Below are 72,089 nucleotides of genomic sequence, written 5' to 3' on the forward strand. Positions count from 1 at the left end.
CTACAATGTTTGAGTACCTTCGGCTTTTTTATAATAAATGCTTGTCACCGAAGCAGCCCGCCCCCACTGGTCAGCTGCTACAAACTAATTGTTCCACTTTGGAAAGCCCATTAGAGGAAACAACCCGCCTTGGCCAAAAAGTCATGATTGTGCTCTCCCAACTCGAAGAGCCCGCACAAGCACTTTCAACAATTCGAGCAACAACAACGACCAGACCGCTGAGCAGCCAAGACGTGTACGACACTGAATGACTAATGGGCTTGGCTTGGCAGTAGTACCATGCATGGCGGCAAATCGACCAGAAAGTCTATACACGCGGTCTCGATATGACTCAACCCCACCCCCATTACCCCTCCCCAAAACCAGCTTGCACAGGTGGAGTAGGAGAAGGGGTAGCAGTTCAAAAACGTGAGCTTTCGAGCAATTCTACAGGTGGAACTGCGTCCGTTTACACGTGATTGCTGCCACTGTGTATTGGTATTGATTTCTTTTTAATTCTTAAAGCTATACACACACATTGTTCTATTTGTTCTTCTGTGAGTTATCTTTCCAGCACCATACGAGTGAAAAAAAAAAAGACGAAGTGAAGCCGCAGGTAAGTTTGGAGTGTGAAGCACCTGCTCCACACAAAACTAGGGCCAAGGGCGACTGGACGGCCCTCACGGCCACGACAACATCGCAATATGACAAGGAGAAAAAAAAAAAAAAAAAAACAATTCTTTTTTCTCGAAAGCTATACACGCACAAAAAAAAAGATCTCTTTAGGATGGCACTAGGTGCGGGAATACCCCTGCGGCAGAATATCTGTGATAAACGCGAAATAAGAATACAAATTTGGATATATAAAGCTAGCTGTGACGAGAATTCTTTTTGAAATTTGGGGGAACTAGCATGACACGACACACACAAACCCACACACACACATGCAAAAGCTGAGTGGCACAAGAGAAACCTTGCGGGCATCTGAAAGATCACATTGAGTGTGCACCCCTGGCCTTTCCCCGGCCCCAACGTGGCTGCGTGCGCCGCTAGTTTAAAAACTGTGCCAGGAAGGCGACGGCCTCTCGACCACAGGAAAAGGGGACAATGGAGGTCGGCAGTAATGGATCAACTTAAAAACGGATAAAACATCTCAACCCGTGCAGAGAGACATCGGAGGCAATGTGTCGTCATTGGAACCGCTTGGGAAGTACGAACAAGACCGTCGCCGATGGTCATACCGTTGTTCCCTCCCGTCTCTGCTGGCGGGAAAGGCGAACCACGCATGTGCTTTGCCCTGACCAACCCTGGCAGCAGAAGAACGGGCCTTGCATTTCCCCATGGAAACTTTTTTTTTTCCACCCACCACATTTAAGGCACAGAAAAAACAATTGTTGTCCTCGCGGCATTTCGGCAACTCAAATTCGGGCTTTGCAAACTGGAGAGACTAACGCCAGATTGCATATGCGCATGCATCCCCAGCTGTGTTCTATTCTGCAAGCACACGCACCCCCATTGCCGCCCCACTGCCCCTTGCTTGAACCTGCAACAGTGTGTCAACAATCACGCTGCCGTGCCTGCATCATTCCGTGCCCAACACAATGCTACGGACATGCGCAATGCAACGTCCCAAACCCTCACCCCCCCATTTACACAGGATCCCCAACCAGCCCCTCTTGGAGGAACACCTGACCTGTGCGGCTAGAAAATGGAATGCAATTCAGAGCGTCCCGGCATGGGAAGCACCAAGCTTTGGCATGGAGGAGATTTTCCCCAAACAACAAAGTAGTGTAGGAAGTGGACGCCCCTAACTATGTACAAGCACACTACACACACACAACCCCCTCCCCCACAGGCCGGCACAAGGGGGGAAACGAGCACCAGCACCCCCCTTAGCCTCCCCCCCCCACCACCACCACAATCAAAATCATCCCATATAATCTCATTTCATCGCACTCTCAAGGTTGAGAGCAAACCTCTCCAAGACGGTCGTGCCGCTGCTACTACTGAGACCAGTTTGGAAAACAACCGCCATTGTTGTAATGCTGCCTCCCCCACCAGAACACTCAATACTTGTACACACACCTGCAAATGCAAACCGCACCCCAGCCCACCCCACCAGAACCCCCTGCCCTAAAATGCCAGCACGCGTCTTGCCTGGAATCGATGCTAGCTGCCGCGAGACGACACTTGCGACGGTGCAACCCCCTTCCCTCCTTTTCCCCAGACAACTTTGTACACAACTGAGAAGGGCTTGCAAGAACCCGGAAACATCTTTGTCGAGGGGGGGGTGGCGAGCCTCCCTCGTACTTTGACTGCTCACTAGGCAGAAGTGACTAATCATTGCCCCCGTCCGAGAAACAATCCCTTGGCGGCTTCGCGGGTGGGGGCAAGCAAGGCTGGTCGGGCGAGACAGGGAACAATGCGACGGCGCACACCCTCCGCACCCGAGTGCCCGCCTATTTTCCTTTGAGCAGATCCCGCGCAGCTGTGCCGGTGGACTCTTACTTAATATATGTATATATATTTTCTTCATACACTAGAGTATTAGGTGCTTGTCTTCTTTAAGGTATTCTTCCGCTGCCCGTGTCCCGCATTGACAAGAGACTTGATAAGTGTTAACACTACACGCTCACACAAACGCACACGAGACAAGGTGGTGCCCATGAGCCTCCGCCACCAATCAAGGAAAAACCCCAAAAGCACCCGTGCACAACGCGATGCCGCAAGAGAGATTCCACCACTAATGCACTTGGCTCTGGAAAGCGATAGGTCCGCCCCCTGCTAAGGTTAGGTCTCCCACGATGTGGACCCCGCCCCCAAAAAACGAGTGAACAACTTGCACGAAGCGAGTGCACCTGTCTGAAGTCCATATAATATATATATATATATATATGTCGTTTCTCTCTCTTTTTTTTTGGTTCCGCACCTTGTTCGGTCAAGGCACGGCTTTTTTTTCTTTTTAGTTCTTTAGTCATTGCATTTTCTACAAAAAGCTCTCAGGACGGGGGGCAACACAGTCATCCGCGATGGCCCCCGAAAAAAAAAAAAAATGCACATGGCAACTCTGGCACCCATCCCTCCAAGTCTCACCCTGCAAAGAAAGCGCGACAACGGGCTGTTTTTTTTGTTTTTTTTTTCCTTTTTTTTCATCTCAACAGTAGTGCTGGGTGCACCTTCACGCCCCGCTCCCTAAACTGCGCGAAGGGAGGGAACGAGCAAGCTCCCCAAATCTCACTAAAAAGCGTAGCTTATCTATGTACACAAACACACAGAACATATATGTAACACACGCACAAACTGACAATCTGTACAGATGAACGAAAGCGAGGGAGAGAGAGAGCCGAACATTTTTGTAATGGAGGGACGAACAAGGGCTACAAGGAGGAGCGCCCTCATCTCTCCAGGCTTCGTCTACTTTGGCCCCAGGCTACGTTGCCAAACTACACCAACTGTCCCCTCACGTGTATTTTTTTTTAACTGCATCAGAACGTGCCAAGCACGCACGACATTGAGGCGACTGTGTTAGCGTTGAGAAGCAAGACAAAAAAATTATTAAGAACAAAAGAAGACAAACGTGATGTGCACTTCAGAAAGACAAGAAGCCCGAGTGACTCACCGAAACACTCGCAGCAAAGGAACAAGGAATAGCCGCGTGCGAGCAGAAAGATGTCCGAGGCCGATGCGAACACCAACTGCTACGTCAAGAGACAGCGCACAAGAAACAGAGATAACAAAACAAGAAGTCAACCTTTTTGATCGCTGGCTTCGGGGACGTTAAAAAACATCAAAAGACCACTTAGAGAGACAATGGTGCATGCAAGATTAGGAGACGTGGTAAGGTAAGAAACTGAAGTAACCACACTAGCTGGCCACAAGTTTACAAGCAGTCATCACTTTAAGTACACAGAAAGGGAGAGAAGCGGAGAAACACTTTAAGATGTCTCCTGGCATCAAGAGCTGCCCAATAACCAAGTCAGACGGAAAGGCTATGCACAGCCACTGTGACCCGAAAGAAATGAAAGCACCGAAAGAAACGACGGGGACTTGAAAACTGCACACGAAACATACTGCTGTCCTTTGCCTGTGACATAAAGCTGCTCTGCAATCTTCACAATGGACTCCTGGAACATCAGATTAATATGGTGCAACCATGAGCCGGCACACAGATTTAAGAGGACAGTCAAGAGTCGACACAAACTCAAGAAGGGCGAGGCATCGCAGGTGTAAAAAAGGTGGCCTCACCGCTGGCACGGACTGCAACGCGGAAATACCAGAACGCAGAGAGAGGAGGGAAAAAAACGTTGAGTGCAGGGATTGTGCTAGACTTCAGTATATATATTTTTTCCTCCTCACTTCTACAGCGTTAAGTTTTGCCAGCCCTGACATTGGGGGAAAAAAATAACACAGACCAGGTCAGAAGATGTATTGCACGTTTGCGCACAAGATGCATAGATTGCCACACCAGTGTGCCTGAGAAGAGGCATTGCGCTAGTATATATATATAGAGAGAGAGATGTTGGGCCTTGTGTGTGTTCTCCCCCCCCCTCCCCTCCACCCCAACGCTCCACACCCTGAAGCACTTTGAGGGAATCGGGAGAGATTAGGGAGGGGCGCAAGAGGGGGAGGGGGTACGAGTTGGAGCCCCTGCATTTGCGAAAAAGGGGGAGTCTATACCAATGGTGCCCCCTCCTTTCCCGGCCCCTCGAAGCCCCGCTGATGCGGGCAGGGCGAGTGGCTGGAAGAGGGCTTGAGCTACTGATGCGTCACGAGAAGGGAAGGCAACCCTCGGCAAGCGGAGTGGAGCCGACAATGTGCGCATTCTGGGGAACAGGGCCGCCCTCTCGGGTAGAGGCGGCAAAAGAATGAAAGGAAAAAAAAAGGGAAGAGGCCGCACTTACGAGAAGAGAGAAGTCGCCGACCAAAGGGAGAGTTTGCGACAGCGGCCAGACGAGGACGCTCGGGAGTGAGCCTCGCTTCCGAGAGTTGAGATATGTGAAGACCCTTCCAAGTTTCTTCCGTCTCTACATAAACGGGAGGTGGGAGCTCGTTGGCAGGGCAGCGGCGGCGTGCTGCAGTGCACCGCAGGTTGCACGGGAATTGCAATGAGTAACCGAAGGAAAAACGTGGAGAGGCCAACCTCTCGTAAAAACAACCATGCACCCGGGAACGACCTGTGAATACGAGAAAAAGCAGAGGACGGGATAGAAGAGAGGAACAACACTTCGCTATTGATAGCCCCCACCCCACGTTATTGCAAATGTCATGCATGACTGGGTGAACACGGCTGTGCCCTGCATGCTCGGATATGTTGGTGCGGTACACACACACACACACTGCCAGCTGCCGATGCAGCGACATGCCGGCCTGCCACAGCTCCACCTTGCACCTAGAGGACGAGATCGAGTAACCAGGCGACCCTTGCGAAGAAAAATACCAGAAGAAAAGAAAAAAGTCAACGGAGCCCTGTGTAGGATGGCTGATGGGGGGTGCAGCACCATGCCAACCCCTGAAGAACACTAGTCTCCCGACACATCGGGCGAGAGTTTGCACACACGGAGAGAGACAAAACGACAGCACGTCTTCTGAGCCCAGTAGGCACGGCCAGAGAGGCGCTCACGTTTGGTGTTTCTAAGGCTTCTTTTCAGCAATGCCTGCTGCCCTCTCAAACGTAAAATTTGTCCCAACGAGGAGCTACGGCAATAAATCTGGCACTTCATATCTTTGTGGTTTTTTTTGGTTTTCAACAGAGGCAAGCCCGCCCAGCCCAGACTTCTGCGCCTCGCATTGCAGTGGGACAAGGCAAAACATTGCAGCACCGCAGTTCGGTCACGGGGTTCCGGTGGCCAGGCATTACGGAGATCGCATTCATCTACAGAGGTCGCTTCTTGTTCTCCTCCGCCGATGGCGATGGTGCACCGTGCATGGCACCCCCTGGCGACCGACTGCAACAATGTTGTGGCAGAAATCGTTGATTCGGCACGTGGGCATCGAGCAATTGAGGGCGGGGCAAAAAATAAACAGAAACAAACAAGCGACCCACGAAGGAAAAAAAAAAAAAACATTAGCAGCAGTGGGAATGGTGACTACTACTGCAACACAGATAATAAAAACAATGTTCACACAAAAAATTCTGTCCATGAAGGTATCACACTTTGGCAGTCGTCGCACGCCGCTGACAGACACCCTCCCCCACTTGTGCATGCCAGAAGACAAACTTCGTCAACGGTAAGAAAAAACTGAATAGACACGTTGTGCAGAAGAGCAGTGTTCTCTTGTAGTTACCTCTCCGTTTCTTTTTTTTTTTGGATTTTTTCCCCCATTTTTTTTTTCTTACATTCTTAGTCACGTGTAAAAGGTGGTCAATATATATATATAATATATATGTGTAATATCAATATATATATATATATTTTTTATGTGTGTTTGTGTATATACTATTTTTTTCATCTTGATTGACTTTCCCACTCGCGACAGGCAAGCATAACACAATCACACATGCGCACACACATACACGCGACAAAACGAGACTGCAAAGAAAGAAAAAAAAAATGAAAACAATCATAAAGGCCGGTCTGTGTCGTTTTGGCATTCGGCGCGCAGCGGCGGCAGAGGGAATGGGGTTGTGGCAGGGGGGGGGCATGATAGTGGGGGGGGAGGGGACATGCACACGACGCTAGACCGATGAACGCACATGCACACACACACAGACCCAGGCGGCACGCGGCAGAAGCGGCACGCCGAGTCCCGCCGCTTGCGGGGCAAGGGCTCCGGCCCAGCACCCCCCACACAGAAGCGGTTATCACAAAAGGGGCCGGCAAGGCACCGGCTTACGCGCGCTGCTCATCCTCCTCCTTCGTCGTCACTGTAGTAGTTGCAGGTTTTTTTCGCTGCCGCGAGGAAAGGGGGGTCGTCACTCAGATGGACTCGCCGCTGAGCAGGTCACCAGGCAGGAAAGAGTTGAGCGAGGACTGGGGCACTCCGGGGCCTCCGTGGTCGTGGTCCATCTGGTTGGAGCCACCCACTCCGCCGGCCTGGCTTGTCTGAGGCGCAGCCCAGAGCCCGCTGCCGGACCCTGGGAAGGACCACAGGTGGCTGGCGTTGGACGATGAAACAGCCGCAGCCGACGACACTGGGGGCGGGGCCGTGGTGTTCCACGGCTCCGTGGGCTGCTTGCTGGGGCGACCAGGCGCGTACTGCAGGGGCGGGCGCTGCGGCGGCTGGTGGTAGGCGTTCGTGGGGGCACCCCAGGCCATCTGCTGCTGGTGCTGCTGCGGCTGCGACGAGGGGTGCTGCCCTTGGCTGCTGCCGAGCTGCAGGAACTGGGCCACCTCCGACTCGGACGGGATGTAGGCCATCATGGTGGTGTTGGAGAGGACGCAGTTGTGCAGTGCAGACTGGGCCTTGGCGGCCTCCTCGCGCGACGCGTACTGCACCAGGGCCAGCCCGTGCTTGAGGTACAGGTGGAAGAGCTGCAGAGGTCCGTGCTGCATGCACAGCGTCTTGAGCGTCGAGCCGTCTATCTGCTGGGTGAGGTTACGGAGCATGAGGAAGCTGGAGCCGGAGCCCGGCTGCTGGTCCCAGCCCGAGGAGAGGCCGGGTGGCGGGCCACGAGTCTTGGGCCCCACGTTCCACGGGTCCGTTGGCGCCTGATGCTCCGAGCTGCCGCCCCAGCTGCTCTTGGAAGCATTGCCTTTGGATGAGCCACCACCACTTCCATTTCCACTCCTGCACGTCGGAACACAAGCACGAACGTTACGAGAGAGTGGGATAAGTCCACAGATTGCGAAAGGACCAGTGGTTGCATCGCAGCCTTTACAAACATAAAATTAATATTGCCTGCTTGTACTAGTGAGAGAAAGAGCACACAGAACTAAAGGGCAGAAGTATAGGCCCACTCACCCGTGCATGGCTGGAGTGAATGCCCACGTGCTGGAGGTCAGCGAGGCCAGAGAGGCGACGAGCGAGCCCTCCCCTCCCGGCGGACTCTGCTTCCAGCTGCCACCAAACAGCTCCGAGTCCTTGATGGTGTTCACCGACAGGGGTGAGCGTACCACGCTCCCGGGTGTCAGATGTGGGTCATCCTCTGCACTCTTGAGGGCAGAAGCACCCTTCCACGGCTTGCCGGGCTCAAATTCAGCCACCAGGTCGCTCAGGCTGTAGCCACCGACGCCAGAGTCCTTGCCCTCGCCAGGAGAGGAGGTGCCGCCTGTGCAGCTGGTGGTGGGCGGTGCTTCGGGCCAGCCGTCCTGAGAACAGGCCCCCGAGGACCATGGTCCGTCGGCACCACCGAGGAATGACGAGAGGCTGCCGGCCTTGGAGGCAGGGCCTGGTGCCCTGCTGAAGTCACCGCCGCCGTTCTGCTGCGGGGCCTTGTTCTCTTCATCGAGGCTCGATGGCAGCTTCCACTGGTTGAGGCGCGACTGCTGCTGCTGCTGTTGGTGCTGCTGTTGCTGCGACACAGCGTCCTTGAGGTTCAGGTCACGGAAGTCGGAGTGCAGGCCCTCGGCACCACCGGGCTTGCCGGCTCCGAGGAAGTCCTGCGGTGTTGGCGGGCAGCCTAGTCCGGTGGGAGGCGGCGGAACATGAGGTGGGGCCTGCACCAATTAAAAGTCCCAGTCACACTCCGGTTGACAAAGGAACACAGCCGTCTCGACAATACAACGGCCACAAAGCACCCGGCACGACATGCTTGAAACTAGAGTTTCCGTTCTCTTCTGACCTAGCCGTGCTTTCACGGGTGCTATCTTAAAATGTCCAACTGGCCATCTTACAACAATTTATTACAAGTAATTGATCAACCAATGTCTCGTTGTAGCTGGGAAACGCATTTGATGCCACTTATTGCCAAATGCTGCCAAACAGTTGTCCAATGGCAAAAAAAAAAAAAAAAAGCTTGCAAGCTACCATATAAATCAAACTAGCGGTAGCGCCTCCAAAGGAACGAACAAATTATGGGCGTGCAAATATTCGAAAAGTTCAAATATTAAGACACGAATAATTGAGTCAAATAGTATATATTGCTGGCTGTGTGGGAGAAAACACAGCTCTTGGCATTTGTTTACATCTAATAAAGTTGGGGCGACTTTGTACTGAATTTTGCAATGGTTTCGCGCTGCTTGCAAAATTTTGCCTGTGAAGCCCACTTAACCATCAAGTGTCCAAACTGTGTGGGAAAGCCAATCTCTCAGTAGCAAGGGGCATGAATTTGTACGAGGTTTTTGTCTTTCTTTCCTTTTTTTTTTTCAGCGTTACCCTTAATTCTGAGCTTATTTTGCTTGACAGCAAGTGGGATGAGTGACAACTGGCACATTGTAAAATGCCTCCAATTTTATGAGCATTTCATGCGACATAATAAGGCAGAGGCTGGTGAGCACAGCTAGTGGAAATTACTAAATTTTCCAATATGAACCAGATACACAATGTTTTAGTATAATGGCTTACTATGTTTTTTTAACACTGACAATGTAATTGCAATGTTTTAAAATAACAAAGTAAGCCTACTTGCTAATAAATGCATGTGTATATCATTACTCGCTATTCAATTTGATATTCAAAGCTAGGTATTTGTATTTGATTTGTATTTGAAAATATTGATATTTGCAGACCTCTAGCACAAATGTAATTGGCCATTAACAAGACATTTAGGACAGAAGGTGATTATAACAAGGTGATACAGAGTAAGCAACGGATTATTCGGAGTCGGTGTAGATTACCTAAAATACCGAGCGCAGTAAAACCTTGTTAATACAGTCTATGCTGATTACAACGGACCCATAATTAACAGACTTTCGGAGATAATGGACCTTATTTGAACCGTAGTTTGCTGTACCTATATTCTTAATGCAACGAAGGTCGCTTTTAACGGACCGTGCTACAACGAACTATAGGCTACAGCGGACGAAATTAGTGGCGATTTTTTTTTTAAATCGGGCATATAAAATGGACTTTTGCCATGTCTACACGGACTGGCAATGGACTTGCGAGCGTCAGCCGACAATCGTGGCTCAACAATCGTGGCTCAACGCGAAGACAATTCGCTCACTAGTGTTGCCACACTTTCTCACTCCTACGTTTTGACAGCAACTTTCCTCGGTCATCGAGCAAGATGTGTTCATGTTTGCCTGTGCGCGCATGACACCGTGCCTGGTAATTTACTTAGTAAGTGAATGTTTACAACTTTATGCGGCCGATAAGGCTACTATCATTACTTCGCATAACTGTCTACTAATTTGCTATCACGATCGATGCTTTGCCCATCGGGTGTTACTGCACTTTTTTTTTTTGCTTTTTACTTTAGACATTCACTCATTCTTGGCAATAACTTTGCTACAGATCGTGAAGTGAGGTGTTTTGGATATTACAAACTTCATATAAAACGGACATCTTTTGTCGGATTATCAGGATCCATTACAACAAGAGTAGACCGTATGTAATTGGCAGAGACATGGGGAAAATACGTACCAACCAGCTATATGGCTTAACCGAAAACCATGAATTAGCCACGACTTTTCTTTGAAAAGTGAAGAAAAAGCACCGTATTTATTCGAATATAAGCAGATAGTTTTATTTTTAAATAATCATACACCAAACTCTAGGGTCGGCTTAGATTAGAGGGTTTTAAGAAACGCGCTAGTTTTTAATCGAAAGTGATATGGTACACAGCCAGCGCCGCCCAGAAAAGTCGATATCACAGCTACGTTCACAGCCATGCCAAGTAGCCAGCTGAAGCACACGAGCGACATGGCCATTTTGACCTGTGTTGTATCGGCATGCGGCCTGGCATTATCACTAGTGCAAGGCAGCCTATGGCAGCTGCAGTGTTGGGCAGGACAAAGGAACGAGTGGCTGACCTGCTGCGGGGGCTGCGGAGGTGGAGGCAGCTGCTGCTTGAGGAAGAGCGCCTGCTGAGCAGCAATCTGGTTCTGCAGGTTGAGGATGCGCTGCTTGGTCTGCGTCAGCTGCACGCTGACCTGCAGTGGGTTGTTGGGTGGGCCCTTGTGCACAATTTGGTTCTGCTGCTGCAGTGCGTGCAGAACCTTGATCTGCTGCAGCAGCTGGTACAGCAGCTGGAGGGTCTGCGGGGCCAGCGGCTGGTTCAGAATCTGCAAGAGGCGAAAAGGTGCAGCACTGTGAAAGAAGCCGGCATCAACTTGATGCAGGCAGGCGGCGGCACGCGCCTTGCTTTGCCAGGTGTGGGCTACATCAAAACTGTGGTGTTTAGCTCCGTAACACCACAGTGGCAACTGTGCAATAATGTGTCGACCTTCCCAACTTACCCTATTTACTCAAACCTAGGCCGATAGTTTCATATACCAAGCTCTAGGGTTGGCTTAGATTCGAGGATGTTAAAGAACGCACCAATTTGCAATTGAAAATGATAAATATGATGCATAGCTAGCGCCATCAGGAAAAGTCAGTATCGCAGCCATTACTAGCCACGCCAGCAGCCAACTGAAGTACACGAGCGACGTCGCCATTTCGACCTGTGTCGTATCGGCATGCGGCGTGGTGTTATCATAATGACACCAAAGAGGCAATGCCATTAACGAAAAGTTGTGCTAGCCGCACAGGCATCGCCAAAACGTTCAAGACGGGCAGGGCTTCAGCATCAATGAGAAAAATGTCCATCGTTGGAGGGCGCAAGGGGAGACGCTTTTTGCGTGTGCCGCAACAAGGAAATGACAGCGATGAAGAAGACAAGCAGGCGATAACAGAGAGGAGCTACTCACCAAGATCACGCTGCGTTTCGAGGCGTATGAGCCATGCCGAACTGTTTGTGCATGCGCGGGCACGCTGGCGCGAGCTTGCACGTGCCCAAAACCGTATGAGGCTAGCAGCGATAATGGTGTAGAATAAACTTGGCATGTTCATATTAAAAAAATGCCATTTTCATTTTGTGAACGCTGTCTTCACATTTTCGTTCGGCTTACATTTGAGGCAAGTTTTTCTTCCTTTCTTTTTTTTCCCTGGCTTCGGACATTCATGGGTCGGCTTAGGATCGGGGTCGGCCTAGACTCGAGTATCTACGGCAATACCCTCAAAGCCGCAAAATGCTAAAACTTGTTCTCCATGCAAGACGCACACTGGTTATTTATAAAGAAGTTCCGTTCTGCAGAACCTCATTCCGTAGGGATGCTTTGCAAAGCCACAAGCAAAAAAAGCACAGAGCAATCCCCGCAATGCAGAGGGGGGAAGCCCAACGAAACAGGGATGTCGTCGCCAGGGGCACCTCACCTGCGGGTTGAGGTGTCCGGCGTGCACCGCCATCTGTATCTGTTGCACCAGGAGACGTAGCTGCGTTGCAGACGGCACGTTTGGCTGGCCCAGGCGCGCCCCGATGCCGGCTGGACCGCCAGCATTTCCCTGTTCGGAGAGAGGCCAGCACTCAATGCCCCGCCAATCGGGCAAACAGCCTGAGTTGCCCTGTGCTAAAGCTCACTACCCCGACTCCCGGACAACAAACGGTGATCGCCATCATCACCACACTGAGACAGACACTCACGGGAAAGTGTTGCTGCTGTTGCTGCTGGAGAATCTTCTGCACGAGGGCTGGGCTGAGGCTGCTAATACTGTTTCCTACAGTGAGACTAGAGTTCTGCCCGCCCATCCCCGTGCTGTTAAGTAGACTAGCTGGAGTGTTGGACCCCTGGTTAGAGCCCTGCAAGAAGAGACCAACGGTGCCAGCCGTTACACCTCCAACCGATGCAAACAATTGTAAAGCCCAATAAGAAATGGTTAGATTGACAACTGAAGTCCTCAACACGCTAGTGTGGCTGGTACAGCAATCAACAACAAACGACCCTCTTGTAACTGGTTCTTACAACCACATGCAATGCAGAGTCTAGGCTACTTGGAACATTGAAGGTTGTTAGGTACAAAACCTTCCGAAAAGAAGCAAGCCGTTTCGAGGCAGTCTGCACTCCTTGTTGATTCATTTACAGTTGAGTTAATGTGCGAGCAATTAATAAAGCTATTTTGTTGGTTGCACCACTTTTGAAAACAATGCCTTGCATTTTTTGTGGTCTTCGCAGTTTCATTTCTTTTTTTCAGCCAATGCACAATCTTCTGGCAAGGCTTTCTCAGCTTACACAAGTGCAATTTTTATTATTCTTCTTTCATGTGGAACCTTAGTGTTTGGCAAGACTAACAAATAAGGCTAACAAATAATGAAATATAAAGGTACGAGACCCCACAAAATTAAAGCAAATAACAATTTTGATCTACGTTATTATGCATGCATTGCAAACATAAACTTTAAATGCTAACAACTTTTGCCCTGGACAAGCTAAAACGACAAAACTAGTCTTATGGCAATCCTTGGTTAGTGTAGGTTTTAAGGGGAGAGGCTCCTCGAAACAATTTTTTTTATTATTTGTTCCAGAGACTTCAAAATTCAGCCAATTAGAGAGTTTTTTATGCAGATTTCAAATATGCAATTAGTTTTTGTGTAGCTGCTATAGTTCTCGAGTTATACTATACTGAATGACAAATTATAGCGATCTTTACGGGCACTTTTTTATGAACTAAACTTTTACGAAAAGTATTGTGCTATAGCTCATTTAGCTCTTCATAGATCACAGAGTGCAGATATCTAGTCAAAAAACGTGTTCAGTTATTGGAAGTGGGACAAAAAAATTTTGACACTTCAACCATTGTTTCTTTCAGTTCCCTGAAACATAATTTCGTACTGTTGTAATTACTGACGACTGATATTGAAATTTCAAGTAGATATCGGCATTCTACATACTTTCAAGAGTATGTATGCCAAATTTCGTTAGTATACACCAATTCTAAGTGTACAAAAGGCTTTACAGAAGACGCGAAAATATCAAAAAATTTGAAACTGAGAAAAACAGGTTTGAAAGTTTCAAAACCTTATATTCTTCAAAATCCAATTGTTTTTGCATGAATCTTGGTCACACTTAGAAATAGCATGGAATGTTTTGTGATGCAGCGGTTTTGGAAGGCCGATGATCGCGCAAAATCGCAAAAGCCGGTCATATCCAGCACCTATAGCGCGCGCTGCCAAAACAGCCTTCACGTTTACGGCAAAGCCGTCGCGCGAGCTCCCTCTGTCGTAGCGAGTGTTCGCCCCGGGGTCACCACACGCACCGGCCGAGATAATCCGCTTCGACGTGTGCGTGAATGAAAGCACAGATTCAGGGCAGTCAGGATTTTCGCAACGTAGCTCTAGGTACGACGAAAGTCCTTTGCGCTTCTCAGCTGCGTCTCAGACGGCGAGTTTCCGTTCATGGCAAGTGGGGCATGCAGAACCCGTCACCAGTGCCGTCAATGCGCCGATCTCGCACAACACCGTGCTAGCAGCAGGGGCACCGACCGACCTTGATTCAATTCTGAATAATTCCATCTTTTTATGCCATGCACTGATGAAATCCACAGCAGCGTCGATTTTACCACTGTCGCGGCGACCGGTGTCGGCGGTAGGCCTAACCGACGTCGGAGCGTCGCGGGTGCCGTACTCGGCTGTCGTTTTTTTAACGCTGTTTCCTTCGGTACTTGTGCCAAGTTCGATACTTCCGGGCGTCGAAACTGCACTTTTTCGGGCTAGTCATCTGAAGAAAACGCGGAGAGAACACGGGAAACTGTGCGGCTAGCGAGAACGCGCTGCGGCGATGGTTCGGCTTTGCTGCACAAAAGGAGCACCGCCGTCCAATGGCGGGGCCGCGCTGCATGGCGCGCAATTCAAAACGCATGACAGTCTCGTCTTCTTTCTCGTTTTTCTTTTATTCTCCGTAAACATACGAGACTGACAGCCATTGAACCTTGGAGGAAAGGGCTGACGCTGCACGCCCCGATGATTGCAAATGGCGGGCAGTGACGCTCGATTGCGTGAGAACGATGCAAACGGCGCGAACTTTCTAAACTTTCGGTGGACTATAGAGTTACCGCCGCTCACTTAGGCGCATTTTTTGGCGACTTCTCGTGCGAATTTCGGCCTGATATTTACAGAAATAAAAGTTTATAGACCAAAGATGACAATGCAGCTTAAAACAAAAAAGTGACTTTCTTTTAGAAAACCGCGATTTTTCGACCCGCTTCACCAAGTTTCGAATCTCAGGGAAGAGTATTTCGTCCGCAATATCAATTTATAACATCACTGTGAGCTGAATTCCGCGCAGAAACAGCCCTTTTTATCGCGGCGCGTAGCTCTTTTTCTACGCGCGCGATCGCAGCCATCTTGGTCTCGTTGGAAAGAGGAGCCTTCCTTCTTTAATTTCCCGCCAAAAGTGACTCCGTCGGTACGCCAGTGACGTTGAAATCCGGGGAGAAAAAAAGCCCGAACGCGCGATCCGATTCGTTGACTAGCGCACGTGACCAAACACGCGTGCTGTGGTTGGCTGCGCGAGGTTCCCATCGTCTGCTCCACTCCGCAGGCGACGCGACTGCGCGTCTCGTAGGTTAGATGGCACCATGCCGAACGATGTCCGATCCACCGGGAAAGTTCGCCATGAGGCACAAGTTCGGCAAAAAGAAGCGATCAGCTTATGACTTTCAAAAGCGCTCCATTTCTTCTGAAAGCATCGAGAGTAGCTCGCCGCCAAAGTAGGCCTAGCCAGCTCACAAATGAGTGAAATCGTTACGGACAGCGGCCGCGTTCGGCGTGACACTGCAATGTTGCAGCGTGCGGATTTGTTGCAGAGGGAGATGAATGCTCAAAAAAACTTCGAGTTCTTGGATCAACGTCAGCAACAAAGCGGGTGCTGGATTTGCTCACTCGCGCCGACGGCGTTGCAGCCGCGCCAGTCGACGCCGAGGCAGGCTTCGCTATCCTCAGTAGGACTCCGTGAACGCACTGATGTCTTTTGTCAAGTGCAAGGTGTGCGGCGGCAGCGTCGCAGGAGGCAAAAGCGAACGGTAATCTGGCCTCGCCATAAAGATCGTTATCACGTGCGCGTGTTGCGGCGATATCGCGTCGGGGTGGAGCTCGACCCGCGTGAACGACAACCTTGCCGCGCGCGCGATGCAAGCCACCGGGAATCGGCGAACGGCGCTAAACGATGTTTTTGCCGCATTTGGGTGGCCGTGGTCAGAGCGACTACATTCCTGGTGGCTTTTAGCCACTTCAACTGCAAAATAATGCGAATATATTCTGTACTTTTGATTATAAGTGAATGTAATCCTTTTTTCTCGTTTTCTCGAAACACCGACTTTTCACCTGTACACAATGTAGGGTCAGATTTTGGAATTTATGCTTTAAAATTTCCAATTCTGCTTTAGATCAGACAGTAGGGTAGCCACAATTCGAACAGTAAAGATTCAATTGCTATGAAATTACTAATATATGATATATCAAAATAGTATTCCTACCATTATGTTCCTTATGTTTTCTAGTACCCAGGCATGTGCCAATACAAATTCCGTAGCGCATTTTTTCCCCCTATTGTTTCTACAAATTATGAACAATGAATTTCATTTATCTCCAGAACTAAATGGCCTATTGGAAAAATAATGAGATATTTCAAATCAGCACAAGTCTTAAGGGGGGAGGCTACACTTGAAAGACTACTTTTTTATTTGTGGACAGATCTGAATGAAATTTTCACACTTTGTGTATTTTAATGTGCAGATTCTAAAAATGTAATTAATTTTGCCATAGGATAAGTAGTTTCCGATATATTCCAAAAGCATTGTATAAGCTGGGTCCTTTGTTTGGAGGAAAATTAGCATCTAAACAGAAAACCCTAACACAGTAATTTGAGTATGAAGACTATCTAGAATGTTCAGGGAGTGTCGTAAGGTATTAATCAATGTTCTAGGCTAATCTGAGCAAGAGTTAGAGCTCATCAAAGTTGTGAGAAAAAAATGCCATCTTGACATGTCAAACATGTGACCCATTTCAAAAACTTTTTGAGAAGAGTACTGCTTTGAAAAGGGGCATATTGCATACTGCATACATTTCTCTTTCTGGCAAAAAAAAAAAATTATTCCGATAGCTGAAATAGGACAGAAGCTATTTCACCTCCAAAATCAGAAGTCTGTCAGAATTGTTGTTTTGAGAAATCAAGGAAAAACATTCTGCAACATTTTTATTGACAACATGCCAATAAAATCTCATGGAAATGCACCAGGGGCATAATCTGGATGCATCCCATCTTTATGCCGCTTCTTAGCCAGCTTCCTTGCACTCAGAGAGGCTTCTCGCTTCTTGCTCGAGTTGGCACTTCGATGGCAGTCTTTCTCCTTAGCTCGCTGAGATGCAGTGCCAGGAATATTCATATGCAGCTGCTGTAGGATTGCAGTGGATGCAAGCAGGTTCCCAGTGTTGAAGCGTAGGACAGCTTCCGCTACAGCAGCTTGCACGGCAAAGAGAGAAGCATGCTGTTCTTTTGAGACTAAACTCCAAATCACTGAGTGAAGGCTCTCATTTGAATTCTGAGTCTTGCCTCGCTGGCATCTCTGGAGCAGAGATTTTTCGGATAGCCGCGTATATACAGGCAGCATTGCTTCTGCCACATGTTCTGGCAAGTTATAGTGGTGCCTGGGTTCAGGCTCTCCTTTTGCTTTTGCAGCATTGTGACGACACCATGAATTTTCGCCGTTTGGACACAGGCTGTGATCCGAACGTTCGTCAGTCGACGTGACATGCCTGTACGTCGCCATCACAGCCTTCTGCATGGCGTCCACATCACCGTCATTAGATTTTAGAGCCCAGCCATAATACATGCTGAGCCTGGTGATGAGCTCATTTGTCAGCCGGCCTCTCCCGCCAAGGCATTTCTTCCCCTCACCTTTCTGTTTCTGCACTAAATTACGCAGTGCCGTCCCCATGCGCTTTTGGACGTGATTGACACAGTCCTTCTTTTGGACATCAACAAATCCATAAACTTTTTCTTCTTGGATAGCAGTGAATGTGCGGCTGTCACCATCACACAAGATGGTCGTGTATCTCAATCCATGGCGTTCTAAAGATCTTCGAAACAGTGTGAGGCCAGCTTCAACTTCCATATGACCAGCTTTGCTGTCAGTATTTTTTTGGCACTGGTGTGCATCTTTCCATTTTGCATAGCCGTCAGAATCAGGCTTCGGTCCAAGTTCGCACCCTAAACAAAAGTTTGATAGCACAACATAGTCTAGTACGTACCCCGTGAAGAGCTCTACGACAGCACCGACGCCTATGTGAGAGGAGTGACCGCGAGTCATCCAAGTGCCGTCATAGCACACTGCTATGTTACCTCTATGACCAAAACATAGGTCCTCATACAGTGTGGCCACTTTCTGTGCACACTGGCTCATAGCGACCTCGGCCGCTTGCGTGGCAGCAGGTTTCAACGTTTTCTTCAAGTGGTGCTGATAAGTCCGGTGATGAATCCCACGGTGCGACAATCCCATTGCCGCAAATACATCATTCATGGCTGTCTGGCCATTTCCAGTAGACATCATCGCCCGCGTAGCCAAGAGGTTGATGTCGAATGGGTTGCACGTCTTCTTGCCATCAACTCGGGGCGAGCTCCATCCGGCCGCGACGTCTCCACAATTATTGCACACAACAGTCAGCTTCACTGCGAGGCCGTAGTCGCGATCACCCCTCACTACTTGCGCTGGTTCGTTGCACGTTTCACATCGTAGAACTTGAAGGAGCAAGTTGAGGGAGTTCAAGTTCACTATAATGTAAGGAGCGGTAGGCTGATCTGACGCTGACGCCGTCGCTGCACCGCTCGCCTCTGCGAAAGGCTCAACCTTCCGTGCTGTTGCCGGTACCGACGAAAGCCCCTCAAGTGCGGCCTTTTCACGAGCACGCGCTTCGCGCACTTCTCCGACACCGATAACATCGGAGTCTACTCTCACGCGGCTGGAGTCGACATCGCGCTCGTTGTCACGGCAAGCGTCCTCGCGCACCGCGCAGTTGCCGATAGCATCGCTGGTTATCATAACGCGGCCAGAGTCCACGCTGTCAGGGGAAGCAATCCCACGAACACCGCTGTCACCGATAACATCGACGTTCACGCTTACACGGCCGGAGTCCACACAGTGCACGTTTTGGGGGGAAGCGTCCTCGGTCACGACGGCGTTATCAGGCGATGTCAGGGCCCGATTGTTCCTCACATGCTCCTGCGGCGCAGTATCAGCTCCAACACGCTTTCTGCCCCTGCCTTTCTTTCGTGTACGGCCGAAAGCATGCAGAGATCGGTACTTCTTCGCACCGCCTGGCATAGTCAACCGCACGATCACGTTAGGCACAACACACGTTCGCAAGCGAAAAGACTTTTCAAAATGGCGGCATGTATGTAAAACTAGAGGCAGCGTTGGCAACACAAGCTTCCCTAGCCAATCACAGACTGCCATTTTGGTCACGTGCGCCAACCAACCAATAGACGCACACGCTGCGCATTATTTTGTCGTTGGTTTTTTCGCTCTCGCGTGATGAGCAGGGTTGCTTACAGAAAAAAAATGAAACGCTAGAAACAGGAGCTTTCAAACAAGACCAAAATGGCGGCGGTGGAGCGCGTAGTTCGCGGGCTACGGATGCTTGAAATAGGCGAGTTTAGACTTCAATTTAAAGGTCCGCGTGCGCGGATTCGCAATTTTGATCTCTTATAACTCATAAAATAAGCGTAATATTGAAACCAAAAGTTGCAGGTCGGTGCAGAAAGGTCTCGGGAACGCGAAAATGAAGAGATTGAAAATGCGATTTTCGGGCCGATTTTCGTCTTTCAAGTGCCGCGTCCCCCCTTAACAAGAATGGAAAGTTTCATGAATAATGATGGAAAACATCATGAACATTATTTGAATTAGTGTCCCCCCTTAAAGAAGCGAAAGTTTCATTCTTGCCTGGTTGGACCCCTGTATCATCCTTGATCAATTTAGTATTCAAGAATTTGCCGTAATCACCATGAACATGTCCTGAAATGTTTTTTCTCGTTTTCTCAAAACAACATTTTTGATGGTAGTGTAGTTTTGGAGTGACGATATCTCTGGTTCTACTCATCTTATTGCAATAATTCTTTTTTCGTAAGAAAGGTGGACAAATTGGGAGTGCAGTAGGCCTAAAATGTGAACAAATATCATTACAGAGACTTTGCAAAAGTAATAGTTTCTCCAGGTTTTCACAAATGCCTTCTGCTTACAAAAGTTTGAGATGCTGTAACTTTGGCATAAATCAGTTTAGAACATTTATTCTTGTAGCACTGCAACCTCTGATCATTCAACATCATTTTGATCCGCCAGTCTCCTTCATTAACAGCCAGCATTGTAGAGAGAACTTGCCTCCAAATTAGTCCATACAAAAAAGCATGAATTGCTTATATTTTGAAAAGTACATGTTGCATGGGAAAACCAATTGAATATTTGAAATCAGCATGTCAAAATACATACGTGATCGAAGTTTTATCAAATTGTGGCCACAAATAAAAAAAAATAAAATTTAAGTGGGGTGTCCCCCCTTAATGGCAACGAGTTAAACCGAAACTATGCAGTATATTATTCAGAACCATGACTGAACATTTTTACCAACATGTTTGTGTCAACAAAGAATGGTATGACATGCCTTAAGGTAAGCTTAACGTAAAACTACATAAACCTATACATTTTCACGATTATAGCTCACACATTACAGAAAATAATTCTAAAGCCCACACATCCTCTCAGCCAGCTGTGATTACCACTACTATAACAAGACCTTTCCTCCATAACCGTATACCGAACGCCAGCTAGCCCCTTATGCAGTGATAAGAGCTGCACCAGCGCACAACGACCAAAGTGGCCATGAAAGTGCGGTCCGTACCTTGACCTGTGGAGGCTTGAAGCCCTGCCCACCACCGTAGCCAGCACCAAACACCGGCAGCCCTTGGAAGCCGCCGGCAGCGTGGAAGCCCGGAAAAGGCGGCTCCCCCAGTGGGCCATGGGAGTCGTCGTCTGGGCGCATCTTGGGACGACCCCCGACAGGGAAGCCACAGTCCGAGCCGTCCAAAAGGCCCGAGTCCTGGCTGCCATTTCCCCTGGTGGCCATGGTCCTCAAGTCGACTGCAAGCACAACAGCAAACAACATGCTAATTATGAACTTTGCACTAGCCAGGGACATTACACTTTCAATATCACCCTTCAGGCATGGATTATGATAGACTGTTTATAAATGTGTCAAACCTACAAAACTCTATTCCAAAGCACTGGACACTCAGTTGCAAAAAGAAGGACTGGGAAGTAGGATGCTACTTTGAGTGTTTTCTAGCGAGTTGTCACAATTAGAGTACAGTCAAACCTCGATATATTGAACAGTGTGGTGATCACGAAATAGTTCGATATAGTGAAAATTTGATATATAAAATCATGTAGGAAACCGCATCAGAAACTTCTTAAAATCAATGAACCAAGGGCGTGATGGGGATCATTGTTTGGAGTGCGCGTTTGCTTGCAGCGAGCGCAAATAGCCTAGGCTGCGCCGACTTCATCAGTCGGGAGCAAGCGGTCGATTAGGCCACACGCAATTATCGTAAGCCGCGCCGACTTTGCCAGCGACGCTAAGTTGAAGTCTCGGTTTAAGTCACGAGTGTGGCAACATCACAGCTTATGGGAATTATAAGGAAGCCATTCTCCCACATAACCTACCCCTTTGCAGCAAAGCTTATTTGTCAGAGAGCAATGTTGGTTTCTAGGGAACTCATTTGTCAAATGGACAAATTGCAAAGCCTATATTCTAAGAGGCGAAGTTGTCAAGTTGATATGTCAAGGGGGACAAAATTAGCGTATAGCAGGGTTTTATTGTTTGGCAGCTTGCCCCCTTGATTTTCGCATGCAATCCAGCAAGAACAACAAGGTACGTACTTAGGGTGTCCTCGATGTTCATTTGGTTGATACGCAGAGCGTTCTCTACGTCTTCCTTCTTGAATCCCATATCGGTTAGGATACGGAACTGCTTACTGGCATAGATGAGGTCCTTGGTCAAAGGCTTGCCACCCTGTCAAGACAAAAACAAACAGCACCAATGGTCAACACAACGCAGCACATGGTGAGTCAGTGTCACTGTCACACACGGCACAGAACAATGCAGCTCAGAATTGGCCCGACCAGCCCGAAAATATTCCTTTAAAATCATGCAGGTTGATGGCCACCTCCGAAAATCCGCACCATAACGACTCGTTTTGCTCCATCTTGTTCCTGAACTGTCATAAGCACCTGGCCAATCCTAATGATAAGCTGCCGCTGTCAGAATCGCGCACACCAATATTCTCCACATTCAACTGTCTCTTTTGCTCCCCTTTCCCCTTCCTTAGCGGGGCGTGGCAGGAAGCGCACAGTTCAGCTTCAGCCCTGTGGCTTTCTGTAAATGACATTGTCTACTGGACCCCATTTTATTACCCCCCCATTGCAAAGCAGCTAGCAATTCCACTTGTGACCGCCCGATCAACATCAAGAGTGCCACCGTGGCATCGGGAAAACAGTCAAGCTCAAGGCAGATTGATTGAGTAATGGATTTTAATGGCGCAAGGGCCAGTTCTGGCCAAAGAGCGCCAAACACAATATGTAAGAATGATGGCAACAAAGAATGAAACATGGCTGTAAAGGGGCCTAAAATAGGTCTGTACATTCTGTGTAATTAGTCTGTAGTATAAGCGTACTATAACAATGGAAATGATTAGTGGTGTGTGCTATGATCATAAAATCTTTGCAGCTTTGACTAAGCTGACTAAGCTTTGACTAGCACTGGTGCCTCAACAGAGCCCTTGGATACAAAGGCCCAGAGGCACATACATGCTCCACAGATATGCTTGCATTGCAGCTGCAACCTCTAAGGGAAAGGTAGTGCTACAAATAACCTGGCCAAATGATCTTTAATGTGTGTGTTTCTGTAAGAAAAGTTAGAAAAGGCTTACTGCCAAGAAAAAATGCTCGGTGGAGGGGTACGTGCCCTCGATACAGGGAATTACTTTTTCCTCTCTCTTTCTATTTCAGGGCCCTGAATAAGAACGTGGCTAACTGCGAGACTATCACCCCATCTACTACATGTTGGAGGATCACTTACAGTGAGTAGGTGAGAGTGAGTCGCGTGGGTGTGCCCTATCCTCAATTGGCAAATAAGCACTTCTTTGTGTCTGCATTCTTCTGGACGGCAAAGGGCTCTTGCGTCCGAAATTTCAGACGTTCTTAGACATTGACTCTACAGGGTACGTGATGGTGCCGCGGAGCCGTTGGGTGTCCGGAAAGTCGGCCATTGACTGTAAACTCCTCCAGCCGACGACACGGCGTCAAAAGACGATTCCTTACTATCCCTCTCCGTTAAGCGAGGCAGCATTACCGCGACTTCCGTCCCCTTTCCATAATATTACAGCTAATTTTCCCTGATAGAAGCACAAATTTTCTCTGAGTATTTCCAGACTATTCAAAATCCCTGAGAATTTCCGGTTTTCCCGCTTAGTAGATGCCCTGCTGATCCCGTATTTATTCGAATCTAGGCCGATAGTTTTTTTTCAAATAATCATATTCCAAACTCTAGGGTTGGCTTAGATTTGAGGATTTATTTATTTATTTATTTCGGATACTTTCCTGGCCCGAAGGCATTACAGAAAGGAGTGGTAAGTGAACAAAAAAAGTACATCATTATACAATAATAGGTATTACAAAACGGCAGAAAATGCAGCAGTTTTGAAGTTGCCAACGTCAGAAATGGCAGCGATGGAGGGAGGAAGGTCGTTCCAGTCGGCGCTGGTTTTAGGAATAAAAACCATGACACATCTTTGTTCTAAAATATGGAACACCAACTTTAAACATGTGATCGAAACGGGATGAAATGTATGAAGGGCGAGTAATAAGATGATCCTTTAATAGTGGGTTGTGGTGATACAGCCTGTGGAAAAGACACAGTCTAAAACATTTACGGCGCAAGGAAAGCTCCGGCAATGTAAGTGTGTTTTTCATGGAAGTAATGCTGGCGTAACGGGAATAGTTAGATAAAACGTGCTGCGCGATTCTGGATGGATTCTAGAGTGTTTATCAGTGTGAGTTGATGGGGATCCCATACGGTGGATGCATATTCTAGCTTTGGTCGCACTAATGTTTTGTAGAGGGTAAGCTTTAACGGCATAGGCGCAGCAGAGAAATTTCGACGCAAGTATCCAAGAACCCGGTTAGCGTTATTAGTGACGTGTTTGATGTGCGTGGAGTTACGTGAAATATGGACACCTAGGTATTTGTACGAGTTGACGGATTCAAGAAAAGTATCGTGAAGTAAGTAAACACGCGTATTGTCAGTGTTAGTGCGGCTTGATACATGCATTGTTTTACATTTATTAACGTTTAGTCGCATGAGCCATTTATCGCACCAGTTGGATATGCTTCTAAGATCGTCTTGAAGCCTATCAGTATCAGTGTGGTTAGTTATTTTGCGATAAATGACGCAGTCATCTGCGAAAAGCCTGATAGATGAATGGGAAATGCATTTAGGAAGGTCGTTTATGTAAATGAGGAAAAGGAGGGGTCCCAGTACCGATCCCTGTGGTACACCCGATGTTACAAAAGTGCGAGAGGATGAACATTCAACGCGCCAGTTTTTCATGCAAACTGCTAAATATGGTGCATAGCTAGCGCCATCTAGAAAAGTCAGTATCGCAGCCGCTACTCGCGGTGCCAGCAGCCAACCGTACACAAGCGAGGTGGCCATTTTGACCTCCGTCGTGTCTACCGTATCGGTGTACGGCATGATGTTATCGCAATGGCAGCAAGCAGGAGATGCCACTACCGTGCCGCTTTCAGGCGAAAAGTTGTGATAGGCGCAAAGGCATCATCGAACCTTCAAGCCAGGCAGGACTTCGGCGTCGACGTGAAAACCGTCCGTCGTTGGAGGGGACAACGACAGCAGCAATGAGGATGGCATTTAGCGGACCAAAGAAAGGCCGTCACCACGAAGTGGAGACAGTTTTGGCCGACTTTGTTCGGACGCAGAGAGCAGCTGCCCTTCCAGTGACAACAGAAGTAGTCCAAGCGAAAGCTAGGGAACTTTCGATGGAGCGAGGCCTAACGCCAAAGGATTTCAAAGCCAGCTGGGGCTGGCTTCAGAAATTCATGAAGCGCTTTGGCTTCAGCATCCGACGTCGCACTTCCGCCAACCAGAAGCTGCCAAGCAATTTAAAAACTGATAGCTTTTCAGCGCTACCTGCTGCAAAAGAGAGAAGCGGCAGTCCACAACCTTGGGCAAATCGGCAACACCGACCAGACGGCTGTGTATTTTGATATGCCAGTGGTGTACACCGTGAATGAAAAAGGCGCCAAGGAGGTGAAGGTGCGCTCTGCAGGCTACGAGAAGCAGCGCACAACTGATGGACATAAACTCCCTCCTTATTTGATATTTAAAAGGAAGACACTGCCTGCTCGAGAAACTTTCTCAAGAAATGTCATTGTGCGGGCAAATGAGAAAAGGTGGATGATGGGTGCGATGGTGGAAGAGTGGGTCAAGATTGTGTGGCGACGGCATCCAGGAGCCCTTTCGACAAAGAACTCACTCCTTGTCGTCAACTCTTACCGCGAGCACTTGACCGACAACGTGAAGGCAGCGCTCGCCCAAGCGAACACGGACCTCGCTGTCATACCAGGCGGCATGACGGGCCAGTTGCAGCCACTTGATGTCTGCATCAACAAACCTTTCAAGGATCGTCTGCAGAAATATTACACGGGCTGGTTGACTGACAAAGACTACATGCTAACGGCAACGGGCCGCATCAAACGTGCATCGCCATCGCAGCTGGCGGGCTGGGTAGCTGCAGCGTGGGACAACATCCCAGGTACTTTGATCGTGCGCGCCTTTAAAAAGTGCAGCATATCTAATGCGCTTGACGGTACCGAAGATAGTGCACTGTTTGAAGGGGACAGTGACAAGGAACACAGCAACGAGTCTAGCAGCGACGACGACGTTGAATGAGCTCTTCACGTTCAGATTGAATAAATGCTGTTTGCATTTTGCGAACGCTGTCCTCGCTTTTTTGTTCGACATACATTCGAGGTAAATATATATACTTTTTTTCTGTTGGCTTCGGACTTTAGGGGGTCGGCTTAGAATCAGGGTCAGCCTAGATTCGAGTAAATACGGTATATTGTTAAAATCGACGTTGCTATAAATGGGTTCGACGGTACCGTCTAGACGAAGCGGTGTCCAAATGGGCATGTTGCCTCAGCCATGGTCCGAGCACAGAGCATCGGTTCAAGCCCCAGGATCCCCTTTTCCCCGAACAAGGCTAAGCCGCACACAAACGCGGGAGGCTGCAACCCTCGTGTGCTCGGGTATGTGGTATCGCAAAACACAGTTGTTTGTCACACACCGTGGTACCACACTAAACACCTGCTGACGCAGACGCCCCTGCGCGGCAAGCTCGAGGCAGATTGACGGCTGAGGAGTGCGCACCTGTTTAGCAGGCCCACCCCAGGTGGAGGTGTCGATTTGCCCGTCAGCCCACGAAGGCTTGGGCTTGGAGGCCCAGTACGCCTGGTCAGGAGGGGCATTGCCCCAGGCGCCCTTGTTATGATCCTCCCAGCTGGAGTCTCCCCAGTTGGCGCCATTGCCTCCCCGAGGGCCCTTGTTGCCTCCGCCGCCCCACACTCCTTCCTTTGGCATCCGCAGCATGCCCGGTGGAGCACCACCTCCACTGCAGATAGACTTCACCGAAGGCATGTCCTTCCAGTGTGACACCTGAAGGCGTAACGACGCTCTTACCTTGCTGTTGTGGCACCATTATAACAGACACTCTACGTGCCATCAACCACAATGCACAACCAAATGGGACACTTTCTCAATTAGAGAAAACCACAATTGAGGTTTTTTAGCGCACCAAAAGGGACGCTGAAAGAGTGTAGGTTTGGGCGTGTTGGTATTCCATAACTGAGGTTATTTAGCGTCCCTTTTCGTGCACTAAAAAACCTCAGTTATGGAATACCAACACGCCCTAACCTTCGCTCTCTCTTTCAAGTCAACTCAAGTTGCTAGCAAGATCACCAAGAGTACAGGGCTCAGAAAGCAGAGCATGCACATGTTCAGAGACACCATTCCCTTGACATGGGTCAGCAAACCGGATAACGGTGCAACCAATCACTCCACCAGCAGTTCTCTAACACACCAATACAGGTGTTTTGGTGAAAACAGCCAATCAGGAACATTGCTTTCAGTTCTCTTTAATCTATGTTTGTTCCAACGAGAGGTACGAGTAACAGCCACCACCGCAGAAACCACCATGCAGCACCCACAGCTCTCGGAAAGCAGGGCATGCACACGTTCAGAGGCGCCATTCCCTCGACATATGTCAGCAAATCGGATAGCGATGCAACCATTCACTCAACCAGCAGTTCTCTAAGCCGATTAGGAACATTGCTTTGAGTTTCTTTTTGTCTACGTTTGTTCCAACGAGAGGCACAAGTAGCAGCCCCCACCGCAGAACCCACAGCCCTCGGAAAGCAGGGCATGCACACGTTCAGAGACACCATTCCCTTGACATGGGTCAGCAAATCTGATAACAGTGCAAACATTCACTCAACCAGCAGTTCTCTAACACACCCATACAGGTGTTTTGATGAAAACAGCCAATTAGGAACGTTGCTTCCAGTTCTCTTTAATCTATGTTTGTTCCAACGAGAGGTACGAGTAACAGCCACCACCGCAGAAACCACCATGCAGCACCCACAGCTCTTGGAAAGCAGGGCATGCACACGTTCAGAGGCACGATTCCCTCGACATATGTCAGCAAATCGGATAGCGATGCAACCATTCACTCAACTAGCAGTTCTCTAACACACCCATACAGGTGTTTTGGTGAAAACAGCCGATTAGGAACGTTGCTTTGAGTTTCTTTTTGTCTATGTTTGTTCCAACGAGAGCCACAAGTAGCAGCCCCCACCGCAGCACCCACAGCCCTCGGAAAGCAGGGCATGCACACGTTCAGAGACACCATTCCCTTGACATGGGCCAGCAAATCTGATAACAGTGCAAACATTCACTCAACCAGCAGTTCTCTAACACACCCATACAGGTGTTTTGATGAAAACAGCCAATTAGGAATGTTGCTTCCAGTTCTCTTTAATCTATGTTTGTTCCAACGAGAGGTACGAGTAACAGCACCCACCGCAGAACCCACCTTGCCCTGTCGCGTAGGGTTGCCCCAAAGGGCAGTGCCGTCATCATAGTTGGTCACTGGCCTACGCGACGGCGGTGGTGATGGTTCCTCCCAGCCAGACGGCTCTCGCTTGCCGTTGGGTCCGCCCACGGGCGACCAGGTCCCCACACTGGGAGGGGGCCCGGCCCCCTTGGGCCCGCCGCCCCATGCGCCACTGGGGCCGTCGTCCATGCTGTGCGACGGCCGGCCACCACCCCAGACACGGCCCTGTGAGTCACGGTCGTCGGGCCCACCCCAACTGGAACCTGGGGGAGGGGGCGGCCCACCACTCCAGTGCTTTTCTCCTCCGCCTCCGCCACCGCCACCTCCTCGGTGGTGCTCCCCGCCCCACGAGGGAGGGCCCTCGGGCGGGGGGCGGGGGCCACCTTGCTGGGACGGGGTCGGCACACCGGTCCACATGTTCGAAGGAGGCGGCTCATCCTCCTCGCCCCAGGTTCCCCCAATGTGGCTGGTCGGGGTGTGGCTGCCCCAAGGCTGCTGCTGAGAGCACTGGCTTGAACCCTTTGCGGACAAACGTCAACATGTAGTCGCACTTTCACGTGTTTAAAATATTGAATTACCCATAAAATGATAGGTACCAAATATGCACAACCAAGGTATCTGTCGACAAGACGTAAACGATGTATAGTACCGTACTTATTCAAATCTGGCCGATAGTTTATTTCAAACAATCATATAGGGTCTCTTTTCAAACGAAAAGTTGTGCTAGCTGCATAGGCATGAGCATCGTCAGACAGTCAAGCCAGCCGGGACTTCGGCAATGATGAGAAAAATGTCCATCGTTGGAGGGAGAAACGGGAAACGCTTTTTGTGTGCGCCGGCTGCAACGAGGAGACGACAGCGACAAGGAAGATAGCGACATACCATGAGCTCGGTATGTTCACATTCAATAAATGGGGCTTTCATTTTATTAACAATGTCCTATCTTTACTGTTTGGCCTACATTCGAGGTAAATACCCTTTCGGGGGTCGGCTTAGAATTGGGTTCGGCCTAGATCAAGAGTAAATACGGTATGTACCGTATAAATGCACGTATGGGCTGCCCCCGTGTACGAGCCACCGCACCCAGTTTTTGCTAAATATGTATCCAGAAAAAAGGAAAACAAAAAACCTCAGGGCCCTTCCACTCTGTGAAGAAGAATGACCAACGAAGCTCAGTATGTGGGCCCCTAATTGCGAACTGCACCTCTGCCGCAGGTTGGCTTAGTATTGTACGATCTTTCCGATCGGCCGACGTGTGGGGCGTGCTTACAGCCTGCGTCACCTCTACTGTGCCTCGGCCTTGCAGTGGACTATCTTCGGGATTTTTTTGCACAAGCGGACACAACAATGGGGAAAGTAGCTCTTAACAACGTCTTAAATATTAAAAAAAAAATTTAAAATACTCGACCTCGTTTTCAAAATGAGGGGTGGATATGCGAGCTTCCAGGCTCCGCCAACACATGGCGAACTCGCGCTATTGAACTTGTGCTATCCATGTCAGCATTCACATCACCAACTCTGGTTTTGTGCATTGTTTGGCCATTTGCACATGCTCCGCACGGCGTTTGGCTCTTTTGTGATGTTTGCTCGTTTTCATCCGGCCATGCGGGCAGCACGATGGGCAAGCACCTAAACAGCTACACGGCTGGGTATAAGCTGGAAGTGCTAGAGTTTGCTCTCGCATATGACAAGCGTACTGTCAGCACGAAATTCGACATGGATGAGAAGTGCGTTCCACGATGTTGTAGTCGGAAAGAAGCTTTGAAGGCAAACCATGCAAGCTTCCCGAATTCAAAGAAGAACTGCTCTGCTATGTGATGAAAGTGAGAAACAATGGCTATGCGTTCACAATGAACATGCTGCGCATGAAGACTCAAGCCATGGCACGAGCAAAATGTGCACCGCATGAGGATTTCAAAGCTAGTGCCAGCTTGGATTTTTTGAAGGGGAAGAGCCTATCCTTTCGGCAAAGGACCACGCTGAGCCAGCGGCTTCCAGGCGACTGCACTGACAAGGTACTTAGCTTTCAGAACTATGTTATTGGCCAGCGCCACAAACACAATTACATAATATCCCAAATAGTGAGCGCTGACTAGACTCCTGTGTGGTTTGACTCCCGAAAACTGCAGTTGAAGTTGAAGGCAAGAAGATGGCTGCCGTGCAGACAGGCGGTGCTGAGCAAAAACATTGCACAGTGATGCTTTGCATTACTGCGAACAGGCGGAATCCCCATACGTTGCAGCGAAAAGGAAAAGAACTCCCAACAAAGTTTTTCCCAAGAGGCTCGTAGTTCGAGTCCAACAAAAGGGCTTGAACGATGACCTCATGCTCCACTGGGTGAGAACTGTTTGGCAGAACCGCCAAGAGAAGGCTTGTTGGCTAAACGGTCAATTTTGGTCTTGGACACCTTCTGCGGTCACTTGACGAATATGGTCATGCGCCGTGTCTCAGCACAGGCATGGCTGATCCAGTGGCTGCATGCTGCAACCAGTGGCCATCAGCGTGAATTGGCCTTTTAAGGCTGACTTCTGCAGGCAGTACAAGGAATGCAGAACATGCAGCGGCCACGAGCAGACGCCAACTGGAGAACTGAAGAGGTGCTTGCGATTGCACTTATCTGGATCCTGTCCGCGTGGAGCTCAGTGTCGACGGACAGCGTATCCTGAAGGTTTAAAGTCGCCGGGATCAGCTTGGACGGCGACGAAGATGACTTCTTGTGGGAGAGTGCGCACCGCCACAAAGCACCAGTTCAGAGTCTGAGGACTCGGCAAGCGAGAACGAACGAGCATTATGGCAACTCTGCCATGTCGTATACTGCAATAACCACTCTTCGTTCACCAATTGGTACATTACTTTTACTCGAGAAAAAATTTTTTGACGCATCGCGTGTATGGGCCGCACCTTAAAAACTGGTCCTCACAGCTTGAAAAAAAATTTACAGCCCTTACGCACGTCTCCAGTATGTAGGCTGACAAAACGTTCCACACCTTGGAGGGTGTGCTCGACTGTTACGCATCCCCTGATGTTTTCCCAGCATGGCTCTCGCATCTCCTGTAATCCGGCTTCGCTGTGTAGCTTAGTGCCAGCGGATGTTGGTGCAGTTGCAGCGTATCAAGAGAGGTGGTGCAAGCGTTGCGCTAACCGTGGGGTTATTCAGCCACGACAGGAAGTAGGCTCACGAGGCCTAGGAGCAGGACACCGGAATGGATGAACACGATCGTTCGAACAAGCCACTGTTCACATGACTGCACACACGAACGACCAGGCGTTGGAGTCCAGCATGGGGCGAACATACAGTCGAACTTGATAACGATACCGGGTTTAACAATATGTCGGTTACAGTCGACGACCAATAATTCCGACTCCCTGGAGAACATAAATAAGTCCAAACTATCAAATGTCTTGAAAAAAAATTTTACCAATTTTACCAAGAAAATGTCACTTTATTTACACTGTAAGGCCCCCTGTGCAAGGAACAAGCGGTCGATGCATTGCTGAAAGCACTTCCAGCCAGTATTTCTGCCAGAGTTGAGTTGCGCTGTACACCAATGGAAGGACTGCAAAGGCTTGTCAGATCCACACGTGGATGGGAGCATACGGCACATCATCCGTGCAAGAGTTGCTGTTTGATGGTGGGAGAACTTGCACAATTATTTCGTTATCATTCAATTCAGCGAACGTCGACGTCTGCCAAGTCTTCAAATGCAACGGTGGCAGGAATCGGCACACGTCAGCCTAGCAGGTCATCAATGATGTCTGCATTTGCGTCGTTGTGGCAGGCGGCACTTCAGCCTCTTCACTTGCGGGGTCAGGCTCGTTCAGACTGCTAGGGCACCGTTGGTGCTATTTGATGCGGCCCGTCTAATAACTTCACGAGAAAGACTTCTTGGAGCCAGCTGAGCGCTGTCTGGAACACAAACTAAACAAACAAGCACAGCATGGCAGAACGCTGTCCGGAAGGCAAACTCAACAAACAAAATTGTGATAGCGGGCTATGCGCAGGGGTTCTGGAACAGGATGTCATGATCACGATGCTGATGCAACCTCACAATTCAGACGCAAAGCATTTAAATCTCCGAGGCATAAAGCACCGACCAAGGATAGGCCTCAGAGAATACTGCCTAGCGTGTAATCTCTGAGGACATACATGATCTCTCGTCGAGTTTGCCAGAGGAGGTAATGGCGGCAGAGTCAGTCTACGCTACAGGCACAGACGGAGTCCGGATAATGGAATGTAGGGTTGGCGACTGTCCAAAATGTCGGTCATTTTCGCGCATTAAGTCTATGGGGCCACTGGCGGTGCCGCGAAGCTGTCCGAATTACCAAGCATGTCCAGATTATTGGTGTCCAATTTATTGGTCGGTGACTGTATAACAATGAGACGCTGCTGCAACATGAACTTTCGTATGTATTCCATAGTGAAATAATCCGCTTACTACAATGCCGCATTACCGGTTTTGGCAATTGAACATTGGTACTGGAAAATCCTGTGTTCCGGGAACATATGAACCAGCAGAAAATGAGCGCAACTTTAGTGGGTCATATTGCGTATTCTCGATTACAAATGTTGGCGCCAGGAAAACGTAGGTAACGGGAACGCATCGAGGTTCTACTGTATAACGCAAAGGTGCAGTAGTTGGACAAAGAACTTTAGGCACGCTAATATAAGACGAAATAGAGTAGCTGAGGATTATTAACAGGTAAAGTGCAAGTTCGCAAACCTCGCCTTCAGGCATGGCTTCACAACAGCGCAAACATTGCCTCATAGTGTGGCTTTTCCGCACTGTCGCACGTGCTGCAGTAAAGCCACAGTATTATGCGAAATTCATGCTGCCGTGAAGCCACACCTAAAGGCAAAATTCACATGTTAGGTGAAGGGCAACTTCGAGGCTAAGGATTCTGGGAAAAAAAAGAAAAGAAACCTTATATTTTAATAGTCGAAACCTGTCATAACGAAATCCCCACAACAACGAAATATTTTCGCATCTTCGGCAAATGCCCATTGGATTCAATGAATTCTGTACCAATGCATTCTGTAACTTGCCGGAAATTCACCCCGCATATTACCTACTCGAGCAAGACTAGCAGGCTCCAAAATGTACTCAAATGCGCAGCATGGAGAGCCACGGATTGGGCAGTGACTGAGCCACCGTTCGGAAGTATGCATCCCTTGCTTCAAGAATGCTGGTTTTGATGCCACTTGACAGGCAATGCGTGCAGATTTGGCGCCGGACGTAGATTTGAGCAAAGGGGCTGCAATCTTGATTGACTGCCTTCAGGTATATGAGGTAAGATCACGATCACTACTACGGGCAACAGCGTACACTGGAGAAATGACGCTGCGTGTGTGGAGCACTGCTGCGGTGCGTCCAGTGCAGAGTTACACGAAATCTTGCCAATGTGATCGTATTCCAAAAGCAACTGACCAAGAATACTCCTCCGCCGCAGTTCTGCCACTGCTGATGGACGCATGCGATGCACTTCGTGCTGGTAGCAATGCGGTTCCATATCCTCGATCAAAGCTTGCCAACGTGGGTTAACGGAATTTTGACAGTAAAGTTTCCTTCTGTGGCGCATTACTTATCTGTGCTGTCTCGTTTTGTAACAACGAAATTCTTGCGTTTCTTTTTTCTTTTTTTCCCGTGTTACCCCGCCGATTTCGTTATTGTGAGGTTCAACTGTAAACACTGCAACAGGGCTTCTTCGGGGCGGCCATATGTGCACTGCAACAGCCCCCCTTTTTTGTGTGTGCGTTTGCTCCCACACAGCCAGCAATATAATTGGTTTGGTTTGAATATTCGTGTTTAATAGAATGTTTGAAAATCTTCAAATACCCAGATTTCTAATCGAATACTAAACTCATTTGATACACACATACGTAAGTGTTACCTGCAACTTTTGCCCATTCAATTTGATGATGACACAATGCCATTCAATAGCATTCAATGCCATTATTTGCCTTCTTACCTGTGCTGACTGAGGTGGGTTGGGCTGCTTGTTGCCACCGGCTCTTGCACTACGCATGTTGTTCTCCCAGACCTCGGTGCCGTTGTTGACGGGTGCCCTCCAAGGTGCCCCTGTGGGTGGCTCTTTGGTCCCTGGCGACATCGGCACATCCCAGGGCGTGTCTTGGTTTATAGGCTGCAGAGACAACAAACCGGTGTTCCCAGCTCACATCAAGACCATGAACAAATGTAAACCAAGGTTCACCATGCGGGGTAGAAAGATGCTCTCTCAGCGTACTATTCCTTTATAAATGAAGGAAGTACTGTATTTACTCGAATCTATCGCGCACTTTCTTCCCACAAAAACGGGTCCAAAAAATGGTGTGCACATTAAAATTGAGTATGAGCCTAAATCTGTGTTACCACATCACCATTTCAAAATGGCCACCTCAAATGCACTTCGAGCCTAGCTGCCGTAGCTTCCTCCACGTGCTGTAGTACCTATGCTTAGGTTAGTCCACCGTCTTCCCGTTTTCTGCTTTTGCTCTTGCTCTATCAGCATGGAAGTGCCGACTGCGAAGACACGCCGAGTGTTCATCATGATGCCGCAATTAAAAGGAAAGTGACCGTGTGCGCTGAGACGGGCGGAAATCGGGCCGCATCACAGGCTCTAGAAACTTGCGTGCGGGACTGGCGCGTGCTACGTAGGCACGGCCGTGGGGCCCCTAACTTGAAAGTGATCTGCGATGTGGAGACTGTCTATGCACCTAGGCACACTGCGTTGTTTTCTCACCGCTTAGTTCACATTGAAACAAGAGGCAAAGGCCAATTCGATCACTTCTGCTACCGCACCTCCTCACTCCAGCATTCTCATAAAATGTTTCCGGTCATTGAGTGAGACAAGTTCGCGTTTGCATCTGCGCGCGTGGCACCATGCTTGTTAATTTAGTTAGGAAGCAAAAGTCCAAACGTTTATGAGGCCTATAAAACTACTATCCTTACTTTTAGTATAGCTGCCTACTAATTTGCTGTCACAATCGATGCTTTGCTTTTTGGGCAAAACTGGGACTTTTTTTATTAATCACAACTTTAGTGCATTGGGAGTAAATCTTTGTTTTTCCAAATGAGAGGAAGTTCTATTTCTGTATGAAATAATTAGGTGCGCAGTACTGTAAAGGACTTTTCTTTTTTTAGGTCACGGCAAACGGGTGCGCGTTAGAGTCGAGGGCATTCTTCTTTTTTGTCACGGAAAACGGGTGCGCTTTACAATCTAGTAAATACAAAGGCTACAGCTATCCTCTCGTTAAGAAGAGAGAAATTTTCCAGGCTCACGCAAGAATACAACACTTGTCACTACAGGAACGAAATTTCGAGAAAGCCAAGGTCAACGGCCATATTGGTAAAGCAGAAGGCATGCGGTACAATTCCGCCCGAGATCAAGCTTGCAACTAATTGTACAAGCTGCAATGATGCTTCCGGCAAGCTCTATCGGGTACATCATGCCATGTGGTCACATACAGCTAAATGTGACCAACAGCCACATCCAACAAGCTGCATCACATACTTTGGGACTGAGGTATGCCCCAGCACCTTTGTGCGGGCTTTCACCTGTTCTGCCCTACCTACTCCTCTCCCTTTCCACTCGCCCCAACTGTTGGTGGTGGTCCCCGCTGTCGGGAGAGCGAGTGCAAGAACGCTCCTGGAAAGCACCGGATACGTACGTTTCCCCCTCGTCCGTCAGCCCCCTTTGTTAAGCTCTCGGACTTGAGCTTGCCTAAGGCACGCAAGGCGAGGGCATACATCCTGTAGATCCCTTTCCCGAAGCTAAGCTGAAAAGCGGTGCCTACTGCTCGTGCACAATCTTAACACACTGAGCAGCACTTATCGGAGGCCCAAGCCGAAGAAGACTGCCCGAGCTCTTGCGAGTGGGCCTACTGGTTATCGCTAGAGCAAGCAGCGCAGCCGAAGAGACTTTTCCTAGCGCCGTGCTGCTAGGAATCGTATGCTGCTTGTCCTACCAGACACCGCAGCATACAATAGGGATTGCTGTAGATGTGATTTCCCCATGTGATTTTACGCATCCAAAAACCCCATAATCAGCTGTATGCCTTTTGATTTCTTTTGTACAAGCCTGGTCAATAGCGTTCTCAAATTTCTTATCTCCCCTTTTCCCTCCTCTCTTCTACTTCAGGAAGCAAAGCTTCTGGCAAGCATGCACATTATCGAAAGAAGCTGAAAAGTGTTTCTCACCGACTGGCCCCAACCCTCGCTGAAAGCCGCCATCCGTCGCAGTTCCGACATCGGCTCTTCCAAGACGTTGCGTGTGGCCACTGTGGTGCTCTTGGGGTCCGATGCTTCGGCACCCTTGGTGGCGGTGCCCTGACCCCAGTTGCTTGCTGCTGCCGCTGCTGCTGTCGGCTTGGTTGGGGAGCTTGCACCACCTGCGTCCCCACCAGCATTTGGCCCACCGGTAGCGTATTCGGGCCCACGCGTGCTTGCAGCACCGCCCCACTGGGCTGCCCCGGAACCCCAGCCCCCCTGGGGTCCAGGCGGCGGCGCACCCCAGCCTGTGGCTGGGGCAGCGGCGCCGTTGTTGAGCGAGCTTTCGCCTCCGCCCAGCAGGCCGAGGCGTGGAGGCCGACAGTTGCGCGACGATTGTGGCGGATGCGACGAGGGTTGCGACGTTGCCTCCTCAGATCCCCCAACAGCGCCCAGTAACTGGTCTGCACCTTCGGAGGTGCTGTCGTTGGAGGGCTGTGCGGCAGAGAAAGAATAAGCAAACATTACACACACACACTAATGATTAAGTCTATGCTCTTTCTCAATACAGTTAAACTGCCGATATAACAAACCTCGATTTAAAGGGGCGCTGAACCACCGCTCGGGCTTAGTGAAATAACACAGACTGCAGGTAGTACAGTCAAACCTCGATATATCGAACACGGATATATCGAATTATTGCGTATATCGAACACTTTCTATATCACATGGAAAATCGCATGCATTTTTAATTTTTTATTTCGAACGGGGCCGGATGTAAAATGGATATATCGAACTCCGCCGCCCCAGACCAAGTGCGCTCTGTTCACAGGAGGCGAGCTTTCCCGCAACACTCTCCAAAATAGCGGCGGCGCGATGGGCGTTCCAGACTGCTGCGTACGACAGCTCCCACATCGGTTGCGCCGAGGGCGCCATTTGAACGTAGCGGCGTACACACGCGGCGGCTTGGAGCCAGCTACGGCCGGTCTGGGCTGGTCTCGAGGGGAGCGCGCGCTTCTCTAAAGCGCGCGCTCCCCGGCCGTGAGCCAGCCCGGCCGCCTCAATCACGCGCGCCCGCGCCCCCGCCGTGCGCGCGTGATCGAGGCGGCCGTGGAGCCAGTTGGAGCGCTTTGTCGGTGCTGAGCCACACAGCATGTGCATTGAGGTCTTCGTTGGCGGTGACGACAGCACCGGAACAGTGGCGGAGTTAACAGACGTGGAGATCGCGGCAGAAGCGACTGCTGAGCGGCCAAACGAAGACGCTGCCGAGGCTGATCCAGCAAGCGCTGATGTTGCCCCGCTCCCGACTGCAACTGAGGCTGTAGCTGCTTTGGCCGTTGTACGCCGCTACTGCGGCGCAATAGAAGGCACTGGACCGTCTCTTGTGGACCGTTTGGACTATGTTGAGGACGCCGTGGTCAAGCACGCGGTTGCCAATATGAAGCAGGCTACGCTGCTTCAGTAGTTTCAGCGAACGAAATAAATACTACTATGTTTGAAGCTTTATGTGAGTATCTATTGCGCCACGATTGGTTCATTGATTGATTTGTGCTAGTTTTTGACGCGTTTTCTACGTGATTTTATATATCGAATTCTGGCTATATCGAACTATTTTGCGATCACCGCGCTGTTCGATATATCGAGGTTCGACTGTATATGCCGCTGCGAATATCTCAGCCAAGTTTTGCTGTAATGCGTGGTGCATGGAGCTCGCAAGCAGACTGTGAAGTCCCCTTTCTCTGAAACACTCTCTTTCCAACAGAAGGCCTTGTTCTCACTCTCTTCTGGATGCTTTATTTCGGCTTTCCTTTAGACAGCTGCTATTGGCCGATAGCTGACATTAGGCTGCAGCCGGCTGCATGGCGCAGACACCACGGCCGCTGCGGGGTGCTGCCACGAGTCCACTGGCTAAAGACACTGCAGCTCCCCGAGGGCAACCACAGTTGGCTCATGCTTAGTTCGTTGTAGGCGCCTAAAGCAGAAGTCGCGACAGCTATGCTAACATAACAATAAAATTTGAACTGTGCACCGCAGTGACAGCATTGTGGGCATGCCCCACTGTGTCGTAGCCTGCGCAGTGCAAGGCGTTGGAGAAGGAACAGGAGCGCAGCCGAGGCAGGGTTTGATTGCCGATAACTCCGCTTCTGCTGAACACATTGAAGCACTTTTTGGAGCAAAGTATTTCTGAAATAGCCAATTCTCACTTCAAATGCATTTCTCCACTTTGCTAAAAAATGGTTCAGGGCCCCTTTACGAATTTCTTGGCATAACAAACAATTTTTTTTTTTTTTGCCAATCTTAGTTCCATTGGAAACTGCGCATTTTCTTTCACGATCTAACGAAGTAACGGGCTGCGCTACAATGGACTAGTTATTAACTTTTTGGAGTAACGTTGTAACACGGAGCGACCAAAGTTTCGGAAGTGAGGCATTTCGGATATTACGGACTTTGGATAAAACAGCCATTTTTTGTCGGACCATCAGGGTCCAATGTAATGAGAGTCAACTGTATAGGTATTGTTTTGCACTTCTGTTTTTAATTGGAGGATGCAGTCTGATGACGGCAGCAGGCACTAAGTGCGGTGAGCCATGGCGTAAGCCATGGCTCACCGCACTTACCGCACTCACCTCACCGCACTTACCGCACTCACCGCAGCTCACCGCTGCATGGAGCCATGGCTCCATGCAGCGCTGCATTACAGCGCTGCATGGAGCAACATGCCAATCTCATACACCGTGAGCCACATTGATGCCCTGCTCTCGGCATGATCCGCACGCACTGGCATGCACAACCATGCTACTATAGCATAACCTTCTTTGGGATCTTTTTACAAGTGATTACTATTATTTTATAAGCGATTTATAAGTGAATTAACGAAATTTGCAATTTAACAAAGCTTTTTGCTACAAGTACAACTTGGTTATGTCGAGGTTCAACTGTGTTCCATAGTCAGAGCTTCTACATGCCGCAGAATACCGCCATGAATGCAGTGATAAATTAATTAAGATAACTAAAGCTGTTTTAACCACAACTGTCTACAAACAGTGTGGGGATTGAGGAATGCGCTACCCTAAGACCCCACTACAGTTACCACGTAGTGCTTAGCATCGACAACATTGATTTGATACGGAGCTACAGAAAGCGGGAAACCAAACAGTCACATCTTTAACCATGCATGCATGTCACTCATCCTCAAGACAGTCCCCCTCCGTTTGAGACAACCACATACACTACACCGACATCACAGTGCCACGGGGTGTACAGGCTTAAGGGGGGACGCGGGTCTTGAAACGGCAAAAAATCACAAAAAAGTCAATTTTCGGAAAAGTGCATTTTCGCTAGGTTTATACATTCAAGAATCCCTCCACGAAATCTAGAAGCTAAATTTCATCGGAAAATAATAAAAAATCGCGCTTAAAGGGGCCAGGGTGAACGCGAAATCAGCAAAATTTGGTCAAAAATGTTCAAACTTCGCGCCGTCACCATTCGCGAACGCGGTGGCCGATGGCCGCCATCTTGCGCTTGTTTTGAAGCTGTTTTCTTTGTGCGCATTTTGCACCAGTTCAAAATGGCGTCGGTGAAGGGAAACCGACGCTATCGCGTCATTTCTGGAGGATGCGTCCGTGCCGCCGATTGGCCAAAGCGCGCACACCCCCGCGCGCCTCGCTCCTATTGGTCCGGTGCTCGTCGGCGCGCGCTCGACCGCTCTCGCGTCTCGCTACGTTTGTTTATCTCTGGTTTCATCGCGCCGCTGTCTACGTTTGTTCAGCCGCTTGCTTCGCGACGTTTGATAAGATGCTCATTTCGTTGCCCGGGTGGCTGAAAAAGATTGTCGTCTCAAGGCTGCTACGCGTAAAGCGGCTGTGCAATGTGCGACGGAAGGCGGCTAGGCCTGTCATACTCGCGGAGTTGCCGGTAGCTGGTCTGCCTGGACATTCTACCGGATCGAGTTCCGAGCTGCAAACTGGCGCGTCTAGCGTCAACTCTTCGTCCGCCCACGCCACGCGTGTTGGCACAGATCGTGCACGCACCGTTTCCTTCACGACTGAAGAAAGTAGCGAGCGCGCAGCGAACGCCGGAAAACGTCCGGAGCGCCAGACCGTCGAAGCATGTCGAAGTGCTAACTCCAGCAAGAAGCGAGAAGCCTGTTTGAGCGCAAGGAAGCTGGCCAAAAAGCGGCAAAAAGATAGGATGTATCCAGATTATGCCCCTGGTGAATTTCCTTGAGATTTTATTGGTATGTTCTCAATAAAGATGTTGCAGAATGTTTTTCCTTGATTTCTCAAAACAACAATTCCGACAGACTTCCAATTTTGGAGGTAAAATAGCTTCTGTCCTATTTCAGCTACCAACGTAATTTTTTTTTTGCCAGAAAGATAAATGTATGCAGTAAGCAATATGCACCTTTTCAAAGCAGCACTCTTCTCAAAAAGTTTTTGAAATGGGTCACATGCTTGACATGTCAAAATGGCAGTTTTTTCTCACAACTTTGATGAGCTCTAACTCTTGCTCAGATTAGCCTAGAACATTGAATAATACCTTATGGCACTCCCTGAACATCCTAGATAGACTTTATACTCAAATTACTGTGTTAAGGTTTTCTGTTTAGATGCTAATTTTCCTCCAAACAAAGGACTCAGCTTATACAATGCTTTTAGAATATATCAGAAACTACTTATACTGTGGCAAAATTAATTATATTTTTAGAATCTGCATATTAAAATACACAATGTGTGAAAATTTCGTTCAGATCTGTCCACAAATAAAAAAGTTGTATTTCAAGTGTAGCCTCCCCCCTTAACTTGTATGGCCACATTTATGGTCATACTTATATTGCAAAATAAGGCGCCTAATGGGAAAGCAGTGTTAACGCACGTTTGAGAAAAGTGCTTTGGCAACAAAGCACTTTTCGGAACACTTCGTATCAGCCCACATCATTGTTTAATCTAGAGCAACTGATTGTTTGTGGTGAAGCTAGCACAACAGCTGGCAACATTTCAAATTTCATACAAGTAAATCAATCAAGACCAGAGCCCCTTTTAAATGTTCTTACAAGGAGTAGAGTTGCGTACTTTTTCCCACGCACCAAACGTGCTACAAGGCAAAGCCTCCACAAATGTACAGCCCACGAATGTTGTCAAGAGCAGCTACTACTCAACTGGCATGGTCGTTTTCTGAACTACAATGTCCCTGTCAATTATTTTACAACAATCCTTCCCAGCAAGTTGTGAACCAGGCCTGTTACATTACCCTATGCTGGATCAATTATTATTATTATCATGAATGTAAATCCCACGGCCAGATTTTTCGGTTTCAGAACAGGGACACCAAATTAAGTCTTTCCACCTACTTTTCCGGAACTGCCAATTTCCCTGACAACTCCAGGTTTTCCAGGGTTTCCCTGGCGGTGGACAGCCTGTAAATGGGACATACCTTGTTAACTACAGAATGATCTCGTGCAAATAACGTACACCTCTCCGCGTATACCAATAGAAGAAAACTCTTACACTGCACATTTAGCTGCACCAGGGAATAAATATACGATACATATCATTGAAAGGACCACATGCAAAGGCATAGCCCAGGGCTGTAGCGATCATCTCTGAATTAGTGTTTGCCACCATCAGCTTTCACCAAACCAATATACAACTACAAAACCCTTCCTTTTTTTTCCTTGCAATACAACTTTACAAATGTGTGGCTGCCATGACCTTTGGAATAAAAAAACTGCAAAGCTCGGGATCCTCTCCAGCTAGCATCCCCTCCAGCCAAGATTCACAGCGGCAAGGCTTCGCGCCAGCTTTGCGCTTCGGGCCAGACCGTCTTTCGATGATAAGCAAAATGCGCACTTCTCACACCTAGTCTGACCTAACCAAATAGGCACATCGCAGGCTAGAACAGCCGGGCAAGATCACTACATTCTCTACTCGCAGCATCCAAGCTTTCAAAACGAGTCTCAGCTTTAACGGTGCTCCTAGCGGAACGTTGGTGCGGGAAAGCCTGCTTACGGAATTTTGCACACCATCTACTTTAGTCTACCTTACCTAATGTGTCTACAGGGACATTACAAAGGGGCTGAATTGTTGTACAACTTTGGGATGCTTCGAGGCACATATTGCGAACTTTCAAGCAACTCTGCTCCCACAGATAGGGCGCAAGCAACCCCAGACAAAAAGCACAAGCAGGGCAGGGAAAGGTTTCTTGATGCATGGGGAAATCGGCAGGGGCTGCGGTATAGTCCACCGTCGAAGGGAACACCTAACATTTCTTCACACTCCACTGGAAAGTGGCCGACACCATGTGTTGGCTAAATTAGGCCCGGGGCATTTTAACGGAACATCTACCGTGATGATGGCCAAATTCGGACGTGTTCCCTTCAACAGCGGATGGTCCGCGCATGCCGCATACGCAAAATTCGGCAGAGGAACACTGACCCAGGAGGATGAGGAGGCTGCAGAGGTGCCCCTATTGTGTCGAGGGCCCGGCTGACTATTGCTGGGCCCTGTGGAAGCACACTGGCCCCCCAGGCTGCTTGAGCGGTGTATCACAGATGCTTCATCCCCAGTCCATACCATGTCTTCCCCACCTGCAACGACACAAAAACGTCCATCAGTGAATACGAAAAACGATAAAAGAACGCAGAAGAGGAGGAGGAGGAGAGGGAGTACGCACCCATGCCCCTTTCACAGGGGTTCCGGCAGGAATTCTGCGCCAAGGCTGTGCCAGACGACCATGCCGCCGACACGTTCCCGGCCTCTCGCGAATCTGAGCCTGGCCGCGTATCCCAAGTCTGTCGCACAAAGGGTACCACGTCAAGATTATTTAAAGTGAAGAATCAGACACAACCAAAAATAGTCTCGGGTGATGCAGGACCAGGAATAAACTGCCTCGGCAAAAGGAAAAAGTGCGTGTGCCAGCTGTTACTTGTTAGGGTGAAACAAGGTGTGTATGTGTGTATGTGTGACGTGTTTCACCAGAAGAGCAACCGATAGCCTTGCAGCTCTTTTGCCACCAGCGTTTTTTGCAGAATATGCTTACCTTATATTTCCTCTGAATAACATAGACAAGTACAGTTGATTCCAATGCAACAACATTGATGGGGCTAAAAAGATTTCGTCATGGAACTACATGTACGTAATAAATAATCATGAACACCAGATTAGTGGCTCGAAAAAGAAGTTTAATTGCACATGCATACTTGCCAACCTGAAGATTTGGAAAATCTTAAAGCTACAGTGGCGGGGGGGGGGGGGGGGTATGTGCTGCAGCACTTTTTTTTTTTAAGGGGTTTACGTTTTGTGACAAGCTAACTCACGTTTTCACAACTGCAAGTGAAATCCGTGTCCTGGAGAGTAAACAGCGAAAGCCTTACTGGGGCACAGTTTATTTTTGCAATGATTTTGCTGTTGCTGACTTTGCCTGCTTCAGAAACTTCTCCGTGTAGGTTTGTTCAAAGCAGGTAGCGCTCTGGTGCCCCTTGACCATCAGCAGATGAGCAGATGAGCAAAACACCGTTCGAGTTTTGTTCACAGTGCTGAATGTTCTCTAACATTCAGTAGTGCTGTGGGGAATGGAGAGAGGACCTAGCATAACCATTGAAATTCTGTGGGGTCTGAGCGATCCGTCGACACTTCGAATGCTTTCTAATTGTGACCACTGCACGTCGCACCTTGGCTCATTCAATATGGTGGCTGGAACCTGATATACTTCAAGCGCGTCGATTCCTTCTCCTTTTGATTCGCCACTCTGCAGGGGTAGGATAGCAGGGAATGCCATAATAAAATGATGTATGCTGTTGAATGAGGCAGTTTCCAGAGCTTGTACTTGAGCAACTTCAGCCATCTTGAGACTGAAGTCTTCTAGCAGGAATTTGTTGCGAATGTAATCGCATGCTGCCATTAAGTACAGACGTACAGTAGAGAAGAACTGCTCTCTCTCAATGCAGCTCAGTGACTATAGAGCAGGTCGTGCTGCCAATGACTACGTCTTCATCACCTTTCTGGTTCTCTGCAGCTCCATAGTCAACTTCCAGCAATGAATGACATGCCTTGACAACACCTGGGCGCACAAATCTAGTCAGGAGATCCTCAAACAGGCGGTTCAGGAGGCCCCTCAGTACATGAATCCGAGGAGCCTTACCTGAAGAAGGCAGTTTGCCTTCTCAATAAGCAGTATAACATTTTGGAGAAAAATACAGTATGCCCTGTTTAGCTCCGATGACAAAAAAATAAAACAGGCACTCCTCACAGGTCACGTAGCCGACTTCTCTAAAATAATTGGTATGAAGCTTTTGCTTGAGGTCCAGAATCAGCTGCTTTCCTCTTTAGCGAGAGTTCACGCCGTCGCTGCTCTTTTTTTTTTCCCCGAGGCCTGCAGCAGTCTTGTGAAGATGTGTAGCAGACTTTGGGGTCAGTGCAGGGTTCTTGGGGGTTTGTGAGGTCTTCGGAATTTGGTATGACTCCAAAAACAAGCTTGGCTTGTTGCACTGCTTTGTTTCAGATACAAAATAAGCTGAGTAGTGGTTTCAACTGGTTGAGCAGGCTCTTCAAACAGTTTCCCAACATCAGCCAACGTGTCAGCGAATGGTTCAACGTCCTTCTGACCTCAGCGTCGTGCATCTTTTGGAAGTCTAAGTCGGGCTTTCCGTTTCGAGCTTTTCTCCGAGTATATATAAAAAAAAAAGCGTCAACCAAAGCCTCATCAACCTTTACAGGAAGACATGAAGCTCCTTTTTGGGCGGCCAAGTTGATGAGATGGCACGGACAAGTAACCCCTATCAAACTTGGTTGAGACTCTCTCAATACAGTAGAAACACTTTTGTTTGCTGATCACGACATTGGCATTGTTCGAACACATAGCCAACAGGTTTCTAACAGGCAAATTCCGAGACTTCATCTTGTCCAGAACCAGATTTGCAATCTTGTGACCCGTCGCTTCCCCTTAGATTGTCCCGAGGCAAATAAGGCGGCTTTCGACTCTACTTGTTTCTTTAACAAAATATGTCGCAACAATTGGATAAAGCTGCGTATCCATATTGCTACTGCCATCCACAGCAATCCAAAATACTTGCTGTTTTAGGGCATCCAGCAAAGGAGCCTCCGCATTGGTGGCCATTTCCTGAACAATTGAAGTCTCTGTTCATCCACAGGTGTAGCATTCCACTTCTTTGCACTTGGGGAACATCTTCCAGAAAAGCGGTCCGGCATGATCGCCGACACTCAGCGGGATGTAGTGTTCAACTAAAAACGCCGTGAAGAGGCTACACGAATCACACCGAGGTCGTTGTTGCTGCGTACAAAACTTGCTACACTTGGCTGGTTGCCCGCAGCAGCTCGCATGTGTCACTGATGCTTTTTCAAAGCGATGTTGACCTTGATGTCAGACTTGACGCCATGCAAGATATTCACATTGTGTGCAGGCACATGCGGTGCAGAATCCGAATTTCTCCTTTTTCTTCGACGGCACGAAGCACGGTAATTCTGCCATGTACGATTTCAAAACACTTGGAAGTACTGTCGGGGCTTCGAGCCCACCACTGCACTGCTAAGCCGCTACAGGCCGGAGTCGTACAAAAGGCGAGGCTAACACTGCAGTGACTGAAGTCCAAACCCACACGACCGCACGAACAAAGGCAACAGCATGGCAATGGGTTTGCAGAGGCGCTATCGGCACTATCGGGCTTTGGATATGGATTCGTGACCACCCTAGTAGACGACAGAAGTCGCTACAACCTTCAGGTGCTGATGATGATACCATGCATACGCACTGCCCTCTCGTGGCGGCGCAAGGTACCAGTGTGCAGTTTTACAACATTTTCACATTGTTTCTTTTTCTTTTGCAAATAAAATGTTTTCCATTAAATTTCAAGCAAGATTCGTAAAATCATAAGACTGCTCAAAATTTGTACATTTTACGGAAAATTCTAAATAGTTGGCAGGTATGCAAATCTCTCGTGGCTTTTAAATTGACGGGTGACAACAACTGGTGATTTTGTCATTGCTCATGCACGAGGACGTGGCAGCTGGCTTTGATCCCGCGGTCACCTTTACAGTTTCTACCGATTGCTTGAACACTTCGCATGCGAAATTATGATTCTTTTGAACAAGCATTCGGTGACATTGATGATGAACCCAGCTCAGAAGGTACAATCTTGCAAATGCTGCTAATCAAGTTTCGTATCCAATTGTAGCGAGCAGCCGATTTTAGAAGCCACTCAAAAGATGCATGTTAGAACCGAGAGAGTACAGTAGGCAAAACCTTGTCTGCTCCATGAAAACCGTGTTGAAGAGGACACAAACCCACCATGCACATTGTGGCAGTGATAATTATGAAGGATTGCTTTAATCGTTTCTATAATTCACAATGTACACCTCTATGCACTGCACATTTGCCCAGCTAATGACTAGACTGGTCATCAGCCATACGAATACGAAAATGCTATCCACACATGCTGGATTTCATTAAAGACAAGTGCAGCTTCAGATGAATGGGAAGCAATTGTGGCAACCACGCATTTCTCCGGCACAAAAAATTATAATATGCATGTCCAAGCGTCCTTTCATTGCATTTCACATAAAATCATAACTATGCAATGCCACATGGTTATTACGATTTCAACACTGTGCTGTGAAAACACAGTTTTAATGGGTCCCTTTGAGCTGTTCATAATATGCAGACTGGTAAGAATTATGATAAGAAATATAATCATTGGTACCATGAAGGCAAGGAGGTGACATTGATCATCGTATTCAGAAATGCACCTCAACTTGATGCCCATGCTTGACTCGGTCAAAATGATACCCGACGTCAACGACATGCAGCAAGCATCTTGGGAACGTTCACGCCAGGTGTATCTAAATCAACTCATGCATTGGCTTCAAGTTGATGTTCATTTCTAAATACGGGGTTAGGAAGACTTACATTAGGAATGGGGCTGAGTAGACTGATCTCCCAAATACCCGTGAATTACAGCGCACACCAGGACAAGAACACGAAACGAAGACAAACGCCATCCCTAACTTCTACTTAAAACTCATTTAAAATATCCACAATGGCATGCTCATCCATATTTCCCTGAATGTTGCCTTGAACCCCAGAAGAAATACTAACCTGATGCTGAATGTGCTCAGTCTGAAAATGGTGAAATCTGCCTACTGTGTCATGGTTAAGAACGGCTTACAAATGCATTCCTAATGACCAAACAGCCAAACTAGAAAGCTTTAAAGAATTTTTTTGTGCCACAAAAGGCCTAATACTTTACACCAAGGTACCAAAAGAAAGGTCCCTGCACAAATTCCAAGACATAGGGGAGTTTCATTAATTTGTTCAGCGTAAGCTGTCTTTCCTGGCAGTTTATGGCAGTAACCACAAAGCAGTTATGGTGGTCCTTCAATGTTTGTCCCAGGATCGAAGGCATTCAAGATTTTCAACATGCCAATGCTGAACATCAATTAAGCTCTCTAGTTCCCAACTTCCCAATGCAACAGCAAAGCATGTAAATCTGCAAATGGAATTCCTTTAAGTACTAACACATACTTTGGAAACAATTACCCCATGTTCCTTGCCTGCAGAAGGATGTCAATCGGAGAGTGCGAAAGTAGGAAATCCCAAGATATCTTAATTGGATACTAAGGTCGGAATGCCAGATCCAGCGTCATTGAGATCACCGTGACAATCTAACAAAGCAACATTCGGGGACATATAGCAGCAAGGCCAAGTGCAATCTCACTACTTGTAAAACAAAACGCTGAACAAGAATGTTGAAGGTTTTTCTGGCTGCATATGCGAGCCACAGTGGTCGAAGGTATGTGGCGTAAGCCAATGTATCGGGTGCTGTAACAAATCCGACTCCTTCGTAGAAAGACCAAGACGGGCTCTTAAAAACAAGTATTTTCGCTGCTCTGGCACCTGGTACTATCTTGAACATTACTTAACTGTAACTTCATGCGAAGAAATAGCAAGTAAACAAATTTAAAAGAGAGAGAATTTATTGACAGGAATGAGAGAGAGGTCGACCTTAGCTAGTGCGCTCTAGTCTGCCACTCTGCAGAATTGAAAAAAATTAAAATGAAAAACTGGCTGGATAAACTACTCACCCCAGAGTTCCCTTGGCCAAGAAACAGGTCGCTTCTTTTGTCGTCACCTTGCATCTTAGTAGCTCTACGCAAAAGCACAAACAGAATGAATTTTTAATTAAACACGGGCTTTACAACATTTCTCTGCGAACGGACACAGGGGTACATCAACACCGCTTGTCAGACTTATAACGCTCTTATGCAAACGACGTTCTCTCAACTGAACCACATACGCGACTCAAGTACCAGCTAGTTACCACTTATTAAATGTACATTACTGCCAACGAGAACCGTGTCCGTGAAGACGGTTGCTAATGCCGATTACACTGATTCACGATGCGGCAGACGGTCCCGAGTTATCAAGAACCATCCTCTCCAGTACCAGAAAAAAAGCGATCGCCCGTCGAGTTGACTACACGAAATTAAACAGCCAGTTCAACTGCAGATACCTGAAGTTACTACAGCGCGTAACACTGACAGCGATGGCAACAGGCGTTCATCGTGGCCGTTATGGCTACATCTAATTAGCAACCCGAAACTTCTGACGCAACCAGAAGGCTGTGAGCTAGTTTCGTACTACAGCTCCAAGCGCCGCGTTCGAGAACGTCTGCTCGCGGATGACGCGGCAAGATGCTACAATAAGCGAATTCACCTTCACCGCGGAAGCAAGGTGAAGAAGCAAAAACGCGCCAGCCTGAATCTGCGGCGAGAACTCGCCGCCTGCGTCGCAGAACCGTGCCGTCTGCTGCGCGGCTTCCACAACAGGTGGTGACACCTGACGGCCACAACAAACAACTTGCGCGCGCGGCCAGTTTCGAAACTCGAGCAGCAGGCCACGCCATCTGGCGCTCGGCAAACGAGACGCGCTGTGGGAAAAACTCCGAAACCGACACGGCCACTAGGCGCCGCCGCTGGGCAACAAGGCGGCAGCCACGCACAAACACACACAACACCGAAGCCAAAACACACGCACGCACGCACGCACCTTAGAATGGCGCCGAAAAAGAAAACAACGCGACGCGAGCTTCGGCCGTGCCACGAAAAGCCGCACGCGCGCGTGCGATGCCCGGGTTTTCTCTTGCGTCGCAGCCAGCTGAACGGCCTGTTCCTCTACTGACACAGAGCTTCAAACAAGCGCACGAGCGGGCAGAAAAAAACAAAAATCGATACTGCGACGTCACGGCCCGATCAATCGCTCGGCCGTCGACGCAGAAGCGATTCACAGGCTCCAGCCGCGTCCTTGCCGCCGCTAACTATTACTATCGCCAACAGGGCACGGTCGCGCGCGGCGATCGCCAATCGGCGCCCGGAAAAACATTGCGAACGAAATCTGCACACCGTAACAGCGAACACACACGGTGCGAAAGCAGGCAAGCGACCACGATGCTGCGCTGTGGCGGACGACTTGGCTTTTTTTTTTTTTCTGCATCGCTGTTTTGATGCCGCCGCCGTCAAATCGGGGCTTCGGCCGCTTTGCCAAACACGTTCGCTAACCGCACAGCGGGGCCTGCCAAATGCGGGAAACGGCGCCTCGCAAATAAAAAAAAAAGCGGTAACGTTACACCTGGGCCAAAAAAACGCTGCGGATGCGATTTTGTGTCGCACTATCGGCGACAGGCCGGAGAGTAGGTCAAAAATAGCATCAGCTGTTGCGGCAGGCCTAGCGATGGCGATACACAAACGTTACGCCAAAGCCGCTGCCGGTGCTCGCGGCACCCAGAAGCGGCCTGTCACCGGGTCGGAAACGATCGGCAAGTGACGCAAAATGGAGAGACAAGCGCGCGCGCTACGCACCGAGCAGCCGTCGACGATTCAAGGGCAACTAGGCCTAACCGGTCAGCTTCACAATAAGCGCTCTGCGGGCTCTCTGCGAACGCTCGCCATTCCAACGTCGACGGGCGCACGGTCGGTGCATCCGGATAGCGGGCGCCGTTTCGAACACACAAAACACCGAATGGTACTCACTTGTACTCAATTTTGCTCGTCCAACTTCAACATAGGTCCAACATCCATCTGAGCATTTCGTTTTTTGGACACGATCACAAGGAACCATCGGGTAAGCGAGCAGCAGCCATGTTGGCTGCCTGGACTGCGGTGGCGAGGAGGTATACAGGGAGGGTGGCGGTGGCGCGCGCGGCGGCCGCCGCCGCCGGAACAGCCACCCTCCTCTCCCCCGCGCGGAATGGACTCGCCCAAGAATCCTCAAATCGCAGCAGACGGATCGGCGGCGGCGCACGAGTGCACGATGCTCAACAAACGAAACTCTGTAGCTAACGCCCGGCTGGGAGTTGCACGTTTAATCCGTATCGCGGCTTTGCTCTCCGAACGTGGTGATCGCAATAAAAGAATTTTACCGATACGCGTCGACGTTTTATTAAAGCGGAGTGGAGAAGGGCCCGGTTACGGCGTTCCGGAGGCTAGCTGTCCGTCGCGGTGCCGGGAACAACGCAAAAGCAAGAGCGAAAACGAGGTCGCCTCCCGTCTCTCAACCACCTCCTTGCCCGTTCGCTCACCGTGTTTTTTGATGACATTCTTATTTGGTGCTTCGCGCATCGGTTGCAGGAGCGGTCGGGACACGTGATGTGCACCTCTCTGCCCGGTTTTGGCAGGGCAAGGGAACGCTCTCCGCTACGCCTTGTCGCGGTGGTAAAAAGGCGCAGGCTCCTTCCCAGGACCCGCCGTAGGCGCCGACACAACAGTCCTTGCCCGAGCGCCGCGGCGACCGTATAATATGTAGCGCCCTGCGCGGCTGGCACAAATTCTGACATTCCTCCGCATCTCATACACACACACACGCGCGCGCCGTTGCGGAAACTTTTTTTTTATACGTTTTGTTTCCTCTCGCCGTCTGCTCGCCGCGCACGTAATCACGGGCGCAAACGCAATTAGGCGCGCGCCGAACGGACGCGCGTGAATGAACGCGACGCAAGCAAGACCTTGTTTGTCTGTTGTCCCGCGCACCTCCGTTAAATAGAAAAGGCCCGTTGTGTCCTTTACGTTACCTTGGTGAACCGGGTAGAGGGCCGAACGCGTTGACAAATGTGAAACAATGAGGACGTGTGCGGAGAGGAGAGAGGACAGTAGCAGAACCAGTTTCGTCCGCGCCTGAGAGCAGACGATATCTTATCTAACGAGAGCATGCTGATTGGGAAGAGCGAAAGCTGCGTACAATTCACGGAATTTCCTTGCCTTTTGTTCTCGACGTATATTTGGCCTTTCACTGCACCCGATCGAGTGCTTTCAAGGCGCATTACACAAACCGTTATACGACTCAAGGTGCATGGTCGCACTGTGCCCGCTGAAAGCCGCAAAAAAAAAAAAAAAAATCGCCGGCAGGAAAGCTTCATTGACCTCACGAGCGCGTACGTCGTCTGCTTGGAAAATTCCGAACGGTGTGCTCCCTGAGATTCTCGTCGTCTGCTTTGAATATTCCGAAGCGGCTGTTCGTATGAGAAATGCCGTCGTGAACGAAAAAAAAAAAAAATTACCGACGATTACGTTACTTCCTAATGCGAAATTTGAGCGCAGCAAATAAGCTGTTTCACCTTTTCGATAGATTGAGGCAAAGAAATCGAGCAACACATGTATGCGCTATCACAGAATTTTTTTTTTATTTTTCACACGTATTCCTTAAACAAAGACTCCATTAACAGTTCTTGACAGTCATGAAGGAAGCTTTGTGGTCGGAGAAATAGACTGATATATGTTCGACTTGGTACACCAATGCTTGATTCTCAAAGACGAGATCTATACAAGTGCCTCGCGAGGTTGTCACAGCCGTGGGACGCGTTACGAGCGAGAGGAACGGGATGTTCTCCCGCATAAGTGTTAGGAAATTGCTGTTTGTCTTTATGTCAACATTAAAGTCCCCCACTACTAACATCGGTGTGGATCGATGGACGGTTAATGCGAGTTGCAGGAAGTGCACGACGTCTTTCGTGAGTGCGGTAGCGGACTCACGAAAGCGGTATCAGTCGGTCGCTGCTAGCGCTGGGGGGATGAAAGGGGGGCGGAGCTGGTTATGAGGCCGACGACAACGCGAAACCCAGGAACGGACGCCAAAGAGCCATTTGTGTAGCCAGCCCTCCTCCACAGTCTCTCCTCCTCCCTTCCATCATCCTCCCTCGCCCGGAGAGCCGACAGCGCGCATGCGCGGCGGCGGAGCAGCGGCGCATGCGCGGCGGCGGAGCGCGGCGGCGGAGGCGAGCTGGTTACGAGGCCGACGCCGTCGACGACGACGCCGACGACGACGACGACGACGACGACGCGAAACCCAGGAACGGACGCCAAAGAGCTGCGCTCTAAAAAAAAGCGGGTTTGCGAAATGAGGCATCGATCCGCCTATTATGGCTGATCGACACGATCGAGTGGATCGCGATAGAGCGATGGCAGGGGAGCTCTATCAGTAAACAGCGCTCCACCGGTAGAGATTGTGCAGTCGAGCTCTTCAGAAGGGTATACACTCCGCCATAGATTACGACCTGAACGTTCACAAATTAAAATTTATAGTAATAGTAGATGTGGGGGGCCACTTCGCAAATATTTTCGAAGGTATTAATAAATACAAACGATTCACCTTGTATTTTACGTTCCTGATAAGCAAATATTTTGCTCAGCAGAGGACAACGCGTACTACCACACCGAGCTTTTTTTTTTTTTTTCTCAGTCACGCAAAAAAGATTTTTGCTTGGTTCATGCGAGAAATACACTCTAAAAGAACTTCATTCCTTGACGAAGTTCGGAAGATTTCTTTTAACCTGTCTACAAGACCATGTGCCGACCAAAATAAATGCCGCGTATATATATCATATTACTTTTCTACCGCAATCCGTTAATGTACGTTTGTCTTCAATCCGCGTATACTTAGCTAAATTTCTCCACCTGATGACAAACCCGCAAGCCTGCTAGGCATTCGCAAAAAAGCATAAATTGGGAAAGAATCGTCAGCAGAAACTGTATATTGTCAGAAAAAAAAAAAAGAAAACCGTATGACGATTGTTTTATAACTCCGTCAATTCTCTCCCTCCTCGCAACTTGCGCAGGCATGTGTTAGTAAACGGATGACAAGTTTTAAAAAGAGATCTCAAAAAGCGTAACACCTCCAGGGCAGAGCCGGTTAGTTGGTCTTTGCAACCGTTTGTTTAGCGGCCAACACTTGGCCTTCGATACCGCAACAATGCAAGGACGTTAGCGGAAGCTGTCGAAGAGATAGCGATAACCCTTTGAGCGCAAAACTTCAAAACGTTGTTGAGAAGCCGGTCGTGATCGGAAGCATCGAGGCGGAAGGAGAACAGACAGAGATTCGATAAAGTGCGGAAGCGCTCAGCAGACGATACGTTGACACACGCGTTTCTCGTAAAAAAAAAAAAAGAAAATGGACGCATATATTTGCCTTTGGAAACGCCCACGGGCCTGTAGTGAGCGTCCCGCTTGTGCCGTCAGTCTCGGCATGGTTCTTGCCAGCTGCAATCTTTAAAGAAAAGAAAGAACAGAAAAACAAAAAACATTACGAAAAGAAAGCAGTAAAAAAAATACAACGGGGGCGGACATGGCCTCCAAGATTAGCAACGCACGCGGTTAGACGGTTTCTGAGGCCACAAAATTATTTTCTTGAATCAACGCTTGGTGGCAGGACGACCGCGTCTCGGGCAAATTGGCGGGACTTTTGTTTAACGTTTTAGCATAGCACTCTAGCTGTTCGTGCGTATACGAACCAAAGTTCGTTTGCGTTTTAGTACTTATATGCAAACTAGCACTCTAGCTGTTCGTGCGTGTACGAACGAAAGTTCGTTTGCGTTTTAGTACTTATATATAAACTAGCACTCTAGCTGTTCGTGCGTATACGAGCCAAAGTTCGTTTGCGTTTTAGTACTTATATACAAACTTGCACTTTAGCTGTTAGTGCGTATATGAGCCAAAGTTCGTTTGCCATAGGCATGGAAGAAGCTATGCATTGAATTATTTTCGCATGTGGATTAAGCATATCGCTTGCATACACTAATTACACTAATTCGACAAGAAATTAATCTTTTTTTGAGCAATCAAAATCAAAGTGCGGGCAAGGTATACAAGTTTGGGTCACAAATGCATGAGTTAAAATTTTGGGTTACAAAAGCAGTTGCCAGAAGTCGTGCGGACCTGTATATCGCGGCAGCGATATACAATTAAAACTCGATGTAACGAAACCCGATTTTACGAAGTTCCCGATCTAACGAAGAAATTTCCATTCCCCGGAAGGTACCCACAGGGCTCAATGTTGTCATCAACCGGTATTTACGAAACTAGCTTGACCGAACTCGATTTAACGGAGTTCTTCCTGAAATAAATGACTAAAAGAGCGAAGATTTCTTTGAAATTTTGACACAGGTGAGTTTTTTCTTTTAGCGTGAGCTCTAAAGCTATCGCGTTGAAAAATTTAGGCGCCCTGGTCACGGTCCCAGCTTTTCTTTGACGAGGCTGCATGCCTCGTTATTTAATTGTTTTTGCGACAGATGGCTAGATTAGCGGCAACTACAATGCCCCGGTAGCTGCTGCGTGTCGCTACGTTACAGTTTTCGACTTGGACGAACCGAGAAATGCCTTTCTCGATTTTACTAACTTCTCGATCTAACGAAATAATTCGAGCGCGGTCGTCGCTTCGTTAAATCGAGTTTCAACTGTATTTCGCGGTGGGTCAGAAAAACTTAGTCTCCAGATTTCTCGCATCTCCAGAACAAATTTCTCGGTTCAGTGAATTTTTGCCAAGTTTAGGAAATGTGGGCTTCGTGCGAGAACATCAGAAGCGAGAACATCGTCTATTTGGTGTCTAGCATGTTTGGAAAGCACCTATCGAGCCACTCGCAAAAGGTACCCGACGCAAAATATTGTGAAAAAGATTGAAATAAGCTAACCCGATACGTACACGACGGCATACTGACATCGAGAGCAAAGACCCAGATTTCCACCTACCAATTCACTGTACTGAAAATTGCCGCAAGCGGCAAATTTTTTTTTCGCGTTTTGCGGGCTTCCTTCAAGGCTCTCAAAAAAAAAAAAACGAAAACTTTTATGTAGCACGTATTGAGCAATTGAGGATTGGGAATATTTCGGGACGATCTACTCTTTTCATTTACATTTTTACTCTGAATATAATACCTGACGAGTTAATTAATGAATAACTCGTTTTGTATTTAGGTGAAATACAAAGGATAATCTTACTTGATCCAAGCGACGGTAAACATTAGCTTGGTTTTGTCCAGCTGTATAGCACTCGCATAATCTTTGATTTTGGCACAAGTTACGTGGGACGAACATGACATATGTACCCAATGCAGTTGCTTATGAGACTGATGGCAAACTAATAAATAATTGCAATCGACTGATCTCTCAATGAACCAGCTATATCCTATCAACATCCAGGTATGATCCATTCGTCTGCGCCTCGCCATAACGTCTTATGGGCATCTACAACCTCTAATACTTTACAACCTGTAATCTATAATGAATGAATCAATTTGAATTGATTGTTATTGATTGACCTTGTCGCTGTATTCTCTTGTTGAATTTCTATGTGCAATTTTGTTCTCTTTGTGTCTGTAATTCTGTATCTTAACACAATGTTTCCCACCTGCTATGATCTTGTGTACAAGATCGCAGTATTAATAAATAAAATAAATAAAAAATTTCAATGTATTTTGAAGATATCAAGTAGCCGACGTCTTATCGACTTTCGTTACACTTTGGCATAAGACTGTTTATCTACGTTACATACACGCTCTGTAAGATTTACACGCTATGACATATCAGTTCGCTACATTGTAAGTTTTCTTGAATATTTATTTGAATAATTTTTTTTTTGTCGTGAAATTTTTCATGCTACTGGTTTTCTTTGAAAACGCTAACCCGAGTCTCATTGCCCTTGAAACACGATTGTATGGGTGTGAAAGTAACCAAGGCCGTTTTCCAATCAATCGGTATGGGTTCACGCCCGTCGAGGAGGTGAAGGTACGCCGATGTCAGGGAGGCTGGCTAAAAGCCTAACCGTCACTCGATTCCTGTCTGGCGCCGTTCCTCGTTTCATTTTGGACAGGGCCGCCGTGTGAGCTATGGCCATCCGCGCGTTTTCGCTAGAGAACAACACGGCCTAGAAATGAGCACTTGTGCGAGCACAATTTTCTCTAATAATGCTCTAGGAGACGCGCAAACTGTAAGTACGATGAAGTTAAAGAAAAGATAGAATCAGTGAGAAATTAACAGCCGGTAACATATGTATCTGGATCACAGTTACCGTTGTTTAATTGGGTCTGCCGCTCATATTGACTCGTCTCAGGGTGGAACAACACGGCACGTATGCGCAGATGCGCACGCTTTGCTACGTTTCGACAGTATTTCATGTCAGCGACGCACCCTTTCCACAATATTTGACGATAATCAACTACGACCTGCGGCTCTAGATGTCGATGTAAACAAGCGCACCGCTTTGATAAATCCGACGCAGAGGGCCGCGCCCGAAGGCTTCTTGAATACGCGAGATGTCTAAATAATTCGTAAAAAGAAAACAACAAAATTGGCAGTGGCTTAGCTCGGCTACGCCAGGATATACGTAGCGAAAGCTAAGGCATAGCATGGTTAGCCTTGGTTAATCTCGATAGCAAGTCCAGGTCAGTCTCGTTGTCTAGCTATGTTGCGGCGTTTAGCCAGTCGTTCGGCGCGCTGTTCGTCTGTTTCCTGAGCGATTCGTTTCCTCTTCATCTCGTTCCGATGTCGATTCCAGGGCTCCTCCTGCTTATCAGAATTGTCGCCCTCCATACTGCCGCCTCAACCGTGGTTGCGGCGCACGTGAGCTCTCCTTTTCAATCCTCCGACATGTTATCGGGCATGCGACGCAGCTGGCGAAGCGAGCGGAGGCGAGTGCAACGACGAGGAACGCGGGTGACGTCATGCGACTCCTCGGAGCACCGCCACGGCGAAATCGCAGCCAGTGAAGCTTTCACTTTAAAAGCGAGCGTCAAGAGCAGAAATCAGGGACAAATTCCAAGTCAGCCGTGTCGCCAAACGGAATTCGGCGTGTCTTTATCGGCCGCACAATTTGCATAACAGCTTACTCGTTCTATACGTGGTATACTCGTGCTATACGTGGCTTCCAGGAACGACACGCTGTCCCAACGAAGCCGTTAAGAGGAAGCTTTAGCTCGGTGCTCTTATCTAAATACATGTAAAAGGAGAATTCGCTTTGTCTCGGCAACCACTGCACTAAATTTTACGAGGTTTGTTGCATTTAAAAGAAAAACTTAAAATCTAGTGACTGTTGGTTTCGGATATTTTATTTAAGTCGTCAATCTTTTATTAAAAGTTGGCGAAAATCAAACATTTACAGAAAACGAAACCATCAAGTTTACAACTTGATTACAAGTTACAACTAAGCAACGAAAACTGAAAATACAATTGCGTGAATTCCATCTAATAGCACATCTAAAGTGGACAAAATTGATATGTTACACGTGAATCTCAAGAAACTTAATAATATGGAAAGACAGCTTTTGCAGAACCCTTGTAAACAACGTAACAAATGCACGTAAGATATAAAATGACGTATCGAATTTGTCCGCTTTCAATGATCTAATGAAAGCCGTTTACAGAATCGCAATACCTGTTTTTTTATGCCGAGCTATGAATCTGTAAACTTCGTGCTTCTACTTTTTTCAAACTTTCCAATTTTTGAAAATCTCGTAAGAAAAAAGTTTTTGCGTTTTACATGTACTTGAATGGGCCGCGTCGGAGTTGGGCCCGAACTAAAGCTTCCTCTTAACAATGATTCGCGACACAATGATTCGATACTCGCAACCGACGCGCGCTCAACGTCGGCGCAGGGACACACAAATCAATCGGCGAAATTCCCGGAGGACCCTTCGAAAACGTTTTGAGCGGGGTGCGGCAGGGGGCAGAAAAAAGGCGGAATTCGAGGCAGGTCACCAGGCACGTACCCAGGGGGGGGGCCCGGGGGGGCCCGCCCCCCCCCCCCGAAATCAAGTGGCATACCCCCCCCCCCCCCTTCCCCGCCCACGCCACCACTCCTCACACATTCCTAAAGCGCCGCCAGATTAATGTTGAGACTTGGCAGCTGTTCATCGGTCAGCCTTATGCTGCCTTTTTCACTCCTTTTAGATGGCGGTAGTTATCGGCATTTCTTGTAATGTGAAGGACAGTTTTCTCATAGCTTCTGCACCCGCGCGATTAACTCGAGATGCGCTCAGTTGTCACCATCTATTCAACCGTCACGCGCATAGCTGTTGCTTTTGTTAGTTCAACCTTCTTTGTTTAGGCTGATCCTGGGATCAGGAGAGGGATGCGGCTGTTACTCAGCTGGTATGTACTCTCATGGAACGAGTTGCGGCCGGAGAAAATACCAAATGCGTTTAACTTTTCCCTTTGCTTCATTATTTCCTTGAGTTACGGCTCGCCGCGACACTGGCCGATGCCCGGAACCATATACACGTGATATGGGTTAGATAAGGTGGGAAATAAAATGATGTGAAAGAGCGTCCATCATGAAACCCTGCAATAACCCTTAAACCCATAAGCAAGATGACTGTCGCCAGTTACCTCGTCTGTTTTTCCTTAATTGTATCGCACTTTTCGTGCAAAATTGGAAACCGGAAACAAAAATCGCAAGGAGTTGAGAAATCAAGCGATCTACTAAGTAAGATAGCCAATGCAACAACCAAACTGCAAGCAAAAGCGAATAATAAAAATGTTAACCGTTGTTTATGAGAATATTTATGGATCAACATCTTTTTATTTACAAAGGAAGTAGAGAAAACGCCGCCGGAAGTGGAGAATAATTACTTGCTTTGAATGACGCGTCTACAGTTATCGGTCGAACCGCCTCACGTAGCCACTTCTCTGCTGTGCTTATGTGGGTGTTTTTCTAACCTTTCTCGGTGAGCGCAGTACGTCTAGAATCGCAGAGTCCTGCGCTCTACGCGTTTGTATGGGACTGGCGGCCGCACAGCGTTACGCAATTCGCGGAACTGTCAAAACTGACCCACAAGGCGAAAATAACTGATATTCGAAACCATAAGATGTGAAAGACTGAAGAAGCCGTAAAAAAATGAACGCGGCCTGAAATCAGTAAAAGAGAAACCTGGCATAGGACAAACCATAATGTATGCACTAAAATATAAGAGGGATAATATCATAAGGAATCTCGAAGATGCAGTAAAAGCAGCGAAAAAATTCTAAGCTGACCTGTATACAGTACCCAGAGGAGTCCCGATACCTCACTTAGAAACAGTAATGAACAGGATACGGAAACTTTCCTATAACTAGCGATGAAGTCAGAAGGGCCCTGCAAGACATGGAACGATGACGAGCGGGAGGAGAAGGTGGAATAACAGTCCATTTAATCAAAGATGGAGGAGACATACTGCTTAGAAAACTGGCGGCTCTTTATACGAAGTGTATATCGACTGCAAGGGTCCCAGAAAACTGGAAGAATGCAGACATTATACTAATCCTCAAAAAAGGAGACGTTAAAGAATTGAAAAATTATAGGACCATTCGCTTGCTCCCAGTATTATATAAGATATTTACCAAAATAATGTCCTATAGAATAAGGGCAACACTGGATTTTGTCAACCAAGGGAACAGGCTGGCTTCAGGAAGAGATACCTTACAATGGATCACATCCATGTCATCAATCAGGTTATCGCGAAATCTGCAGAGTACAGTAAGCCTCTCTATGTGGCTTATATAGATTACGAAAATGCATTTGATTCAATGGAGATACCAGCAGTCATAGAGGCACTACGTAATCAAGGAGTACAGAACGCTTACGTAAAAAGCTTGGAAAATATTGCTACATGCGTGTGGTATTTGTTTGAACGAGGCGCGTGGGCACCATCACTCCAGAAAAGAGGAGGAAGAATGAACTGGGCTCGCGCTGTGAATCTGACCAGTCTTCGCTGCAACCGTTGTTGTAAATATAATATGGAAATAGTTTCTCGTCTTACTGACTCGTCTTTCGCGTTAGAATATCTACAGAGGTTCTACAGCTACCTTAATTCTACACAAAAAAAGCAGGGAGATACCTATACAGAAAGGAGTCAGACAGTGAGACAAAATTTCTCCAAAGCTATTTTCTACGTGCTTAGAAGAATTCAAGCTATTAAACTGGGAAGGCTTAGGAGTAAAGATCGACGGCAAATATCTCAGCAACCTTTGGTTTGCCGATGACATTGTTCTATTCAACAACAATGCAGACGAGTTACAACAAATGATTAGAGACCTTAACAGAGAGAGTGTAACAGTGGGGTTGAATATTAATAAGCAGAAGATGACGATAATGATAAATAGCCGGGCAAAGGAACAAGAGATCAGGATCGCCAGTCGGCCACTAGAGACTTTGAAGGAGTACGTTTACCTAGGTGAATTAATCCCAGGGAACCCTGATCATGAGAAGGAAGTTCACAGAAGAATCAAAATAGGTTGGATCGCATACGGCAGACATTGCCAGCTCCTGACTGGAAGCTTAGAATTATTATTGAAAAGTAAGGTGTGCAATCAGTGCATTTTGCCAGTGCTGACATATGGGGCAGAGACTTGAGAATGAGTTAAGTACCACGCAAAGAGCGATCGAACAAAGATTGCTAGGCATAACGTTAAGAGAGTGAAAAAGAGCGGTTTGGATCAGAGAGCGAACGGGTATAGACGATATTCTAATTGACATCAAGAGGACAAAATGTAGCTGGGCAGGTCATGTAATGCGCCGGTTAGATAACCGCTGGACCATTAGGGTTACAGAATGGGTACCAAGAAAAGGAAAACGCAATCGAGGATGACAAAACACTAAGTGGAGCGATGAAATTAGGAAATTCGCGGGCGCTAGTTGGAATCGGTTGGCGCAGGACAGGGGTAAATGGAGATCGCAGGGAGAGGCCTTCGTCCTGCAGTGGACATAAAACAGGATGATGATGATGATGACGACGATGATGATGATGGAGGTGGTGGGCCCCCCCCGAAAAAAAATCCTGGGTACGTGTAGCCTCTATAGTACGTGCCTGCAGGTCACGGATATTTACGCCTGCCTAGTGGCTAAGATGGCGGCGCGCAGCGGGTTCCAGAAGGTGTTTTTTTGTTCTCATGGGTTAACCTAGGTAGGATATTAGGCAGCATAGTAGCAAGAGCTTGGTGGCGCAAGCCACCGCCCCGTTCCAAAGGGGACGCTCATAACATCCATCCATCCCAAGGCATGATGGTGCACACAGGTGCACATTCGACACGGCGCAAATTTTATCGCTAAAGAGAAACGTTTCTTTCATCCATCGAGGTCGCTGCTCTTTGAGGTCGAATGGGTGGTGCAGTCAACTCCAGGAATCCGCTGGCCTTGGCTGCTCCACGAACTTGCTGGTCGAGCCATTATGTAGGAGTTCTGTGGTCGAGGCTGACCTGCCGCGCTCATTTTTCGCTTTCAATGCCCTTTCAGCATGCGGGAGGTTCGCGTTTGAGTGCGCTGCTATCACCATTCGCGGATCCGGGGGATATGCCCTGACCTCTCCCCTCAAAAAAAAAAAAAAAAAAAAAGAGAGAGAGAGAGAAAGAAAGCAACCACCCTAGAAAAATATGTGCGCGGCGACGGCAGGTGACAAACTCGTAAGTCAGTCTCTCCAACTGTTACTGCTCTTTCGCTCTGGAGAGTCAAGAAATTTAAGGTTTAAAGATTATTGAACACGACCCACCACCACATAAAAAAAAATCGCTGTTAAAGACAATTGGCACATCGTAAGCGTTTCTTTTTTTATGTTCTTTATATTAACCACTGACCCTTCACCATCGGAGTGTATACACACAGCCGGTCTGCATACCTTAAAATACTATTGTTCCTTTTATATCGAGCCGAAACTGACCTAAGAGCTGCATCATTGCTGTCTCCGCAAGCCTCAGGAAATCGTAAGCACTCGTGCAGTGTTCATCCTCAACCGCCATCTCACTGTAAGCTTGACCCTGTCCCTGCTCGACAAACCGGCATCCGAGCCTCCAGCTATCCCCGTGCTTGCCTAATCTCGCAAAATGTCCGTCCCACGTTTCCTTGCATCGCTTCGTTTGTAGCACTTCCACGGGTTCATAATGCATAATTTACCTGTACAATTTATAATACTGCTCTACGGTTCGTCTCGTGGTTTACTTAGTGCAAAGCTGTTTCGACAGAGAGCGACCCAGTTGCCCAACAGTATGTGTTAAGCAATCAATCAACGTTGCAAGATAAAACCAGTGAGCACTGCTTAATAGGCCTCGCCACCCATCAATTCGGTGGCGTCCACAAATGTAAACCATCTTTCCAGCACATTCATAGCAGCTACACGTATTCAGGAAGCAGCACGTGGTTCACAATAAAAAAAAAGTATAAAGTTGCCCACATACAAATCCTATAATTATGCATTACTTACACAGAAGTACGTGTTATATCTTTCGTGACAAAAAGAACGAGGGGTACGAAATTCCACACTTGCAACAGGTACCTGAAGGTGTGCTGCCTTGGTCGCGATGGAGAGCGGGATAAAAACGAACACTGATGATGATATAGATGTATTCGATACAAGGTTTTTCTGCCCCTTCCAGAGTGCGCCGCACCCTGCACCCACCCCATCCTCGACTGCACCGGGTGCAAGTCAAGGTGCCGCTCCGGTGCAGTGCAACCTTGCAGCCAGCAAGGGTAACCCGACGCACCACAACCGCCGCCGCGTGCAGCTTTTCTGGATCGAACAGCGTGGCGCCCTTCCCTTTTTGGAGCGCGAGTACATGACCCTGAAATACTAGCAGTATTGCAGAGTTTAATGTAATCTTTTAGGGCATTTAGGATATTCTCCAGGGGTATTTAGGATATTCTCAAGGAAAAGCCTTAGAATGTCCTTGTGCCGGTACCACGCGCCACGAGAAGCAAAAATTACGGATTACTGGTTAAAAAAGACAAGCTTATAAGTTGTTGTCTATTCAAATTCGAAGATTTACGCAAGGTAAACTTAGTTTTTGTTACAATCACCGATCATCAAGTCTCGATGCAAATTCGGGACTCCGACACGCGTTGCGTTTACATTTCGAATGGACCACCCCGTCGCACGCCGGCCATTCGCCGCACGAAAACAAAAAAAAAAAACGGTTGCCAAAAGTTCCCCCTAGCAAACTTCGCTGCAAGACAAACAGAATTTGGTTACTCACGATTTCCCCATGATTAGGTCCGGGCCTCCTCCGCCAGGCCTAACCAGCCTCAAGCCTGAGCTCTTACGCGAGGTCCAAGCTCGCAGGCCAGCCGCCACGGGCGCGTAGCAGCAGACGACAAGTTGAAAATCAAGATGTTCGCACTCACTGTCTACACCAAACGAGCGATCACTGTCAAGGACCAGTGTCGACTGACCGATGAGAGAGAAGTGGTTCTTGAAGGGGTAAGGAAAGGTAAGGAAAGCTCGGTCACGTGACCCGGCGGGCGTAGCCGCGAAAGTCTCCTCCCACCGTGATTGGGAGAAACGTCGCGAGGTGCATGCCGGGAAGCGATAGTCGTAGCGAAACGCGCGGCTTTGTCAGCAGACGAAGGCCGCAAGTTATTCTCCTAATTGCTGAAGCCGGAACGGGGTTTGCGCAGGGGAAGTGTGGGGGAGGGATCTTGAGACGGCGGTCGGAGAGACGGGCACGTGACTCATCCAGAAGTGCGCCCCCCCCCCACCCTCCGCCCCTTACGACCGCTCGAGCCGTCCCGTCCACTATCGCCCCCAAATCCCTTTTGTTATACCGGAGGACCACGTGTTCCCAAAACGAGTCGCCTCGCAGTTCCAGGTAGGGTGCGACACCGGTATGGCCATCCTACCTGAACAGGCAACGAAGCCATGGAAATGCAGCGCGAGAACGTGTTGCTGGACCAAGTTAATTCACACCTGCATGCCTAATAAGCACGCACTTTCGTTAGGGGCAATCTACACGGTCTAAAGGCTCCCTGGACAAGAATTCTTATATCTTCGATTTTTAAATTAAGCGGCGGAATGTGCTTGCTGCTTCGTTGGGACACCACGTGGAGAAGTCGAGTTTTAGCATTTCTACGAGAGTCCATCTTTCCGACGAGAGTCCGACTTTTTTTTTTTTTTTTCGCTGCATTGCTTTCTGTAGCGTGTCTTGCCTTTCGAGATTTCCCTCGTTGTGGGATGTTGGCTTATATAGTAGGCCGATTTAGTCTCACCCTGCCGTATCTATTACAGCTGCCCACTTTTTGACGCGTCTTTTTTTTTTTTTTGTTAATCGGCGTTCTTCCTTCAACTAATTTACTTTTCTTTTTTGTAGACCTTGCCGGCTTGTCAATTACACGTATCTCCTTTTAACACTGCCACGCGACTCATTCGTCAGTGCGTCCGTTGAGATATCGCACATGGGGGTGAGCGATCGTGCGAGTGAGATTTCGAAAATTCAAATCGTTCGTTAACTTCAGTAGTGGTAGTTAAAGGGACACTAAAGCGAAACAATAAATCAGTTTAGTCTAATGAAGCATTGTTTCAGAACCCTGCAAGCAGTCATTTCAAAAAGATAGTTTGATTATTAGATGAGAAAATGAAGGTCCAAGTATCAGTATTTGAATTTCGCGCCGGTACGTCAGCGTGACGTCAAGGATTTCAAAATATGTTTTCGCATTTGGACCGCGTTGACTGAGTAAAGGTTCCCGAAACTTGCCATGTTTAATATTTCCTTCCTTTAGAACACAATGTAGTCAATCTGTACCGCTATACATAATTATTAGACCCTAGAAGATGCCACAAAAATCCATGACGTCACAACCACCAGGTGCGGGAACTTAAGTAGGCGTCGCCACCCGTATTTCGTTCTTGCGCTTTTTCTGGCTTACGAAACGTCTTTTTTATTGTACGAGTGGTGTTTTTGGTGTCGTAGAAAGGTCATTTACTGATGCAGAAGAAATCATTTTTCACTTTAGTGTCCCTTTAAAATGTTTAATAAAATAACCGTAAAAAAGTTTCCGCCCCCCGGAAGCGCATCCTTCTGGGCGGAGGAGGTCGGTTCAGGTATTGTCGAACATTTTTTTTTGAGTCTTGCAGAAATCCGAGTAATGACTGGAATATGAGGCGCCGGACGTATCTCAGGGGAGACCAGTGGGAAGGCGCCATGGCTTTCGACATCCTAAGGCCTCAGGGTAGCGGGGAGGGTGGCTATCGCTCTTCTCCGTTGCTCGGCGAGCACTCCCAGAGTATACGTTGCTGACCCAGCAGCTGGTTCCCCGGACAGGAGCGGCAAGTCAAGTGGCTGATTGCCAGGTCTGGAGGCGCAATGGTATCACTGCTCTTTCCGTTACGATGCGTCGCGGCCATGTTGGCTTCGGCACGGGTACACTTCCCTTCCCTTGGTTGTTGGAGAAGTATGGGAGAGGCCTTTGCCCGGCAGTAGGCGTAACCAGGCTGATGATGATGATGATAGTACTTTCCGGGAGGACCTTCCGAAGCACGGCACTTCGAGCCGCCTTCGCCTCTACCGGGACTGTGTCCGCGGTTCGATCGGGTACATGGGTCGTCAAGCGCTATACGTGTGGTCGAGATCTCTGAGGGTCTGGAAAGAAGCCCGCTTACCAGAGAGTTGGCCATTCGGTTGCCAGCGACCCCGGCATTGACCTGGCATCCGTGCGAGGTGGACAACGTGGCCAGCCTCGTTGGCGATTTGTATCACCGTGGTGTACCGTGTGAACGGCGCCACTGCGCGAGTCCATCCAGGCGCAGTCCCTTATGGAGGCCGGCGAGTGTGCGTATAACAGTGCGAAGAGTGAAGGCTGCAAAAGGATGTTTGAGGACGGCGTCGCATGTTAGGCAGGGCGGCAGGAAGAGTGCATGTAGCGCACTGTGGCTGAAGCTTTGTCACTGAAGGCGGCGTCGGTGTAGACAGCGTGGTGATGTTGAGGAGCGTCGCGAACTCCTGCTTCGTGCCGCCTTGCACCCGCCGTGGTTGCTCAGTGGCTGTGGTGTTGGGCTGCTGAGCACGAGGTCGCGGGATCGAATCCCGGTCACGGCGACCACATTTCGGTGGGGGCGAAATGGGAAAACACCCGTGTACTTAGATTTAGGTGCACGTTAAACAACCCCCAAGTGGTCGCAATTTCCGGAGTCCTCCATTACGGCGTGCCTTATAGTCAGAAAGTGGCACTGGCACGTAAAACCCCATAATTTTTCCTTTAATGCCGCCTTGCTTAAGACAACTACCTCGCTTGCGTATTCGGCATTCAAGTTTCGGGGGATCGGCACAAAGTCCCCGGTCAGGGAACGATCCCACGGAGGAGGGAAAGAGGACAGATGCGATAAGTTCAATGCCCTCTACGGACAGTGATAGAGGGAAGGGCGGGGAGGGAGATATGGGATAGTGTAAAGATCTGAACGCGTCGATCGACTTGGCGGTCTTGGAAGGTTGAACTCAGAGTCTGATAGTTCGTATCGCACACGTGTACCTGTTTACCGCCAGATGTCACGTGGTCGTGACGGTCAAAAACACAGCAGCAAAACTGCGAATGGCGAAGCTAATTTATGGCTAACTCATAGTTCAATGCCTTTCTCTATGGCTAACTCTTCATTGGGAGTACCTGCGCCCAGAGAAGACAGGCTACACTCAAAGCACAACGATGGCGGCGAACACGGTCGGCGATCGTCGAACATCTGCGGGGCAAGCGCGTCGGCTTTTATACATGAGTCATCGAAGGTTCGAGAATAATCGCTGGTGCCCGCGCGTCGCGCATGAAATCAGATTACACAAGGTTCGGTGACAACAGACAACGGATGGTGCCATCGATAACATTCGAGAAACTTCCGATACATGCAGGCGCGTCCTGCGCTGAGCGATAACGTTTAAGCTTAGTCAGCCGGGGAAAAAGTGGTCGCCCAAGAAAGATAAACACGTGCACATGTCAATATCTTGAACTTACAACTGCATAAAAAAAGCAGCAAGAAAAAAAAACTTGTCAAATGGGAGTGCGGTCATCCCAGGAACTTGTAAACGAAGAACAGCTTTCAGTTGTCTGGCACACCGTGCCAAAGACAGCGATGCAACACAGCAAATGATGTCACCAGTATGCGCATAGAGTGCCGTGTGCGCTAATGGGAGTGCGGTCACCCCAGGAACTTGTAAACGAACAACTTTCAGTTGTCTGGCACATCGTGCCAAAGACAGTGATGCATCACCGAAACATGATGTCACCAGAGTGCACATAGAGTGTCATGTGCGCTAAATAAATGCTCAACAAGAGCACCCCGTGCATTGGGTGGCGAGGCTGACGAAGTATAATGAATGGGTTTGCATAACTCGAGACGACAAATTCGACAATTTCCAATAGCGAATCGAATAGCAAGGAACTATGCAGATCCTGCGCACTGTGGGAATCGACGCAGGCGAAGCTTTCTGTGCTGTTTGCTTTGATTGACGGTAGTTAGCGTTGACGGCGAATGTTTCATTTCTGCAACGTTCAGTCCAACACGAGAGTGGCGAGTTGATGTTGAACGTTATTGCTTGCGTGCACCACCGTGCTGTTTGTCTGCGTAGCCTACAGGACACGCAGGGAGAGGTGTTCGCTTGAGGCGTCGTTGCGCGCCATATTTCATGACCGCCGAGAGGGTTGAGCATTGTCATTGCCTCGCACGGCACATCGCATTGTGGTAGACGTAGTAAACTTTAATTGTATTATGCGGCTGCACGGGCCAAAACCAAAATCGAATTATGAGCTAGTTCGGTTGCTTGGGCTAGTTGGTAATTCACGATAAACAACACGTGCAGTGCGAAGGACCACTGCGCGGTGTGTCGTCTCTCGCAGTCCTTGTCCTTCGCTTTATGAGAACAAAGAAAAACTGCGCAAAAAATGAACAAGACAGAGAAAGAACCACACGACACGGGCGCAGAACTCGACGAACTCCACAAGGCTGTGTATATGGACTCGTGGTTTCTCTCTCTCTTTCTCTGTCTTGTTCATTTTTGCGCAGTTTTTCATTGTTCTCATAATGTCACACCAACCAGCCCCTCACCGTACGCTTCTAGACTTGTCCATCGCGCTGTACGTCGTTTTTATAACGGATGCATGCTGTACTGGCGGACACCCGATTAATCTAAGTACTCGCTAAATCTAAGTACACCCGAAAGTGTGCCGCGAATAGACTAGACGACAGGCCATCCACAGATTCGAAGGTCTTGGGAGCCTGGCCTCACAGTTCACTAGCCCAGAAGGCAATTCGAGCTCTTCTTCACGGCAACAGACTGGGAGTAGTCGGCAGTAGACATCCTGCAAGTGGTGCAGGTGGTTCAGGGGTCTCGTCCGCACCTGGCGGCAGAAGAGGCAGGGACCGGCAGGGACAGCTGTGCTCAATGGTATGCTGCTATTGCACTCGCCTCCACGAACTCCACAAGACTCATGTTGTCTCTCTCTCTCTCTCTTTCACTCCCCCATCTCCCTCTCCACGTGTTGAGTGGCAAGCTGGACTCCGTCTGGTAAATCTTCCCGCCTTTCCTTCCTCCACTCTCTTTTTCTTTCTAAGCGCGCGAGCGTTTTCTTTTCTTTTTTTTTTCCGCACCTGTCGAAATGCGGCTGCCGCGGTCGGCATCAAATGCGCGACCTCGAGCAATGACATGGCCGCAAAGCTACCGCGGTGGCACAGAAGTGGTGATTTGACTTGCGACCGCTTCCGTAGCGTCGCCTAGACCCTGCGGTGCGCTTTAATTAATACGGCTTTTCTATCGCACGTCCCGCGTAAGTTGTCCGCTTGACATATTTGCGCGGTGTTTATCATTCAGAACTAGCAGAAACGTGCCGTACCTTAAACTTAAATTTATCCCGTTTCCCCTTAACCCCGCTGTCGTGTCTATAGCGTTCCCTTGCCTCCTCACCTCACCTTTTCCGTATCCTCCCCGCGCCCCTTGTACGGTAACTGCGAGCAATGAGTGGCAAGGCACTCTTTCCACTTGTTTCGCGACTACTCCGGTTCTACCCATGTCTTCGTGAATTGGGAGAGGGAAAGTACGCTCAGTTCTGCAGCCCATACGGGAGCACAGCGCAGCGTACTGCGGATGGGGGGGGGGGAATGAAAGGTGAGAGGATAGAGGGGGAAAGGGAGAGTCCCGCCTCCTCTCTCACTCCTCCCTATACAATTCTATCTTGCTCGCAGGTGGCCTTGCACGTTCGGAGAACGATGAAACAGTTCTGAGAATCGGCGCCGAAATTCCTGCATTGCTTTGGAGGGAGTGGCGGCTAATTGCAGCTGCCAAGGTCAAACCAGCTCCCAAGGTCAAACGATTGCGTCGCGTCTCCTCTCTTCTCTGCCACGCTCTCCTTCCACGTAAACGCACGCTTCTGAACCAACCCCAACGCAGCCCTACTCAAGGCAGCGGCGGCGGGAAAGCCGAAGGAAGAGGAAAAGAAAGTTTCGCTTTTCAAAACCAATAGTTTCATAATGGACATTTCGCACATTCTAACAAGACGTTTCCATGTACGGCAATATATCTTAGGAGGGAGCAGCGGCAAGCAATTTTCGGTGCTGCGTAGTGGGCCGCGGATGGGCGACGGCGTATGCGAAATTCCTTCGCGGTTATCGAACAAAGGCCACGTGACTACACCCAAACGCGAGCAGACGACAGTGCACGTCAAGGTTCACAGGTGCGCCGCCAACAAGAAAAAAAGAAAAGGGGGGGGTGAGAGAGAGGGAGAAAAAGAAATAAAGCATGTTTGAAATAAAGATATTATACGGCACGCAGTGTCCTGGCCAGGACGCCGAAAATAGCACCCGGGAGAAGCTGCGGTGACCGCTCATCCATTTGCCACTGAATAGGAAACAATGCATGCGCTTATCGCAACGCAGGGTCTCGGGGATAAGTAAGCCGTCGTGGAGAGCTCGTTGATTGAGGGTGGCCGATCAGGTGGCGGTCGTTACAGGGTGACCGACGTTGTCCTCGCGTTAATTTTTAAATAAATAGAGCTTGGTGCAAACAGTAACTACACGTTGGACACGTATGCATAAAGTTACGAAGAGAAAGCCCGGCGCGCAAACGTATGTATAACCATTTACACAGGAAGAAGTTAGTGGTAAACGCGCAGGCTGGTACAAAGGTCACAGCTGCGCGTTTAAGGAAAAAGTTGCTGGCAGCATCCTTTGCCTTAAATCACCCATAAATTGTATATTTATAGAAATAAAGGCATTGATGATGATAATGATAACGATGATGGCCTTGATGAGTTTGGCGCATACCCACTCACGGGGATCGGCCAAGAGTCGGGCACGCTTTACTTATGTGTTCAGGTAATGAATTTAATATCTGTAATTTTGTTGCCCGGCCAGCAGACGGTCTACAACTGCCTCTTCGTATCCCTCCTGCGCGCACGGTCCTGCCCAAATTCAACGTAACATAACCCACCACCCCCACCCGGGGCAGGAGCACCGTCCCGGCGCTTGTGGGAATGAGAGCGAACAAGCGGGACACATGGACAAGGTCAATTCGTAGCTGGGATGACGATGGCGTGACAGGGGCGATATCGTAGTTTATATCACTTAGTCGTCATAATACCTGGTACGATCCTGCCCAAGTGCACAGTAACAGTTTAGAAGGATATACTGAACTACAGGGTCTGCATCGGAGCTAGTCGGTACGGCGACATTGTTCTTTTTTTTTTATAAGGCAGGTAAAAAGCAAACAAAATGCAGACAGCGGAAAGAATGAGGACACACAGAACCGCTCCATGAGTCCTCCTTCTTCCTGCTGTCCGCGTTTTGTTTCACCTTCACCCGCCTTCAAATATAAAGGGCTGTCTGTCGAGGGTGTAGCAGCAAACTTGAGCGTGAGTCAACGCGGATACCCCCAAAAGCTATTTCCGGCGCCCCGGCCAAGACACTGCCCGGATTGTCTTTCTTTTTTTTATCGAGACACTATCTATCTATCTATCTATCTATCTATCTATCTATCTATCTATCTATCTATCTATCTATCTATCTATCTATCTATCTATCTATCTATCTATCTATCTATCTATCTATCTATCTATCTATCTATCTATCTATCTATCTATCTATCTATCTTTTTTTTTTCACCTTCGGCGCTTGTTTTCGTTCTCACACAATAATCGTCATCTAACTTGCGTGCTCGTTCCTTTGTCGCGTTGAAACACTCATGCCGTTCGGAACCCGAACAGCAGAGCGTTGGTGGGAGTCGATGCATAAGCGAAGCTCATGACGTTGACCGCGAATGTTTGATTTTCTTCGACTTCTAGCGTAACACGAGAGTGGTGAGTCGATGTTAGACGTTACCTTGCGCGCACCGCTGCTGTTCGTCTGCGCAGCACACAGAACCCACGGGGAGAGGTGTTTGCTTGAGGCGTTGTTGCGCGCGATACATCGTAACCTCTGAGAGGGTTGCGCATACTCATTGCCTCACGTGGGACATCGCATCGTGTGCAGAAGTGTGGATTATGGGGCTGTACGTGCCAAAACCACAATCTGATTATGAGGCACGCGGTAGTGGCGGACTACCGATTAATTTTGACACCACGCTGTTCTCTTAGCGTGCACCTAAATCCAAGTGTACTAGCGTTCTTTGTATTTCGCTCCCGTCGAAATGCGGATGCCGCGGCCGGGATCAAATTCGCCATCGACCTTGAGCAACGTCGTAGCCGCAAAGCTACCCCGGCAGGCTCAGAAGTGTCGATGTTATAACCCTACGTTGCGCTTTAATGCGGCTCTGTTTCCGCATGCCCTGCGTAAGTTGTC

General features: G+C 48.6%; 1 protein-coding gene across 9 annotated transcripts; it reads right to left on the reverse strand.

The window, feature by feature from the left end:
• Nucleotides 1-624: 624 nt before the first annotated feature.
• On the reverse strand, nucleotides 625-50,475 carry gw (trinucleotide repeat containing adaptor protein gawky). 9 transcript variants are annotated; one of them, XM_065454193.2, is made up of 16 exons: nucleotides 50,314-50,475; nucleotides 48,370-48,433; nucleotides 42,947-43,064; nucleotides 42,709-42,860; nucleotides 41,625-41,690; nucleotides 36,266-36,769; nucleotides 34,038-34,211; nucleotides 28,050-28,589; nucleotides 26,330-26,581; nucleotides 21,763-21,895; nucleotides 20,726-20,964; nucleotides 12,485-12,640; nucleotides 12,217-12,345; nucleotides 10,833-11,084; nucleotides 7,882-8,576; nucleotides 625-7,707 (listed from the first exon to the last, which is right to left on the reverse strand). In XM_065454193.2, exons 2-16 carry the CDS (start codon nucleotides 48,421-48,423, stop codon nucleotides 6,897-6,899), a joined length of 4,275 nt encoding a protein of 1,424 aa, XP_065310265.1. In that variant the 5' UTR covers nucleotides 48,424-48,433; nucleotides 50,314-50,475; the 3' UTR covers nucleotides 625-6,896. The 9 variants fall into 9 exon arrangements, with proteins under 9 accessions (XP_065310265.1, XP_065310264.1, XP_070380315.1 ...); XM_065454192.2 differs by having other exon boundaries at nucleotides 26,330-26,614; XM_070524214.1 differs by having other exon boundaries at nucleotides 28,038-28,589.
• Nucleotides 50,476-72,089: the final 21,614 nt, after the last annotated feature.

The sequence above is a fragment of the Dermacentor albipictus genome, chromosome 8, assembly GCF_038994185.2.
Source record: "Dermacentor albipictus isolate Rhodes 1998 colony chromosome 8, USDA_Dalb.pri_finalv2, whole genome shotgun sequence".
In the NCBI taxonomy this organism is placed as follows: domain Eukaryota; kingdom Metazoa; phylum Arthropoda; class Arachnida; order Ixodida; family Ixodidae; genus Dermacentor; species Dermacentor albipictus.

Excerpts from the sequence above, each read along its gene's own strand:
- gw (XM_065454190.2), bottom strand. The coding sequence starts at position 48,423 with ATGCAAGGTGACGACAAAAGAAGCGACCTGTTTCTTGGCCAAGGGAAC. Across the intron at positions 26,615-28,037 it reads AGGGCAAGGTGGGTTCTGCG|GTGTCACACTGGAAGGACAT; the intron begins GTGGGTGCTGTT and ends TTACGCCTTCAG. Across the intron at positions 11,085-12,216 it reads CCGGACACCTCAACCCGCAG|ATTCTGAACCAGCCGCTGGC; the intron begins GTGAGGTGCCCC and ends CGCCTCTTGCAG.